The following is a 64668-nucleotide window of genomic DNA, read 5'->3' on the forward strand; positions in this document are numbered from 1 at the left end:
TGACAACGGTACGCAATTCACGAGCCGCACCTTCATGCAGTACGTCCAAGACCTTGGCGCCAAGGTCTGCTTCGCTTCTGTTGCTCACCCGAGAAGCAACGGTCAAGCGGAGAGGGCAAATGCTGAAGTGCTGCGTGGGCTCAAGACCAGGACTTTCGACAGGCTGCACAAGTGCGGAAGAAACTGGATCGAGGAGCTGCCAGTGGTTCTTTGGTCGATCAGGACGACGCCAAATCGAGCCACTGGCAGACACCTTTCGCTCTAGTCTATGGAGCAGAGGCAATTATCCCCACGGAACTCGTATACGGGTCACCTCGAGTGCTCGCTTATGATGAGCTTGAGCAAAAGCAGCTGCGACAAGATGACACGCTACTCCTTGAGGAAGACCGTCTTCAGGCTGCTGTACGAGCTGCTCGCTACCAGCAAGCTTTGCGCCGCTTCCATAGCCGCAAAGTTAACGCCAGAAGTCTCGAGGAAGGCGACCTTGTTCTTCGGCGTGTTCAGTCCGCCAAGAATTCCAACAAGTTGACGCCGAAGTGGGAAGGCCCTTACCGGGTGAAACGAGTCACTAGGCCTGGCGATGTCCGCCTTGAGACCGAAGATAGCATTCCGGTGAGCAATTCCTGGAACATTGAGCATCTTCGTAAGTTTTACCCGTAAGGCGCGGTTGCCGGAACCTGTTCCGGCAACCACCTTTTGTACAAGTCTTGCCGCTGTTGCATGTAATCCTTTGTACAAAGCCGGGCGCAGACCCCGTGCATAAGTAAAGCTCATATGCTCCGCACATCTTGTCAATTTCATGCTTTCTATTTTTTGCATATGTGAACTGACACTTTGTGCAGCACCTACTACCCGGTAAGCAATAACGAGCCGTAAGGCTCCATATCTTTATTTTCTCCTCTTTCTTTTTTCTCAAGGAAAGGAAGGTTCCCTCGCCCACAAGTTTGTCGGGGGGGAAAGGAGAAGATAATGGTATGGACCAAGCGTCGTTCAAGAAAGTTTCGCCTTACCGGGAAGCAAACAACAGAAAAGCTAAGTTGCCAAAGTTTGAGCAATCAGATTTTTTAAATTTTTAAGTTATCTCCCTTGAACGACCGCACTTTGTATGGAAAACCTGTGCGCGGAGGAACCAACTCGTAGCTAGTTGCGCCCTTACTTTGTTTCGAGTCCGCTCAACAACTTAAGTGAGCTACGACTAGTTGCGACAAGGTTTCTTGTCGGTAGCGGCACCGCCAGCAGGCTGCTGACGTCCCGCACTCAGCGCTCGCGACTAAGGTGCCTGCATCGGCAAGTTCCCTAAAAGCGTAGGGCAAAAACATACAAAGGGAGGAATCAAGTAAAGGGAATAACATTGCAATCATTACCCGGAATAGAGTTATATTACAAGGTAGCTTGTCGCGGCTCTAACAGATTGTTCTCATAACATGACCAGCAGCGACAAGAAAAGAAGAAAACGAGCGGCCTAGTCTACGCGATCGCCCTCAATCCTCTTGACCCCGCTCACCTTGTCCACAATGGGTGCGACAAGGGTCTTGAGCGCCTCCAGATCAGCATCCGGCGGCAGGGTCTTGAGGACGTTGGTGAGGTTGAGGCCCGGGTTGCGGAAGGCCACCTTCACCAACACCTTTTGAAGAGCTCCCGCGCAGATCTTGCGTGACTCGTCGGCCAGCTGCTTTGGGATCTTCTCCCGGAGCCGCTGGAGGGCCATCGCCACGCTTTTGAAGAACAAGATGAGCTTGGTGCTGGGTTGGAGGTTCTCGTCGGAGGGATACCCGAGATCCTCCATCCCCAGCTGCGCCAGCTCCCTGTCAATGTCTGCGGCAACATTCACGAGACCCTCCGTCCAGTGCTCCACATTCTCCCTAAAAGCATTATGGCCGGCGGCAGCACTCGCCAGCAGCGCCTTGTCGGCCTTGATCTCATCCTTCAAGGCCACCACCTGTTCCCTGGCGCCGTCCAGCGTCTTGGTCAAAGTGGTCAGCTTCAACTCAAGATCTGCGTTGGAGTCCTTGGCGGCGCTAAGCTCTTTGCCCTTCTCGGTGAGACGAACCTGCAGCTCTGAGTTGCTGTGGGCGTCCTTCTCCCGCTCACGCTTGAGCGCGGCAAGCTCTTCACCACTCGCCTTGAGATCGGCCTCCAGCTGCGCCACCTTCGTCTCCAGCTCCTTCTTGGCGGCCTCGGCAACTGCGGCAGCATCCTCTGCTTGCTTAAGGGCTCCGCCAAATTTTTGCACGCGCGCGGCAAGCTCCTCCTCGTGGGCGTCAAGGTTGACCTTCCGCTGCACCAGCTCGCCCTCCTGCGCAGACAGCTTTTCAGCGGCAAGCCGCTGTTGCTCTTCAACTTCGGCCTTCTCGAGGAAGAAGGCCTTCTGCTCTTCGGCGAGTTGCTCCCGCTCCTCTGCCAGGGACCGGAGAGCTTCCTGGTTGAGACCCCGGAGCTCCTCTGCGCGCTTCTCAATGTCCGCTTCCGCCTTCGCGACAAGCGCCTCGCTGGATTCCAGCTTGGCTTGCCGCGCGCGATAGAGCGACAACAGCTTCCGCAGCAGCCGCTCCTCCTCAGGCTCGCCACTGCTGCTGCTCGGCGCATCAACTAGCGTCAGCCCAACGGAGGCGAGCACCTCTCCATCAAAGCTCTCTCCCTCGACCGGCGCCCTGGAGCTTGACGCCCAGGGGAGGTTGATGAAGACGCCATCGCCAGCCTTCAAGTAGACGCCTGGCTGGGGCTCTTCGGAGCCTGGCGCTGCGGTAGCGGCGGACGGGTCGGCGGTCGATGTAGCGCCTGGCGCTCCTGCGGCCTCGGGGCCGTCAGTGCGATCGCCAGACCCCTCGCCAGCTGCTGTGGCGGCAGCTTTGGCGGCCTCGTCGCCGGCGGGATCATCAGCGCCGGCTGCTTCTTCAGTGGTAGCGGCATCGTCGGCAGCAACCTCGGTCTCCATCGGCTCCGCAGCAGATGGTTCTAATGGCCGGAAAAGTGAGAAAAGTCAAGCAAATATCCAAAAAAAAGAAGTGGCGAAAAAGGGCTACATTGGGATAGACTCCGACAAAGTTTTCGCAGAGATGTGCGAAAACTGCCATGGTCAGAACAGCATTGGGGGTGAAGTCAAGGAGGCGGAACCCGTAGGTGTTCATGATATCGCAGAAAAACTCAGAGAAAGGCGGGCAGAGCCCGCAGTAGAAGAACAAGGCGAAGAAAGGGTATCCATTTGGAGCCATTTTCCAAGCGGCGGCTGGAAGTACCTTCGTGCGCGGATGCGCTCGCGTCTCTGTCGACTAGAAGAGGTAGTAATTCTCCCTCAGCTCCCTCGCGGCGAGCTTGGGGGGGAAGATTGCCCGCTCCTTTCGCAGCGCCGCAAGCTGCTGCGCCTCGGTCGACTTCACAACCTTCCCTTTGTCGGCTCTCGGAGCCATGGCGGAAGTGGTGGAGGAGGTCGACGGCGTTGGTGGTGCTGGTGGCGATGGGGGGCGGGGCGCTGCTTCTTTCAGCTTTGGGAAGACGAGGGAGCGGCGGAGGTTTCCGAGATCGGAGTAGCAACCGGCGAATGGGCGAACTACCCCTGTTTCCCAGGCTTATAAAGAGGGAAGGGGCGGATGTTCCGCCTTTCCGAATAAAGAAACCACCCACGATCTCTTCCACGACGCCGCATTCAACGCGTGCCGTTCGGGGAGGGCGCGGTGGATACGGAGAGAGATACGGCATAACCCAGGCCGCGCGTGCCCGTGCCCTGTTTTGGGCCTGGCCCAACAGCGCTCGGCACCGTGTATGGCCCAGGCCTGGGGGCTCCTGTCGGTGTACTAGAGTAGGGGTACCCTAGTATCCCGAACTTGTGCACGGGCAGTCGCAGCATCCCGCGGCAAGGCTTGCCGGGTGACCGCCAAGGTCCTCCGTGGTTCCTTTGGAGCCATTCAAGGACAAAGTATCCAATACCCCGGCAAGAGGAGCTTGCCGGGAAGGCCAACCAAGGCATCCAAGACCCCGGCAAGAGGAGCTTGCCGGGAAGGCCAACCAAGGCATCTCAAGGAACTTGCCGCGACGCGCCACGCGTCCCGGCAAGGCCCGGTGAGCGACAAGCTCCCAGATGCGACAAGACAACGACCGCGGCAAGGCGCTTGCCGCGGCAAGCCACCACTCTGTGCCCGCGCTCCAGCACATCCACCAACGTGTCGCTCTGGGACCCTTCCAGGCGTACGTGGCGGGAGGCTGTGCAGCCAGCGGCGCACGGTGGCAAGCGGCGCTGACAAGATTGCCATCGTGGCGAGCGGTGGTGTCCCTGACGGTCCCTTTTGCACTATTTAGGTGACGCAGATGGGCATTTAATGCCCTTGTCCCCTGCCGTCAGGGTTAGGTATGATACACTGTAGCAGGTAGCTGTACCAACCGCAACACCTTTCCATTTTTACCCTTGTCTACGTTGCCACCTGTCGGTGACCCCTTGAGCATATAAAAGGAGGCCCATGCGCAACGTAGAGGGAGGGTCAGAGGAAGAGAACACTCACACTCGGTCTCGTTAGCTGCTGGAGTGTATTGTAGCACTCCGCGCTCCCGAGCAAGAACTCAATACAAACCACAAAGCAGGAGTAGGGTTTTACGCATCCGTGCGGCCCGAACCTGGGTAAACTGCTCGTGTGCTTCGCCTTGATCCGCTCTTCGTGCGACCCTCGCCCCCGCGGAACCGAAAGGGACTCGGTCCGCCGGTCCCATAGGTGCTCGTGGAAAAGTCCCCCGACATGCGGTGTCCTTACCCAGTGACAGAAGGGGCAGCAAGGCACGTATTGTATCGTTGCCATCGAGGATAACAAGATGGGGTTTATTTCATATTGCATGAATTTATCTCTCTACATCATGTCATCTTGCTTAAGGCATTACTCTGTTTTTAACTTAATACTCTAGATGCATGCTGGATAGTGGTCGATGAGTGGAGTAATAGTAGTAGATCCAGAATCGTTTCGATCTACTTGTCACGGACGTGATGCCTATATACATGATCATGCCTAGATATTCTCATAATTATGCTCAATTATATCAATTGCTCAACAGTAATTTGTTCACCCACCGTAGAATACTTATGCTCTTGAGAGAAGCCACTAGTGAAACCTATGGCCCCCGGGTCTATTCTCATCATATCAATCTCCATCACTTTAATATTGTTTTGCTTTTTACTTTGCCTTTACTTTTTACTTTGCATCTTTATATCAAAAATACCAAAAATATTATATCTATCAGATCTCACTCTCGTAAGTGACCATGAAGGGCTTGACAACCCCTAATTGCGTTGGTTGCAAGTAGCTATCGCTTTGTGCAGGTACGAGGGACTTGAGCGTGGGCTCCTACTGGATTGATACCTTGGTTCTCAAAAACTGAGGGAAATACTTACGCTACTCTGCTGCATCATCCCTTCCTCTTCGGGGAAAACCAACGCAAGCTCAAGACGTAGCACCTTGCTGTTTTTATTTATTCAGATTATAAAAGTATATTTCTACTATCCATATTACACTTTTATCACCATCTCTTCGCCGAACTAGTGCACCTGTACAATTTTCCATTGTATTGGGTGTGTTGGGGACATAAGAGATTTCTTGTATTTGGTTGCAGGGTCGTTTGAGAGAGACTATCTTCATCCTACGCCTCCCATGGATCTATAAACCTTACGTCATCCACTTGAGGGAAAATTGCTACTGTCCTGCAAAACTCTGCGCTTGGACGCCCAACACGTGTCTAGAAGAATAAAGTTGCGTAGTAGACATTAGGTATGATCTTGGTTCTATTATCTTTCAGATTCTTCATAGTGATCAATAGATATAATTATAACCCAAAAGTACAGGGGACCAGAATAGTTTTCGGGGGTAGTATTTCACCCAAATTTATTGATTCGGCGCAAGGGGAGCCAAAGAATGTTTGCAAGTATTAGCAGTTGAGTTGTCAATTCAACCACACCTGGAGAATCAAATATCTGCAGCAAAGTGTTTAGTAGCACAGTAGTATGACAGTTTGATAGCACAGGTAACAGTAGCAATAGTAACGATAACAGTAGCAGTTTTATAGTGATTGTAATAGCAGCATCAACGAAAGTAACGGAGCAAAGATCAGTATGCGAAAAGCATAGGAAATGGATCAGTGATGGACATTTGTGTTGGATGACATTCCTCATGTAACAGTCGCAACCTAGAGCGACACACAATAGCTCCAATTCATCAATGTAATGTAGACATGTATTCCATATATAGTCATACGTGCTTATAATAAGAACTTGCATGACATCTTTTGTCCTACCCTCCCATGGTAGCAGGGTCCATAAGGAAATCTGAGGGATATTAAGGCCTCTTTTAATAGAGAACCAAAACAAATCATTCACACATAGTGAATACATGAACTCCTCAAACTAGGTTAATCACCGGAAAGAATCCCAATTATTATCACCTTGGGGTATGCTGATCATAACATGTAATAGGTGCATACAACTTGCAAGATAGGATCAAGAACTCAAATATATTCAACAAAACATAAAGGGTCCAGGTCTGAAATCATGGCACTCGGGCCCTAGTGACAAGCATTAAGCATAGCAAAGTCATAGCAACATCAATCTAAGAACATAGTGGATACTAGGGATCAAGACCTAACAAATTGAATTGATTACATGACAAATCTCATCCAACCCATCACCCTCCAGCAAGCCTACGAAGGAATTACTCACTCCCAATGGTGAGCATCATATAATTGCTGATGGAGGATGATTGATGATGACGACGGCGTCGAATCCCCCTTTCCGGAGCCCTGAACGCACTCCGGATCGGCCCTCCCGATGAAGAACAGGAGGTGGTGGCGGATCTATATCATAAAATGCGATGATTCCTTCTCTCTATTTTTTCTCTCCGAATAGGTATATATGGAGTTGGAATTAGTGTGGCCGGAGGCTCCAGAGGCCCACAAGCTCACTAGGTGCACCCCCTGAGCTCATGGCTCATGGCCCTGGGTAGCCCCCCTCCAGTAGTTCTCTTCACCTATATTTTTTATATATTCTAAAAATATTCTCCGTACAATTTTAGCTCAGTCCGAGAACTTTTATTTCTGCACAAAAACAACACCATGGCAATTCTCCTGAAACAGCGTCAGTCCGAGTTAGTTCCATTCAAATCATGCAAATTAGAGTCTAAAACAAGAGTAAAAGTGTTTGGAAAAGTAGATACGTTTGGGACGTATCAAGTAACAATAGTAACAAAGAACAAGCCAGAAAGTTCTCTTATATTAAGCTATGTGTTCTCGAGGACACACAGGAATTCTTGCCTAGTCACGTTCATCATGTTTAGTTGATTCGCGTTCGTTACTTTGATAATTTGATACGTGGGTGCACCAGTGCTAGGGTCCTGTTCTTACTTGAACAACACTCTTATGATTACGCCCTCTCGCAGGCATCTGCAAGTACGAAAGAAGAATTAAGATAAATCTAACCATAGCATTGATACGCCCATTTTGCATCATGTTTTCTTACTGTTATTTACAATATTTTTATCCATAATAATGCTTTTTGGAGTAATTCTAATGCCCTTTCTCTCATAATTTGCAAGGAACACACCAAGAGGGAGAATTCTGGCAGCTAGAAATTTGGACCTGAAAAAGCTACGTCAGGCCACCTATTCTGCACAACTCCAAATGAGCTAAAACTCCACGAGGATTGTTTTTGGAATATTTAAGAATTATTGGAGCCAATAAACACCAGGTGGGCACAACCCACCTGGGCGCGCCAGGCCCCCCTGGCGCGCCCTGGTGTATTGTGCCCTCCTCGGCCCACCTCCGGTGCCCATCTTCTGGTATATAAGTGCTTTTGACCTAGAAAAAATAAGAAAAATACTTTCGGAGCGGAGCGCCGCCATCTCGAGACAGAACTTGGACAGGAGCACTTTTGCCCTCCGGCGGAGCGATTCTGCCGGGGGAACTTCCCTCCCGGAGGGGGAAATCATCGCCATCATCATCACCAACAACTCTCCCATCTTGGGGAGGGCAATCTCCATCAACATCTTCACCAGCACCATCTCATCTCAAACCCTAGTTATCCTCTTGTATTCAATCTTGTTACCGGAACTATAGATTGTTGCTAGGGGGTGACTAGTAGTGTTGATTACATCTTGTATTAGATTACTATATGGTTTATTTGGTGGAAGATTATATGTTCAGATCAATTATGCATATTAATACCCCTCTAATCATGAGCATATTGATGAGTTGTGAGTAATTACTTCGGTTCTTGAGGTCACGGGATAAATCATGTTGCAAGTAATCATGTGAATTTATATGTGTTCGATATTTTGATGGTATGTATGTTGTGATTCCCTTAGTGGTGTCATGTGAACGTCGACTACATGACACTTCACCATATTTGGGCCTAAGGGAATGCATTGTGGAGTAGTAAATAGATGGTAGGGTGTGAGAGTGACAGAAACTTAAACCCCAGTTTATGCACTATTCCATAAGGGACCGATTGGATCCTAGAGTTTAATGCTATGGTTAGGATTTATCCTTAATACTTTTCTCGTAGTTGCGAATGCTTGCGGGAGGGTTAATCATAAGTAGGAGGTTTGTTCAAGTAAGAACAGCACCTAAGCACCGGTCCACCTACATATCAAATTATCAAAGTAGCGAACACAAATCAAACAAACACGATGAAAGTGACTAGATGAAATTCCCGTGTACCCTCAAGAACGCTTTGCTTATCATAAGAGACCGTTTTGGCCTGTCCTTTGCCTCAAAAGGTTTGGGCTACCTTGCTGCATACTTATTGTTACTATCGTTACTTGCTCGTTACAAATTATCTTGCTATCAAACTACTCGCTACTTACAGTTTTAGCACTTGCAGACATTACCTTACTGAAAACTACTTGTCATTTCCTTCTGCTCCTCGTTGGGTTCGACACTCTTACTTATCGAAAAGAGCTACGATTGATCCCCTATACTTGTGGGTCATCAGCATGAAACATATGGATCCAAATCAGCCTGTTACGGAATAACTCATAAACTAGGGTTTAAGATTATGTCACTCTCGCAACCCATCATCTACTTATTACTCCCCAATGCCATTCCCTAGGCCCAAACTTGGTGAAGTGTCATGTAATCGATGTTCACACGACACCACTAGAGGAAGAACAACATACACATCATTAAAATATTGAACGAATAACAACTTCACATGATTACTTATAACAAGACTTCTCCCATGTCATCAAGAACAAAAGTAACTACTCACAAATCATATTCATGTTCAAGATTAGAGGGGTGTTGTATATGATTAAGTAACTGAACATATAATCTTCCACCGAATAAACCAACTAACATCAACTACAAGATGTAACCAACACTACTAGTAACCACAGGTACCAATCTAAGGTTTTGAGACAAAGATTGAATACAAGAGATGAACTAGGGTTTGAGATGAGATGGTGCTGGTGAAAATGTTGGTGAAGATCGGTCCTCCCATGATGAGAGGATCGTTGGTGATGTTGATGGCTTCGATTTCCCCCCTCCCAGAGGGAAGTATCCCCGGCGGAATTGCTCTGCTGGAGACGAAAAGTGCTCCTACCCAGGTTCCGCCTTGAGACAACGGCGCTTCATCACAAAATTATTCTCTTGATTTTTCTTATCTAAGGCAAATGGCATCATATAGGAGAAGAAGGGCCCCAGAGGCCTAATGGAGGGACCACAAGCTCACATGGCGCGCCCCAGGGGGAGCACCACCCAGGCTTGTGCCCCCCTGGTCGGTCCCCTCCTAGTGATGTTTCTTCTAGTATTTTTATTTATTCCAAAATAATTCTTCATAAATTTTTAGGTTATTTGGAGCTCTGGGAATAGCTATCTCTGATGTGGCTTTTTCAGGTCCAGAATTCCAGCTGCCGACAATTTCCCTCTTCATTCGAAACATGCAAATAGAAAAGTCATTAGAATTGCCTCATGACCCAAAACAATATAAATAACAATAGGAAAACATGATGCAAAATGGAAGTATCAATAATTCATCACCTTCAGTTGCATTATTGTCCATCTTTGCCCTCTTCTTGTTGAAAATGATGTAAGGGGTTGAAAATCTGGTAGGACATCTTCCTTCCCATCCGTGATTGCTAGGACTGCCCCAGTCGAAAACATACAAGGGCCATCTAGAGTCTCCAAGTTAAGCCGCTTCCTAGTGTTCCTGTCCACATCCATCAACTCCTTTCCAGAGAGCTTTAGTTGCTTATCAGCATCAACATCACTCAGGGGTAGATCCTTCCTAGGACTAGTGTCGGTGAAGGAAATATGCCCTAGATGCAATAATAAAGTTATTGTTTATTTCCTTATTTCATGATAAATGTTTATTATTCATGCTAGAATTGTATTAACCAGAAACATAATACATGTGTGAGTACATAGACAAACAGAGTGTCACTAGTATGCCTCTACTTGACTAGCTCATTGATCAAAGATGGTTATGTTTCCTAGCCATAGGCATGAGTTTTCATTTGATTAACGGGGTCACATCATTAGGAGAATGATGTGATTGACTTGACCCATTCCGTTAGCTTAGCACTTGATCGTTTAGTATGTTGCTATTGCTTTCTTCATGACATATACATGTTCCTATGACTATGAGATTATGCAACTCCCGTTTATTGGAGGAACACTTTGTGTGCTACCAAACGTCACAATGTAACTGGGTGATTATAAAGGTGCTCTACAGGTGTCTCCGAAGGTACTTGTTGGGTTGGCGTATTTCAAGACTAGGATTTGTCACTCCGATTGTCGGAGAGGTATCTCTGGGCCCTCTCGGTAATGCACATCACTTAAGCCTTGCAAGCATTGCAACTAATGACTTAGTTGCGGGATGATGTATCACAGAACGAGTAAAGAGACTTGCCGGTAACGAGATTGAACTAGGTATTGAGATAGCGACGATCGAATCTCGGGCAAGTAACATACCGATGACAAAGGGAACAACGTATGTTGTTATGCGGTCTGACCGATAAAGATCTTCGTAGAATATGTAGGACCCAATATGAGCATCCAGGTTCCGTTATTGGTTATTACCGGAGACGTGTCTCGGTCATGTCTACATAGTTCTCGAACCCGTAGGGTCCGCACGCTTAACATTTTGATAATAGTTTTATTATGAGTTTATATGTTTTGATGTACCGAAGGTTGTTTGGAGTCCCGGATGTGATCACGGACATGACGTGGAGTCTCGAAATGGTCGAGACATGAAGATTGATATATTGGAAGCCTATGTTTGGATATCGGAAGTGTTCCGGGTGAAATCGGGATTTTACCGGAGTACCGGGAGGTTACCGGAACCCCCCAGGAGGTAAATGGGCCTTAGTGGGCCTTTACGGAGAAGAGGAGAGGCGGCCGGGACTGGGCCGCGCGCCCCTCCCCCCCTAGTCCGAATAGGACAAGGAGAGGGGGGCGGCGCCCCCCCCCCTCTTCCTTCTCTCTCTCTCCTCTTTCCCCCTCCCTAGTCATATTCCAACTAGGAAAGGGAGGGAGTCCTACTCCCGATGGGAGTAGGACTCCTCCGGCGTGCCTCTCCCCTTGGCCAGCCGCACCCCCCTTTGCTCCTTTATATACGGGGGCAAGGGGGCACCCCATAGAGACAACAATTGATCGTTTGATCTTTTAGCCGTGTGCAGTGCCCCCTCCACCATAATCAACCTCGATAATATCGTAGCGGTGCTTAGGCGAAGCCCTGCGTCGGTAGAACATCAACATAGTCACCACGCCGTCGTGCTGGCAAAACTCTCCCTCAACACTCGGCTGGATCGGAGTTCGAGGGACGTCATCGGGCTGAACGTGTGCTGAACTCGGAGGTGTCGTGCGTTTGGTACTTGATCGGTCGGATCGTGAAGACGTACGACTACATCAACCGCGTTGTGCTAACGCTTCCGCTTTCGGTCTACGAGGGTACGTGGACAACACTCTCCCCTCTTGTTGCTATGCATCACCATGATCTTGCATGTGCGTAGGAAATTTTGGAAATTACTACGTTCCCCAACAGTGGCATCCGAGCCAGGTTTTATGCGTTGATGTTATATGCACAAGTAGAACACAAGTGAGTTGTGGGCGATATAAGTCATACTGCTTACCAGCATGTCATACTTTGGTTCGGCGGTATTGTTGGATGAAGCGGCCCGGACCGACATTACGCATACGCTTACGCGAGACTGGTTCTACTGACGTGCTTTGCACACAGGTGGCTGGCGGGTGTCAGTTTCTCCAACTTTAGTTGAAACGAGTGTGGCTATGCCCGGTCCTTTCGAAGGTTAAAACAGCACCAACTTGACAAACTATCGTTGTGGTTTTGATGCGTAGGTAAGAACGGTTCTTGCTAAGCCCGTAGCAGCCACGTAAAACTTGCAACAACAAAGTATAGGACGTCTAACTTGTTTTTGCAGGGCATGTTGTGATGTGATATGGTCAAGACATGATGCTATATTGTATGAGATGATCATGTTTTGTAACCGAGTTATCGGCAACTGGCAGGAGCCATATGGTTGTCGCTTTATTGTATGCAATGCAATCGCCCTGTAATGCTTTACTTTATCACTAAGCGGTAGCGATAGTCGTAGAAGCATAAGATTGGCGAGACGACAATGATGCTACGATTGAGATCAAGGTGTCGCGCCGGTGACGATGGTGATCATGACGGTGCTTCGGAGATGGAGATCACAAGCACAAGATGATGATGGCCATATCATATCACTTATATTGATTGCATGTGATGTTTATCTTTTATGCATCTTATCTTGCTTTGATTGATAGTAGCATTATAAGATGATCTCTCACTAAATTTCAAGATAAAAGTGTTCTCCCTGAGTATGCACCGTTGCCAAAGTTCGTCATGCCCGGACACCACGTGATGATCGGGTGTGATAAGCTCTACGTCCATCTACAACGGGTGCAAGCCAGTTTTGCACACGCAGAATACTCAGGTTAAACTTGACGAGCCTAGCATATGTAGATATGGCCTCAGAACACTGAGACCGAAAGGTCGAGCGTGAATCATATAGTTGATATGATCAACATAGTGATGTTCCCCATTGAAAGCTACTCCATTTCATGTGATGATCGGTTATGGTTTAGTTGATTTGGATCACGTGATCACTTAGAGGATTACAGGGATGTCTATCTAAGTGGGAGTTCTTAAGTAATATGATTAATTGAACTCAAATTTATCATGAACTTAGTCCTAGTAGTATTAGCATATCTATGTTGTAGATCAATAGCTCGCGTTGTTGCTTCCCTATGTTTATTTTGATATGTTCCTAGAGAAAAACTATGTTGAAAGATGTTAATAGCAATGATGCAGATTGGATCCGTGATTTGAGGATTATCCTCATTGCTGCATAGAAGAATTATTTCCTTGATGCACCGCTAGGTGACAGACCTATTGCAGGAGCAAATGCAGACGTTATGAACGTTTGGCTATCTCAATATGATGACTACTTGATAGTTTAGTGCACCATGCTTGACGGCTTAGAATCGGGACTTCAAAGATGTTTTGAACGTCATGGACCATATGAGATGTTCCAGGAGTTGAAGTTAATATTTCAAGAAAATACCCGAGTTGAGATATATGAAGTCTCCAACAAGTTCTATAGCTAAAAGATGGAGGAGAATAGCTCAAGCAGTGAGCATGTACTCAGATTGTCTGGGTACTACAATCGCTTGAATCAAGTGGGAGTTAATCTTCCAGATAAAATAGTGATTGACAGAATTCTCTAGTCACCATCACCAAGTTAGTATAACTTCGTGATGAACTATAGTATGCAAGGGATGACGAAAACAATTCCCAAGCTCTTCGCAATGCTAAAATCGACGAAGGTAGAAATCAAGAAAAGCATCAAGTGTTGATGGTTGACAAGACCACTAATTTTCAAGAAAAGGGGCAAAGGGAAGAAGGGGAACTTCAAGAAGAACGGAAAGCAAGTTGCTGCTCAAGTAAAGAAGCCCAAGTCTGGACCTAAGCCTGAGACTAAGTGCTTATGCTGCAATGGTATAAGAAGGATGGCAAAAAGAACAAAGGTATATTTGATATACAGATTATTGATGTGTATTTTACTAGTGTTCGTAGCAACCCCTCGGTATTTGATACTGGTTCAGTTGCTAAGAGTAGTAACTCGAAAAGGGAGTTGCAGAATGAACAGAAACTAGTTAAGGGTGAAGTGACGATGTGTGTTGGAAATAGTTCCAAGATTGATATGATCATCATCGCACACTCCCTATACTTTTGGGATTAGTGTTTAACCTAAATAAGTGTTATTTGGTGTTTGCGTTGAGCATGAATATGATTTGATCATTGTGGGACTCCTGGATTAGGGGGTCTCCGGACAGCCGGACTATACCAATTGGCCGGACTGTTAGACTATGAAGATACAGGATTGAAGACTTCGTCTCGTGCCGGATGGGACTCTACTTGGCGTGGAAGGCAAGCTAGGCAATACGGATGTGTATATCTCCTCCTTTGTAACCAACCTTGTGTAACCCTAACCTCTTCGGTGTATATATAAACCGGAGGGTTTTAGTCCGTAGGACAACATACAATCATACCATAGGGTAGCTTCTAGGGTTTAGCCTCTCTGATCTCGTGGTAGATCTACTCTTGTACTACCCATATCATCAATATTAATCAAGCAGGACATAGGGTTTTACCTCCATCAAGAGGGCCCTGTCGGAATCCGGGTTCCGGCAGACCCTTGAGGTTCGAACACTGGGGTGCGCGTGGAGATCTCTCCCCTACCGATCTACGTCTGATCCTCTCGTGCGAACTAAGATGAAAAATGATGAACAACACAAGAGACACGAGGTTTATACTGGTTCGGGCCACCGTTGTGGTGTAATACCCTACTCCAGTGTGTGGTGTGGTGGATTGCCTCTGGGCTGATGATGGACAGTACAAGGGAAGAACAGCCTCGCGAGAGGTGTTCTTGAGCTGGTGCGATGAACTGCTAGGGTGAGTTCAGCCGCCTATCTCTCTCTCTTTCTCTCTCTCTCTTCTAGGGTTCTACCAGATCTCTCGATGTTCCTGGGGTGTCTAGACGACTCTACTCTTTGGTGGCTAGCTCTATTTATAGAGGCCCTGGGCCTCTCCCCAAATAATGAGCAGGAAGGGCGCCAACAATTGGCCATTTCAAAGGGGAACATCTAGTACAAGTTATCCTGACCAAAGGTGGTCTTCGGCTGCCAAAAGCACTGGTGATGACACCATCTTCGGCTCCACGGTGACCTCCGTCCTGCCGTCCGGCTGGTCTTGGTCTTGTTGCACCGGAATGGTAACCTTTGCCTGATGCCTTGGCCTGTGCTTGCCCCCTTTGCACCAAAGGGGAAACAAGGACACTACACAGGCCGGCGCCCGCCTGGTCTCGATCGTCATGGCTTGCGTCATGGGTTCCTCGCGAGGTACCCCTGCCTTGATCTCTCCGCCTCCTCGCGAGCCTGCCTGATGAGGCTGCCTCTGAGGAAGCTTCCTATCATCCGCTCCGCGAGGCTTGGCCCCTCGCGAGGGTCTTGAGCTTGAGCTGATGAAGATGGGCCGCGCTGGGCCCCCGCTTGAGCCATGCCGCAGGCCGCAGGCAGGCAAGTCTGGGGACCCCCGTTCCCAGAACGCCGACAGTAGCCCACGGGCCCAAGGCGCACGCGGGCTTGGCTTAGCAGAGAAGCGAAGGGGCAAGCACGAAGCATCGCGGGCCCTAACAGCCTGCGGCCTTGGGCGCCGTGTGGCGGTTGATTAGGCGTAGGCGTGGGCGTCTACACTTCCCACGACGCCTCGGCAACTGCACGACTTGACAGGTCCCTGCATGCAAAGATATGGGTCACGATTACTTGAGGTCATGATGCCCGGCGGTTGGCCTTCCCCGGCTATAAGGATGGGGCCGCGTGAGCTCCGCCGGTTCACCCCTTTCCGTCACTCCTCCTCTTCTTCTTCCTCATCCTTGCTTCCTCTTGCGCCAATGGCACCGATCCGCCGGTTTTCAGCTGAAGAGAAGGGAAAGGCCCCCAGAGAGGGTCCTGACCCCCTCCCGCCAAAGAAGCGGCCAATCCTTTGTCACTGGGATGAAGGCGCCTGGCAGGTGGTGTCGAGGCCGTGGTACGAGCGGCCGCCGCCTAGGGAGGTCACTAGTAGAAAACGGAGCTTTAGCGCCGGTTCGTAAGGGCCTTTAGTGCCGGTTCCATAACCGGCACTAAAGGGTGGGCACTAAAGCCTCCCCCCCCCCCTTAGTACCGGTTCGTCCCGAACCGGCGCCAAAGTGCCACCATGTGGCGTGAGCTCACGCCCTGGTATGGGTGACCTTAGTACCGGTTGGTGTTACCAACCGGTACAGTGTTACCAACCGGTACTAAAGGGTTTTTTTTGAAAAAAAATTGAAAGTTTGGAAAAAAATTTGATTTTTTCGATTTTTAATTTTTCTGAATTATTTGATGATTTAGTCTCTAATCACCTCTCTTAACTGCTCAAGTGTGGATCACTCATTCCAAATCACCTGACTTCCTGGCCGGTCGCCCATCCTCTCACTCCCCCAGCCTGAGCACGCTTAACTTCGGAGTTCTATTCCCCCTACATTCCAAGTCTGCACTTGTTGTTTTCCTGACAAATGTAAGCTGTCAATCCTATTAACCCTCAGCAGTTTAGCTTGAGCATTAGGTCACACGTTTCACCGTTTGAGTTTGAAACTATTATTCTAAAAAACAGTAATTATTTAGTAACACTAATATTTCTTGAATAAGTTTGACCATAGTTTGACCACAGTTTGACCATAGTTTGACCATATTTGACCAAAATTTAAAAAATTGAAATAATTATTTAGTAACACTAATATTCTTGAATAATTATGTAGTAACATTAATACTTCTTGAATAAGTAGTTTGACCAGATTTAACCAATTTTTTAAAAAAAACTGAAATTTAACCATATCTTTTTTCGTTTTGGAATTTGAGGATTCTAAAAAATTGCAAACAGGCCCTAGGCCGTCTCCATCGGATGCGGATTTTCGTGCTGAATTTTTTGATATATTATACGTTTTTTCCGACATCGTATGCAAAAGTTATAGCCGTTTTACATTTTCCCTACACTTTTTGGAAAACATGTCCAAATTTAAGTTTTCAAATTTTCCTAACTAGTAGATGTCGTAATATAACTACCTCTCGAAGGATTTTATTTTTTGAAGTTTTTATCATTTTCTTTTGATTTTTTCAGAACTGAAATGGCGACACACGGGGGGTAGAGTTTGAAAATTGCCCTATAGTGCCGGTTTGTGTCACAAACCGGTACTATAGGTCAGACCCCTTTAGTACCGGTTCGTGGCACAAACCGGTACTAAAGGTTAGCCCTTTAGTACCGGTTTGTGACACGAATTGGTACTAAAGGTGATCGTGGGGCCCCGGCCTGACGCCAGCCTGCCATCACCCCTTTAGTACCAGTTCGTGGCACGAACCGGTACTAAAGGTTCAACATGAACCGGCATTAATGCATAGCCGTTCGAACCGACACTAATGGTACCATTAGTACCGGGCTAAAATCAAACCGGCACTAATGTGTCTCACATTAGGTCCTTTTTCTACTAGTGGGTGCTAGCAAGTAGCGTTCCTTAGGGTTAGCACCTTTTGTTCCCTGCAAGGAATTAAAGCAACACCCCGCGGGGGTATGTAAGGCGTCTGTCGTGCTTTTGTAATTACTATATCCTTAATATGAATTAGCATGAGGTGTCCGTTCTGTTCTGGCTAAGCTCCCCCTTTCTATCCTCACGAGGACTTGGCGCTCTACGCTGACAGGTCCCAGTCCCCAGGCAAGCTTCAGCCGTCGCTGGTATGCCAGGTCGCGATGCCGTGGTCAAGGCCAGGAGGTGAGCAGCCCGAGGTCCGGTAAGAGCCCCCAAGTCGCGATGCTTGGGAGGTCCCCTTTAGCGCTCAAGCAATCCTTGCTGGGCGAGAAAGGAAGGTAGCATCGCCGTGACAGAGTAGCACTGGGCGGGGATTTAGCGTTGCATTGGTCTAGCTTTTGTGACGGCGCGACTTATCTTGTGTGTCTGACGTAGTTCCTTGGAGAGGCGCCTGGCCCGAGAGGCGGTGGTCGAGGTACTGCTGGGTTAGGCCCTTGCGAGCTTCTTCCCACTCCCTCGCACTTTCCTTAACGCTCTACGTCCTCAGGTCCCGGCCCTCGAGCGAGCTCAGCCGCCGGTGGTATGACAGGTCGCGATGCCGTGGGTCAAGGCCAGGGGGTGAGGGCTGGAGAGCCAGTAGGAGCCCATGAGTCGCGATGCTCAGGTACCCCCCTTTTAACATGCAAGCGGTCCGTGCCGGAGAGAGGGAGAGAGAGCTCACGATGCCCCCAACATTGCTCCTGGAGTAGGTCCTGCACACCAATCATGAGGAGAAACAAGGCCTGTCGTTACGGTCGCCGGCCAACCTATGGTTACTCCAAGGGAGCAGTTAGGGCATTGAGGGCCTGGTGAGGTGGCGCCGTGCGGGGCTGCCGCGGCCAGAGCTCGACCACTCAGGTTTATCAACGCTACAGGGATGGACCCGTGCGCACGCGCCGTGCCAGAGCGAGCGGCTCTTCAAATAGGCGTCGATCGAGCAGGTGATTAGGTCAGGTATGTTAAGCACATAGGAGGAAATCCAATTTCAAGCAAGTGCAGGTAAAAGCAACCGCCGCTGGGTCGGGCCCGAGCGGCGAGGGGATGATGCAGCCCGAGGGGCGCCCCCAACAGGGTAAGTAAAAAGCATAACCAAAATGGATACATGCCGCAGGGACGGACCCACGCGGCCTGGGAATGGTGCAGCCCTGTGGGCGCTCCCAGCTGAAAGTAAAACTCTAAAAGATGTCACCTAGTGCTATAGAAGACGAAGTGATGCTGAGGAAGTGAGCGATGCGCGGTGAAGACGTTGGCCCTCATGAGCCCCCAGGCCCAGGGGCCTCGGGAGGCTCTGGTGGTACGTGTAGGTCTTCGCGGACCATTGCCATCTCCGCCAGGACTGCGTGATGCCTGACCTCCTGAGCCTCCAGAATGCTCCTCAACAGGCACTAATGTGCGGCGACCGCGCTCGGCAGGCCGAAGGGCATGCGAACGTAGTTGTGGGGTGGTCCCACGCAGCGCCCTACGGCCGAAGGCCATAGGCGCTCCTGGGACGCAGCTCGGTTGAGCCCTGGTACGTCGACGCAGACGCGCAGTCCTCCATCCTCGCCTGGATGTGGAGCCACGGCAGGTAAGCGGCGGCTGCCGCGCATGACTCTGGACTCTTGTAGCTCTTGGGTGTTCCTTGCGATGAACTCCTGAGGGTTTTGTCTCCTTTGACTTGTACCTTTCTGAGGGAAGCGTGCCTGAAAGCACCCCTCCAAGTGGTGCCCGAGCGCCTCCCCCGCAACCTTGGCAAGGTCGGTGGCTCTCCAAGAGAGAGCCCCCAAGCCCTGCCTGAGGAGGGCGCCAGGCGCGCCTTCCTATGCATGAGAGGGCGGCGCTCCCTGATCCGGCGTGAATCCTGACGCAATACCTCCGGAGGTGCCTGCTTCCTTGTGGCTCTGGCCAGGTGAGGTCTTCTTCTTCTTGAGGGTCGCCTCGGGAGGCCTCCCGCTCCTGCGATCTGGGTCTTTGATTGCTGCGGCTTGGAACGCACACTCGAGCGAGCACACTGCGTCCCTTTCTTCACAGGGTACAGTGATGACTCCACCGCTTCCTGGCATCTTGAGGACATTGTAACCATGGTGAGTGACTGCCATAAACTTGGCTAGGGCTGGGTACCCGAGGATGGCGTTGACGGCAGGCGGGTGTGAGCGACGTCGAAGTCGATCAGCTCGGTGCGGTAGTTGTTGCGTTGCCCGAAGGTGACCGGAAGGCGAACCTGCCCAATTGGAATAGTGGAACCATCGGTGACTCCTGAGAAAGGCTTGGTCGGCTGAAGCTGGTCGTATGGCACTTGGAGATTGTTGAACGTCTCGACGGACAGGACATTGAGTCCTGCCCCGCCATCAATGAGGGTCCTGGTAGCCTGCACGTTGCTGATGACTGGGGAGCAAAGCATCGGGAGGACTCCGGCCGTTGCCGCACACTTGAGCTGGTCTGCAGAACTGAATGTGATCGCGCACGAAGACCACCTGAGAGGGCGCGTGGCCTCAAGCTTGGGAAGGACTGCATTCACCTCGCGAGCAAACTGCTTGAAGATGCACTGTGAGGCTGGGGCCTGGGCGCCGCCCAAGATGCAAGCAATTGCATGCGGCTCTTGGAAGCCCCCAGCCCAATCATCTTGGTGTTGGTCTTCGTTCCACCTTGGTGGAGGTGGCAGAGGAGGGAGGCCGGCGTTGCCGTGGGGACGGTCCTCATGAGGCTGGTCCCTCCAGCCTCCCTCGTGAGGCTGGTCCTGCCAGCGGTCCTTGCGAGGGCGGTCACGCCATCCCTGGTGAAGGCCACGGTCTTCCCATCGTCCACCGCCTCTTCCTCCTCCTCGGCCATAGCCCCTGTCGTTGCGCTCTGGGCATCGGCCGATTCGCCCATCTCGCACAGCTCTGAGCTCTTGACATTCGTTGGTGTTGTGGGTGTGGAGGTCGTGGTACACGCAGTACCGTCCGCCCTTGGATGACTCAGGCTGATCCCTGCCTCGCTTGGTGTCCGCTTCCGCTGCTAGCACGGCAGCCCCCTTGCGCTTCATGTCCTTGGCCTTGAGCTTCTTTTCTCCCGGGTCGGCTGCGGGGAGCTCGAGGAGCGAGAAACGCCCTTCCTCAGCCCTGGCGCACTTGGTCGCCAAGTTGAACAGCTCCAGGGATGTGCACATGTCTTCATGGATTGCTAGCTCTTCCTTCATCTTGACATTGCGCACGCCGTCGGAGAAGGCTGAGATGATGGCTTCTTCAGTCACCTTGGGGATCTTGAGGCGAGTGTAGTTGAAGCGCTGGATGTACTTCTGCAGGGTTTCTCCTGGCTGTTGCTTGATGGGCGCAAGTCGCTCACAGTCGGGGGCCGATTGCGACTGCCCTGGAAGTTGGCGATGAAGCGGGTGCGCATCTCGCTCCAGGAGGAGATCGTGCCGGGAGCTAGGTTCAGGAGCCAGGTGCGGGCGTCGTCCTTGAGCGCCATGGGGAACCAATTTGCCATGACCTTCTCGTCTCCGTTGGCGGCTACGATGCCCAGCTCGTAGAGCTGCAGGAACTCCGCGGGGTCCATTGTGCCATCGTAGCGGGGAGGGTGATCAGGCTTGAACTTGCCTGGCCATGTGACGCCGCGCAGCTCGAGGGTGAAGGCGAGGCAGCCCGCCGTGGCCACCGTTGCCCTTTGCTGGTGCTGGACTCGTTCTTGTGGGTCACCACGCGCCGCCATTGGGAGCGGCGTGGGGTTTTGCCGTGGAGGCGCTGGGGCGCGATCTTGGCGCGCTGGTGCTGGGAGCGCGCGAGCACCTTCCCGGGGACGTGGGATATCTTGGCAGCTCCCTTCTTGCTGCGCAGGCGCCGGACATGGAGGGTCTCGCCCTGGGGCTGCGCGCCTTGGAGCCAAGGCATCTTCTTGGGGAGGAGGCGGCGGAGGCGCCTCCTGATCCTCGCCCCCTGCACGGGACGGAGGGCGAGGCAGCGAGAGGGACCGCAAGGGGGAGTCCCCTGCGGGACTGACGAGCTCGGTGATGCGGGCGAGCCAGTCCTCGTAGAGGTCGTCGACGGGGCGATAGTGCAGGAGCTCCCGCGCCAAGAGCAGTGAGGCGTGCGCATCCATGGGTGCACGACGGGCATGGGACGACGAGCCAGCTGGAGTCAGCGACGTGGTAGCGGTGCGGCCATCCCGCCGCACCAAGAGGTGCTGGGACTAGGTCTGCTGCTCGTTCCCCACCGGGCCGGTGGCGGCATTGGCAGCGGGCGACAGGGAACGACGAGGGTGGCCACTGACGGGCGCCGTCTGGGAGACGCGGGCGGCATGAGCAGCCCGGCACTCGGCACGAGCCCGACGAGCGTCAGCCATGGACACGACGGAAGATCACACGCGAACAGCGGAAGGAAGATTCCGGCGCACCCCTACCTGGCGCGCCAAATGTCGGGTTTCGAGTTCCAGCAGACCCTTGAGGTTCAAACACTGGGCTACGCGCGGAGATCTCTCCCCTACCGATCTACGTCTGATCCTCTCGTGTGAACTAAGATGAAAAATGATGAACAACACAAGAGACACGAGGTTTATACTGGTTCGGGCCACCGTTGTTGTGTAATACCCTACTCCAGTGTGTGGTGTGATGGATTGCCTCTAGGGCTGATGATGGACAGTACAAGGGAAGAACAGCCTCGCGAGAGGTGTTCTTGAGCTGGTGCGATGAACTGCTAGGGTGAGTTCAGCCGCCTCTCTCTCTCTCTGCTAGGTTCTACCAGATCTCTCGATGTTCTTGGGGTGTCTAGATGACTCTACTCTTTGGTGGCTAGCTCTATTTATAAAGGCCCTGGGCCTCTCCCCAAATAATGAGTGGGAAGGGCGCCAACAATTGGCCATTTCGAAGGGGAACATCTAGTACAAGTTATCCTGACCAAAGGTGGTCTTCGGCTTCCAAAAGCACTGGCGATGACGCCATCTTGGGCTCCACGGTGACCTCCGTCCTGCCGTCCGGCTAGTCTTGGTCTCGTTGCACCGGAATGGTAACCTTTGCCTGATGCCTTGGCCTGTGCTTGCCTCCTTTGCACCAAAGGGGAAACAAGGACACTGCACAGGCCGGCGCCCGCCTGGCGCCCGCCTGGTCTCGATCATCATGGCTTGCGTCACGGGTTCCTCGCGAGGTACCCCTGCCTTGATCTCTCCGCCTCCTCGCGAGCCTGCCTGATGAGGCTGCCTCTGAGGAAGCTTCCTGTCGTCCGCTCCGCGAGGCTTGGCCCCTCGCGAGGGTCTTGAGCTTGAGCTGATGAAGATGGGCCACGCTGGGACCCCTCTTGAGCCATGCCGTGGGCTGCAGGCAGGCAAGTCTGGGGACCCCCGTTCCCAGAACGCCGACAGGCCTGAACCTGGGTAAAACATTGTGTCCCCTGCCTCCTGTTACCATCCGGCCTAGACGCACAGTTCGGGACCCCCTACCCGAGATCCACCGGTTTTGACACCGACATTGGTGCTTTCATTGAGAGTTCCTCTGTGTCGTTGCCGTTAGGCTTGATGGCTCCTACTATCATCGATAACGATGCAATCCAGGGTGAGACTTTTCTCCCCGGACAGATCTTTGTGTTCGGCGGCTTTGCACTACGGGCCAATTCGCTTGGCCATCTGGAGCAGATTGAAAGTTACGCCCCTGGCCACCAGGTCAGGTTTGGAAGCTTAAACTACACGGCCGATGTCCGCGAAGACTTGACCTTCGACGAATTCGAGCCTCTGCCTTGTGCGTCACGCGGTCACGATGAGTACGATTTAGCTCTACCATCGAATTGTGTTCAGGAGATCGCACCGGCAGCCGCTCTGACCCTCAATTCAGAGCCAGTTGCGCCTTCCGCGGATGGGTGGATGGACCCCGCCACGAAGGCCTTACCCTCAGCAGCGATCGAGCCGAACATCGACCTTACCTTGTGAGAGAGCCGTGTTGATAAACTGCCGGATCCTTCTCCGGCCACGGACTCCGAACTGCCTACGCCCGTTCCTATCGAATCTGATTGGGCGCCGATCATGGAATTTACCTCCGCGGATATTTTTCAGCACTCGCCCTATGGCGACATACTGAACTCGTTAAGGTCTCTCTCCTTATCAGGAGGATCCTGGCCGAACTATATCTGGCAGGACTGGGATGCGTACGACGAAGAGATTCGTGACCCACCCACCACCCACTTAGTAGCCACTGTCGATGACTTAACCGACATGCTCGACTTCGACTCCGAAGACATCGACGGTATGGACGATGATGCGGGAGATGAAGAGGAACCACTGCCTACGGAGCACTGGACAGCCACCTCATCATACGATATATACATGGTGGATACACCCAAAGAAGGCAATGGCGACGAGATAGCGGAGGATGACCCCTCCAAGAAGCAACCCAAGCGTCGACGTCAGCGGCGCCGCTCTAAGTCCCGCCAAAGCAAAAGTGGTGATACCGGCACAGGAGATAATAACACTCCGGATAGTGCCGAAGACAACAACAATCCCCTCCAGCAAGATTTAGAGCAGGAGGATGGAGGAGCCAGCCCTCCTGAGAGAGCGGAAGACAGAGAGGAGGAGGATGATAATTACATGCCCCCCTCCGAAGACGAGGCAAGCCTCGGCGACGACGAATTCGCTGTGCCAGAGGATCCCGTCGGACAAGAGCGCTTCAAACACCGGCTTATAGCCACGGCAAATAGCCTTAAGAAAAAGCAGCAGCAGCTTCAAGCTGATCAGGATCTGCTAGCTGACAGATGGACTAAAGTCCTCGCTGCCGAGGAATATAAACCTGAGCACCCTTCCAAGAGTTACCCAAAGTGCAGGTTGCTACCCCGACTGGAGGAAGAAGCGTATGACGCGGCTGATCGGCCACCTTGTGGCCGCGATAGAGAGGCATTCCAGCCAAAAACTCAGCCTGCACCCCGACGCCATTCAAATAAAAAGGCATGGGGAGATACGCCAGACCTGCGAGACATATTGGAGGACAAAGCAAAGCATACAAGATCGATCTATGGATCACGAGGGTGCGCCACTATGCGAGACGATAAACGTCACGTCGGATACAGTAAAAGTAAATCCGGCTGGGCCGAACACAGCGGGCAAGACCCATTCGAGCTATGTCACGATATATCCCAATACAGAGGCGCCGCACACCCTTTATGCTTCACAGACGAAGTAATGGATCATCAAATCCCAGAAGGTTTCCAACCTGTAAATATTGAATCATACGACGGCACTACAGATCCTGCGGTATGGATCGAGGATTTCCTCCTCCACATCCACATGGCCCGCAGAGATGACTCACACGCCATCAAATACCTCCCACTAAAGCTCAAAGGACCAGCGCGGCATTGGCTTAACAGCTTGCCAGCAGATTCCATTAGCTGTTGGGAAGATCTGGAAGCCGCATTCCTCGAGAACTTTCAGGGCACTTATGTGCAACCACCAGATGCCGATGACTTGAACCACATAATTCAGCAGCCAGAAGAGTCGGCCAGAAAATTCTGGACTCGGTTCCTTACAAAGAAAAATCAAGTTGTCGATTGTCCGGATGCAGAGGCCTTAGCGGCTTTCAAACACAACATCCGTGACGAGTGGCTAGCCCAGCACCTTGGTCAGGAAAAGCCGAAATCTATGGCAGCCCTCACGATGCTCATGACCCGCTTTTGTGCGGGAGAAGATAGCTGGCTAGCTCGCAGTAATAACATATCAAAGAACCATGGTACCTCGAATACCAAGGACGGCAATAGCAGGTCACATCGCAACAAGCATAAGCGCCGCATTAACAGCGATAATACCGAGGATACGGCAGTCAATGCCGGATTCAAAGGCTCTAAACCCGGTCAGCGGAAAAAGCCATTCAAACAAAGTACACCGGATCCGTCCAGCTTGGACCGTATACTCGATCGCCCGTGTCAAATACACGGCACCCCAGACAAGCCAGCCAATCACACCAACAGGGATTGTTGGGTGTTCAAGCAGGCCGGCAAGTTAATTGCCGAAAACAAGGACAATGGGCCGCATAGCGATGACGAGGAGGAGCCCCGGCAGCCACACACCAGAGGACAGAAGAGGTTTCCCCCACAAGTGCGGACGGTGAACATGATATACACAACCCACATCCCCAAAAGGGAGCGGAAGCGTGCGCTCAGGGACGTATATGTGTTGGAGCCAGTCGCCCCAAAGTTCAACCCATGGTCCTCTTGTCTGATCACTTTCGATCGCAGGGACAACCCCACTAGTATCCATCATGGCAGATTTGCCGCACTAGTCCTAGACCCAATTATTGATGGATTTCACCTCACTCGAGTCCTTATGGATGGCGGCAGCAGTATGAACCTACTTTATCAGGACACAGTGCGCAAAATGGGTATAGACCCCTCAAGGATCAAACCCACAAAAACGACCTTTAAAGGCGTCATTCCAGGTGTAGAGGCCCATTGCACAGGCTCAATTACACTGGAAGTGGTCTTCGGATCCCCGGATAACTTCCGAAGCGAAGAGTTAATCTTCGATATAGTCCCGTTCTGCAGTGGTTATCATGCACTGCTCGGGCGAACCGCATTTGCTAGATTCAATGAGGTACCGCATTACACATACCTCAAGCTCAAGATGCCAGGACCTCGCGGAGTTATTACAGTCAATGGAAACACAGAGCGCTCTCTCCGAACAGAGAAGCACACTGCGGCCCTCGCAGCAGAAGCGCAAAGCAGCCTCTCCAGGCAATCAACCAGTTCGGCATTTCAAAACCCGGACACCTTCAAGCGCGCTCGGAGCAATCGACAAACAGACCGCCTGGCGCGATCTGAGCTCGCGTAGCAATGCGGCCCCCACCCCAGTCCTAGCCAAACGGCGAAACTCGTGCCACGCGTACATAATTACGCATTAAAAATACCATGGTCATAGGTGGGGAGGGATGCACAACTGCGGCACGCCCCAAAGACGCGGCTTAAACCGCACTAGGGGCTCCCCGTTTGGTTATTCTTCTCTTTTTTCAGGACATTAATCTCTGGAAACCCTATCCGGCAGCACTATTGCCGAACACATGATGCAGCAACCAAGGAGGCCGAAAGCTACGTCACACCACGGAATTCCCAGGTGGATTACAGTAACGAGCGAAATATTTGATTTAATATCATTCCTCAGCCTGCCCTTGGAAGGGACTTAGTCCTACTCTTTGCTTATCGCACTATCTGTATCATTCTGCTTTAACGCAATTTTTTGAATAAACAATGCATGACATTACGACTATTATTGCATTCTTGTTATATATATACATATGTGTTCATTAATGACGCCTTGCAACCGTACACTTTGGTACGGCCAATACACCAGGGGCTTACGTACCCCACAATACGGTGTGAAAAGTCCTAACACTTTCACAAGTGCGGCACCCCGAACTTATAGCATTATATGCATCAGCTCCGAATCATGTCTTTGGTCAAATGTTGGGTTTGCCCGGCTCCTATGTTTTGGTACCTTACGTTCCGCTCTATCGGCTAAGGTAGCGCTAGGAGAACTACCGCGATTGTGCCCCGGTACTGCTGGGTTCAGCACCTCAGTAGAGAAAGCTAAAACTGACTGTCATGATAAGGTGAGAGACTGGTCGCTGTTCGGCGAGGTTTTCGAGTCCCTAAAGACTTATGCCGCTTAGAGCGAGGGGCCGGCCCTGTCCGGCTTAAAGGCGTGTATCGGGCCCCGAATTCGGCCTTCCGAATACCAGGGGCTTCGCCGAAATTTAAAATTATAGAATTCTATGGCCAAGTGAGAGTGATAAAGCATTATTAGTCCAGTTGCCTTGTTTGCTGTGCTGAGCACCTCCCTCGAAGGACCCAAAAATGGGAACAAGAGTGCTCAGGTTTATCCCGAACACCCCAGCACTCGTGGCTTGGGGGCAGAAGCCAAGGACTAGCCATCTCTCAGATTGGATAAACAGCCAAACAGAAGGTAATATTTTAAATTCGCACAAGCGTTGCATAGCGCATATGAAACAAGTTTTCATAAATACAGGATAAAACGAGCAAGTCTCACTCAAATATTACATCTTTTGAACACTCGTCCGCTATGAGACGGGCACCCGGCAGAACACCCTCATAGTACATCTCGGGGTGGCGGTGCTCCTTGCCCTCCGGCGGCCCTTCCTTGATCAGCTTCACGGCGTCTAGCTTGACCCACTGCAATTTCACACGGGCAAAGGCCCGGTGTGCACCTTCAATGCAGACGGATCGCTTGATGACCTCCAGCCACGGGCAGGCATCCACAAGCCGCCTCACCAGGCTAAAGAAGCTGTTCGGAAGGGCGTCGCCAGGCCACAGCCGGACTATAAGGCCCTTCATGGCCTGTTCGGCCGCCTTATGTAGCTCGACCATCTGCTTCAGTTGGTCGCTCATTGGCACCGGGTGTTCGGCCTCAGTATACTGAAACCAGAACAGCTTCTCTGTTGAGCCTCCATCCTCGGCCTGGTAAAATTGTGCGGCATCGGACACGCTGCGGGGCAAATTTGCGAATGCTCCTGGAGAGCTCCGGATTTGGGTAAGTAATCGGTAATTTACTTTTACATTCTTGCTTTGCATATAGAAAGCCTTACCCGCCGCTATCTTCTTCATTGCGTCGATCTCCTGGAGGGCCTTTTGGGCTTCGGCCTTGGCACTTTTTGCGGTCTCGAGGGCCGCGGCAAGCTCAGACTCTCACGTCTTCGAGTCAAGCTCCAACGCCTCGTGCTTCGCCACGAGAGCCTGGAGCTCTTGCTGCACCTCGCCCACCCGAGACTCGTGCTTCTCTTGCTCGGTGCGCTCCTTGGCCGCTTTATCTTCGGCCTCGGACAGCGCTTGCTTTAGGGTCGCCACTTCGGTCGTGGCCCCTGGCAAATTCATAATAATCCTGTCATTTTGCAATCGCATTCTTTTTATACATAACCACAGACTAGGTACTACTTACCTTTGGTCTCCTCGAGCTGCCTCTTGGTAAGGCCGAGCTCGTCCTAGGACCCTTTAAGGTCCTGCTTCAGTACGGCGACCTCCGCAGTCAGTGCGGCGGACGCAAGCAGCGAAGCCTGCATATGCATATTGACATACTCATATTAGACTCCTGCGATATTGTTTGATCCTCTGTTCGGCTTTTCTTTCCGAACACCGAACAGAGCATCAGGGGCTACTGTCTATGCGGTAATATTTTTCCTATACTTTAAACACTTACCTCAAAGCCTGTTAGAAGGCTGGCACAGGCTTCAGTCAATCCGCTCTTAGCGGACTGAACCTTCTGGATCACCGCACTCATAATAGTGCGGTGCTCCTCGTCGATGGAAGCGCCGCGAAGCGCTTCCAGCAGATTGTCCAGCGCCTTTGGATGGACAGAGGTCTCCGGTGTAGGCGTCTTGCCCCTCGTAGAAGGGGGCCGCCTGCCCGAGTTCGGAACCACTGGAGGTTCCGGCGCGGTGTCCGGCTGAGGGCTGAACTCGGAGCCCTCAGGGGCTTTGTCCCCTCTGCTCCCAGAGTCCGGGAGGCCGCTTTGAGGCGCCTCCAGGACTGTCTCCCCTCGACCCGGTGCCTCGTGAGGCAGCACCTCGGCGTCGTCCGCAGGATGAGGGGAGGTGGCGGTCGGAACTGGATCGCTATCCATATCCGACGAGCCCAGCGAGCCGTCCGATGATACATCGATACGGGCTCGGGGCGGCCTGCATAATCATATTTCGGCGTTAGGTGAAGTAGTGCGACAAAGGAATGCTATGAGTGACACTGGTGTCCGAATACTTACGATTTCCCCAGGGGCTTGGCCCTGGGTAGCCACTCGTCTTCGCCATCGGCGGCGGTGGTGGAACTGTCCGGAAGGAGAGTCCTTCCCTTCTTGGACCCTTCGGCCTCCCTAGTTGGGGCGGCCTTCCTCTTCTTGTCTCCCCCGTCTGGAGGGGGATCGTCTTCTTCTGCCTCCTCGTCTTCGGGGGAGGAGTGTGTCGTAGAGTCATCGGACAGTGAGTCCGATGACGTCTGGCACCGGGAACTCTTCCAGGTTCCCTTGGCCTTCTTGGTCTTCTCCGGCACCGTATAAGGAGCCGGGGTCAGCATCTTCGTCGGCCTTCGGGCAAAGGGGCCGGACAGTCGATCTGTCCGGCCGTCTCCTGCCAGTCCTATCAAAGGTACGGGAGTCGCATGGAGTCAAGCTATGAAAAACAAGTATCCTGTAAGAGGTAAAGCGGCTTACCGAACTGGCTTGGCGCTTCGCGCTGAATCCGCGATCCTCAATAGTGGAGGGGGGACCTCGGCGCTCTTGAACAGCACCCTCCAGGCATCTTCGTGAGTTGTGTCGAAGAGCCTGTTCAGAGTTCGGTGCTGCGCCGGGTCGAACTCCCACAAGTTGAAGGCCCGTTGTTGGCACGGGAGGATCCAACGGATGAGCATGACCTGGACTACGTTGACGAGTTTGAGCTTCTTGTTGACCATGTTTTGAATACATGTTTGGAGTCCGGTCAGCTCTCCCAAACTACCCCAGGACAGGCCCTTCTCTTGCCAGGAGGTGAGCCGTGTGGGGAAGCCAGATCAGAATTCGGGGGGCGCTACCCATGAAGGGTCGCGCGGCTCGGTGATGTAGAACCACCCCAATTGCCATCCCTTTATTGTCTCCACGAAGGAGCCCTTGAGCCATGTGACGTTGGGCATCTTGCCCACCATGGCACCTCTGCACTCCGCCTGGCGGGCGCTCACTACCTTCGGCTTGACATTGAAGGTCTTTATCCATAAGCCGAAATGGGGCCTAATGCGGAGGAAAGCCTCGCACACGACGATAAACGTCGAGATGTTGAGGATGAAGTTCGGGGCCAGATCGTGGAAATCCAGGCCGTAGTAGAACATGAGCCCCCGGACAAATGGGTGGAGAGGAAATCCTAGTCCGCGGAGGAAATGGGTGAGGAACACCACCCTCTCATGGGGCCTGGGGGTGGGGATGAGCTGCCCCTCCTCTGGGAGGCGGTGTGCGATGCCGTCAGGCAAGTATCTGGCTCTCCGCAGCTTCTTGACGTGTCCCTCCATGACGGAGGAGACCATCCACCTGCCTCCCGCTCCGGACATGGTTGGAGAAGGTCGAGGCGGGAAATGCGAACTTCGACGCTGGAGCTCGAGTGTGCGAAGGTGGAGGAGCAAAGGAGGAAGAAGGCGTGGATGGAAAAGTAAATCCTTATCCCTTTATATGGGCAGACGAAACTATGCGTCCCCACTAGCCTGGTAAAACTCGCTCGTCCCCCAAGCGCCGTAATCGACGGCGCGGTTGGGTTACCCACACCCGTATTGATGAGAATCCCGTGATAAGGGGACACGATCTCTGTTTTGACAAGACGTGTCAAAAAACTGCCTCGCGTTATGTGCGGGACTAGTTAAAGGAAACGGTTCGAATAATCACCGGGCCGTGACGTAATGTCAGCAAATTGGATTTGTGGAAATATTATTCTCTCTACGCTGGTATGTGGAACTTATTTTGCAGGGTTGGACACTATCCTTATATTCAAAATTCTTCCGTGGTATATTCGGAGGAGGAATCCGCCTTGCAATGCCGAAGACAATACTGCGCGCCGGACTCATCGTCATTGAAAGCCTGGTTCAGGGGCTACTGTGGGAGTCCTGGATTAGGGGGTCTCCGGATAGCCAGACTATACCAATTGGTCGGACTGTTAGACTATGAAGATACAGGATTGGAGACTTCGTCTCGTGTCCGGATGGGACTCTACTTGGCGTGGAAGGCAAGCTAGGCAATACGGATGTGTATATATCCTCCTTTGTAACCGGCCTTGTGTAACCCTAACCTCTCCGGTGTCTATATAAACCGGAGGGTTTTAGTCCGTAGGACAACATACAATCATACCATAGGCTAGCTTCTAGGGTTTAGCCTCTCTGATCTCGTGGTAGATCTACTCTTGTACTACCCATATCATCAATATTAATCAAGCAGGACGTAGGGTTTTACCTCCATCAAGAGGGCCCGAACCTGGGTAAAACATTGTGTCCCCTGCCTCCTGTTACCATCCGGCCTAGACGCACAGTTCGGGACCCCCTACCCGAGATCCGCCGGTTTTGACACCGACAATCATGTTTATTGCAATGCAGTTATTCATTTAAGTTAGAGAATAATTGTTGTTCTATTTACATGAATAAAACCTTATATGGTTACACACCCAATAAAAATGGTTCATTGGATCTCGATCGTAGTGATACACATATTCATAATATTGAAACCAAAATATGCAAAGTTAATAATGATAGTGCAACTTATTTATGGCACTGTCGTTTAGGTCATATTGGTGTAAAGCGCATGAAGAAACTCCATGCTGATGGGATTTTGGAATCACTTGATTACGAATCACTTGATGCTTGCAAACCATGCCTCTTGGGCAAGATGACTAAAACGCCGTTCTCCGGAACAATGGAGCGAGCAACAGATTTGTTGGAAATCATACATACTGATGTATGTGGTCCGATGAATATTGAGGCTCGTGGCAGGTATCGTTATTTTCAGACCTTCATAGATGATTTGAGCAGATATGGGTATATCTACTTGATGAAACATAAAGTCTGAAACATTTGAAAAGTTCATGTAATTTCAGAGTGAAGTAGAAAATCATCGTAACAAGAAAATAAATTTTCTATGATCTGATCATGGAGGAGAATATTAGAGTTACAAGTTTGGTCTTCATTTGAAACAATGCGGAATAGTTTCGCACCTCACGCCACCTAGAACACCACAACGTAATGGTGTGTCTGGACGTCATAACCGTACTTTATTAGATATGGTGCGATCTATGATGTTTCTTACCAATCTACCATTATCGTTTTGGGGTTATGCATTAGAGACAGCTGCATTCACATTAAAAAGGGCACCATCTAAATCCGTTGAGATGACACCTTATGAACTGTGGTTTGGCAAGAAACCAAAGTTGTCGTTTCTTAAAGTTTGGGGTTGCGATGCTTATGTGAAAAAGTTTCAACATGATAAGCTTGAACCCAGATCGGAGAAATGCGTCTTCATAGGATACCCAAAATTTATTGTTGGGTACACCTTCTATCACAGATCCGAAGGCAAGATATTCGTTGCTAAGAATGGATCCTTTCTAGAGAAGGAGTTTCTCTCGAAAGAAGTGAGTGGGAGGAAAGTAGAACTTGATGAGGTAACTGTACCTGCTCCCTTATTGGAAAGTAGTTCATCACGGAAATCTGTTCCTGTGACTCCTACACCAATTAGTGAGAAAGCTAATGATGATGATCATGTAACTTCAGATCAAGCTACTACCGAACCTCGTAGGTCAACCAGAGTGAGATCCGCACCGGAGTGGTAATCCTATTCTAGAGGTCATGTTACTTGACCATGACGAACCTACGAACTATGAGGAAGCGATGATGAGCCCAGATTCTGCGAAATGGTTTGAGGCCATCAAATCTGAGATGGGATCCATGTATGAGAACAAAGTATGGACTTTGATTGACTTGCCCAAATGATCGGCGAGCCATTGAGATTAAATGGATCTTCAAGAGGAAGACGGACGCTGATAGTAGTGTTACTATCTACAAAGCTAGAATTGTCGCAAAAGGTTTTTGACAAGTTCAAGGTGTTGACTACGATGAGAGTTTCTCACTCGTATCTATGCTTAAGTTTGTCCGAATCATGTTAGCAATTGCCGCATTTTATGAAATCTGGCAAATGGATAAACAAAACTGCATTCCTTAATGGAGTTATTAAAGAAGAGTTGTATATGATGTAACCAGAAGGTTTTGTCGATCCTAAAGGTGTTAACAAAATGTGCAAGCTCCAGCGATCCATCTATGGACTGGTGCAAGCATCTCGAAGTTGGAATATACGCTTTGATGAGTTGATCAAAGCATATAGTTTTATACAGACTTGCGGTGAAGCCTGTATTTACAAAAAAGTGAGTGGGAGCACTACAACATTTCTGATAAGTATATGTGCATGACATATTGTTGATCGAAAATAATGTAGAATTATTCTGCAAAGCATAAAGGAGTTTTTCAAAGAAAGACCTCGGTGAAGCTGCTTACATATTGAGCATCAAGATCTATAGAGATAGATCAAGATGCTTGATAAGTTTTTTCAGTGAGTGCTTACCTTGACAATATTTTGAAGTAGTTCAAAATGGAACAGTCAAAGAAAGAGTTCTTGCCTGTGTTACAAGGTGTGAAATTGAGTAAGACTCAAAGCCCGACCACGGCTGAAGATAGAAAGAGAATGAAAGTCATTCCCTATGCCTCAGCCATAGGTTCTACAAAGTATGCCATGTTGTGTACCAGATCTATTGTATACCCTACCACAGAGTTTGGCAAGGGAGTACAATAGTGATCTAGGAGTAGATCACTGGACAGCGGTCAAAATTATCCTTAGTGGAATAAGGATATGTTTCTCGATTATGGAGGTGACAAAAGGTTCAGCGTAAAGGGTTACGTCGATGCAAGTTTTTGACACTAATCCAGATGATTCTAAGTATCAATCTGGATACATATTGAAAGTGGGAGCTATTAGCTAGAGTAGCTCCGTCCAGAGCATTGTAGACATAGAATTTGCAAAATACTTACGGATCTGAATGTGAAAGACCCGTTGACTAAAATTATCTCACAAGAAAAACATGATCACACCTTAGTACTCTTTGGGTGTTAATCACATAGCGATGTGAACTATATTATTGACTCTAGTAAACCCTTTGGGTGTTGGTCACATGACGATGTGAACTATGGGTGTTAATCACATGGTGATGTGAATTATTGGTGTTAAATCACATGGCGATGTGAACTAGATTATTGACTCTAGTGCAAGTGGGAGACTGAAGGAAATATGCCCTAGAGGCAATAATAAAGTTATTATTTATTTCCTTATTTCATGATAAATATTTATTATCCATGCTAGAATTGTATTAACCGGAAACATAATACATGTGTGAGTACATAGACAAACAGAGTGTCACTAGTATGCCTCTACTTGACTAGCTCGTTGATCAAAGATGGTTATGTTTCCTAGCCATAGACATGAGTTTTCATTTGATTAACGGGGTCACATCATTAGGAGAATGATGTGATTGACTTGACCCATGCCATTAGCTTAGCACTTGATCATTTTAGTTTTATTATGAGTTTATATGTTTTGATGTACCGAAGGTTGTTCGGAGTCCCGGATGTGATCATGGACATGACGAGGAGTCTCGAAATGGTCGAGACATGAAGATTGATATATTGGAAGCCTATGTTTGGATATCGGAAGTGTTCCGGGTGAAATCGGGATTTTACCGGAGTACCTGGAGGTTACCGGAACCCCCTGGGAGGTAAATGGGCCTTAGTGGGCCTTTATGGAGAAGAGGAGAGGCGGCCAGGGCTGGGCCGCGCGCCCCTCCCCCCTAGTCCGAATAGGACAAGGAGAGGGGGGCGGCGCCCCCCTTCCTTCTCTCTCTCTCTCTCTCTCCTCTTTCCCCCTCCCGAATCCTATTCCAACTAGGAAAGGGGGGAGTCCTACTCCCGGTGGGAGTAGGAATCCTCCGGTGCGCCTCTCCCCTTGGCCGGCCGCACCCCCCCCCTTGCTCCTTTATATACGGGGGCAAGGGGGCACCCCATAGAGACAACAATTGATCGTTTGATCTTTTAGCCGTGTGCGGTGCCCCCCTCCACCATAATCCACCTCGATAATATCGTAGCGGTGCTTAGGCGAAGCTGTGCCGGTAGAACATCAACATCGTCACCATGCCGTCATGCTGACGAAACTCTCCCTCAACACTCGGCTGGATCGGAGTTCGAGGGACGTCATCGGGCTGAACGTGTGCTGAACTCGGAGGTGACGTGCGTTCGGTACTTGATCGGTCGGATTGTGAAGACGTACGACTACATCAACCGCGTTGTGCTAACGCTTTCGCTTTCGGTCTACGAGGATACATGGACAACACTCTCCCCTCTCGTTTCTATGCATCACCATGATCTTGTGTGTGCGTAGGAAATTTTTGAAATTACTACGTTCCCCAATAGTCGGTGCTTCTCAATTCATCATCTTTTTCGTTGTTACCCATGCCACCACCACTAGAACTTTGTCTAGGACCATCACCCAAGTTTTCTCCACCTCTACCACCATCATGATTATCCACCCATGCTTGAGGTTTATTGATAGCATCTGTATACAACCACTCACCAAAATTTAAATTCTTTGCCTCATAAATTACAGAGCCACACTCTTTGTACTCAAGTTATCGCGGAATTGGCACAATCTTGCAAGCTTCTCATAGTGGACGATAAATACCTTGCGCTCTTTCCCTAATATAATGCTCACATATTTAGTCAGAGGCTCCCAGATATCTTGATGCATCTCGATCCTCACATAAATCACCATGTTAGTTCCCCGTAATTCCCACCTCTTCTTGGTGAGCTTTTCGATGATCTCTTTGTGATAGTGACCATCCAGAAAGACGGTGGATTTGAAGCCTGATTAACATGTAGATCATCTGAACATCCACCACATGACTAATCCCATCACACTTATGGAGGAGTACTACCCAAAAGCGGAAGATCCCTGAGCCAAGATTCATAATTCTCTTCCAGTCACCAAGGCATGAAGATGAACAAATTCACTCCTAATGGCCAGAAGCCCACCGGCTGTGCAGGGTTCCAAGCGGCACGCATCCCTCTAAAGAATGCCACCCGATTGAATGTCTTCTTCGTGTGTACCCTCGCGAGCGCTAGCTAGCGCACATGATCATTGATCACCAAATCCACCTCATCGATTACTAGATCATCAAACTCCTCTTTATCTAGGTTTAACCTATTGGAATATTAGGCAAATTTATGATTAATTTCTGTAAATAATTCATGACTAGAACAAAAAGTATCATGCAACAATCTAGCATTACTTGTATAAAGGATGTTGGGGTACCCGCCTTCCTAGGTGATACGTCTTCATTGTATATATAATTTATGAAGTATTTATGCCATGTTTACAATATTTTTATATGGTTTTGGTGCACTTTTTTGTGGACTAACTTATTAATCCAGTGCCTAGTGCTAGTTGCAGTTTTTTGCATGTTTTTTGTTTCGCAGAAAAACCATAACAAACAAAGTCCAAACGCGGTAAAATTTTATGGAGAGTTTTTTGGAATATATGTGATGTTTGGGAAAAATAATCGGCACAAGATGGTTCGTGAGAGCCCCACAAGGTAACACGGCGCCCCTACCCCCTGGGCCCACCCTGATGCCTTGTGGGCACTTCGTAGGTCGGTTGGAGCCATTCTTTCTCCGCTAGAAAGATAATTTCCAGATAAAATCCCCTCAAAATTTCAGCCCAATCGGAGTTACGAATCACTAGGAGTATAAGAAACGGTGAAGGGCTCAGGAAACAATCGTGAAAAACAGAAGACAACAAAGAGATCCAATCTAGGGGAGAGCTCCCTCTCTCCCAGAGGGCCAAGGAAGAATAATAAGGAGATCGGGGGGCCTTCCTCCTCTCCTCCAATCGCATTGGGACACCGTCGGGGACATCTTCTCCATCACCATCACCACCAACTTCTCCTCCTTTCTCATGGTGATGTGTGAGTAGTTCATCCTCGAGGCTGAGGGTATGTACGTAGCCATGTGTTCGATCTCTCTCTCTCTCTCGTGTGCTTGATTTGACATGATCTTGATGTATATCATGGACTTTGTTAGTATAGATGAATCACATGGTATTCTTCCCTCTCTACCTTTATTGTGCTGAATTGATTCTTGCTCTTTGAGGTTTCATTATTATTGGATAAAATACTTTGGATTTGAGATCACTTTATTTATGTCTTGCATGTGGATACCTGTGGTGACCATGGGGTATTCTATTGAGTCACTTGATATATGTTTTGGTAATCAGCTTGCGGATTCCCCGAGTGACATTGGGGTAATCTAGGCAAAAAGGTTGATACACGTTTCATCCTACTTTCTCTCATAGAAACTTTGGGGTAATGTTTTCAAGTTATTTGTGTTGGATTGAATATTTGGAAACTGAAATTGTTTGATGCATATCGAATAATTAACTCATGGATACTTGTGGTGAGATTGGAGTATCTAGGTGACATTAGAGTTGATTGATGTATATCATATGGTGTTATTGTAGTACGATCTCTAGGGTTGTTTGTGACACTTATAGGTATGGATCAATAGATTGATTGGAAAGATAACTTTGAGGTGGTTTTCTACCTACAAAAATTTCATCTTATGTTCTCCTCCATTCATAAGAACTTTGGAGTGATTGTTTGCCGCACATTGAGGGATTGTTATATGATTCAATTATGTTAGCACTGTTGAGAGATTGCATTAGCGAAAGTATGAACCCTAGGCCTTGTTTCTAAGCATTGATATACCATTTTGCTCGATGTTTGCTACTTGTTACCTTGATGTTTTTATTTATTAAGATTATAAAAACCCATATCTACTATCCATACTACACTTGTATCACCATCTCTTCGCTGAACTAGTGCACCTATACAATTTACCATTGTATTGGGTGTGTTGGGGACACAAGAGATTTATTGTATTTGATTGTAGGGTTGTTTGAGAGAGACCATATTCATCCTACACCTCTCACGGATTGATAAACCTTAGGTCATCCACGTGAGGGAACTTTGCTACTGTCCTACAAAACTCTGCACTTGGAGGCATAATAGAGTCTACAAGAAGAAAGTTGCAAAGTAGACATAAAACTATTTCTGGCGTCGTTGCCATGGAGGCTGGTGATCACAGAGAAAAAAGATGGTGAAATCATTGCCTCCAGATCAACGCGTTCGTCCATAACATTACTCGATTAATCTGAAGAACAACGGTTCCAAGTTGGCATGCTTTTACATGCAGGAGTTACACGATAATGCTGTGAACTTTTGAAGAAAATATCTCCCTTGTTCTGATTGATGTGAACTCCGACTATCATGGTGACCACGATTGGCACCAAGCTTGAGAAGGACTTGAATGTAGTGTGATAACATCAGTACAACTCTGGACAGGGAGAAGTACTTGAATTAGGAAAATGAGTTCAACAAATGTTGCAGTTGAAAGCCTCAAAGTAAAACTGAAAATATAATTTATTTATATGCAAAAAGATTAATTTGTACAATTTTTCGTTATTGTACAATTTAATACAGCAACTGAGCTACTACATGTGAGTGCTTGACAGTATATCTTTAGATCCTGCCATTAAATCATTTAGTTTCTTGTTTTTAACTAGTTATGTTTACAAAAGAAAACTACAAAAACGGAAATGAAGTTGTGCAAATTTGATTATCTTTATAAGGTCTTTCCTGAAAACATGGAATCAAAAAATTGTGCCAAAGTGTTAGAAGAAGAATTCAATAAAATGTTTGGCATAAAACCTTGAATGGTAAGCATGATCGCAATGTTATTAGTATGTCTTCTTTGAATACCCATGATGCTAATGATATGCAAAGTGAAAAGCTTGGGGATGTTATATTTGATAAAGATGATATTTTTAGTCCCCTGTGTTTTGATGAGCAAATTTATTATGATGATATCATGCCTCCTATTTATGATGATTACAATTATTAAAGTGGGTTTGGAAGAGTGTCAACTCTAGGTAATGATCCCACTATTTTGGAGGGTGTTGAATCTTATTACAATATTGATAAAAGTGGATTTGGAGAGGTCGTAACTTTATTTAGTGATGAATCAACTACTTTGGAAGATGTTTCAATTGATTATGATAACGAACTTGCTATCTATGATGATTATTGTGATGACATAAGAGTAATGATAACCATGAATTTTTTCATCATGATTTTAATGTTCAATTGGAATATGTCAATCAAGTATCCTATGATAGTTATTTCACTGAATTTGCTCCCACTACTATTGATGAGAAGAAATTTGCTTATGTGGAGAGTAATAAAAAAATTATGCTTGTGAATCATGAAAAAATGCTTTCTGTGATAGTTATATTGTTGAATTTGTTCATGATGCTTCTAAAAATTACTTTGATAGAGGAAGATATGCTTATATATATTTCAACAACGTAATGTTTCCTCTATTTATGTTGAAAGTTTTGAAATGATGCTTGTTTTGCCTTCCTATGCTCGTTGATTCTTGCTCCAATAAATTGTTTGCTTATTAAATTCCTATGCATATGAAGTGAGTTAGGCTTGAATGTGTTTGATATATGTTTCATCATGCTCCCTTCATGTTTCAATTCTTTACTTTTATGAGAGCATCATTTAAACTATCAATGCCTAGCTAAAAGGCATTAAAAAGGGCTTGTTGGGTGGCAACCCAGTATTTATCCCTACTGTTTTTGTGAGTTAACATGATTAAGCTACTACAGTAATCATGTTTTGTATCTTGTATTTCAATAATGTGCCAAGTAAAGTGATACGTCTCCAACGTATCTATAATTTATGAAGTATTCATGCCATGTTTACAATAATTTTATATGGTTTTGGTGCACTTTTATATGATTTTCATGGACTAACATATTGGCCTAGTGCCCAGTGCCAGTTGTTGTTTTCTGCTTGTTTTTGGTTTTCCGGAAAATCCATATCAAATGAAGTACAAATGCAGCGAAAAATTTTGACATTTTTTTTCTAGAAGGAAAGGGACCCAAGAGGCTTCGGGGGAGTACTAGAAGACCCACAGGGGCCCCATGAGCCACTTGGGTGCGCCCAGGGGGGTGGTAGCGCCCAAATACCTCGTGGGCCCCCGGGGAACCTCTTCGCGTGATTCCAACTCTGAAAAATTTATAAATAGGGAAACCCCCGAAAGTTAACCTAGAGCTTCGACTCCGTCGCCGCAAGCCTCTGTACCAAAGAGATCCCATCTGGAGCCCTATTTCGGCACCCTGCCGGAGGGGGAAATCATCACCGAAGGCCAACTTCATCATCCCGGTGGTCACCATGACGGTGAGGGTGTGGTTCGCCCTCGGGGCCGAGGGTATGTACCAGTAGCGGCGTGTTTGATCTCTCTCGCTCTCTCTCTCTCTCTCATGTTCTTAATTTGGCATGATCTTGCTGTACCGCAAGCTTTGTTAATATAGTTGGATCATATGATGTTTCTCCCTCTCTATCTTGTTGTGATGAATTGAGTTTTTACCTTTGAGGTTTCACTATTATCGGATTGAATACTTTTAGGATTTGAGAACACTTCATGTATGCCTTGCATGTGGATACCCGTGGTGACAATGGGGTGTTCTATTGATTCACTTGATATATGTTTTGGCAATCAACTTGCGGATTCCCGCGCTGATATTGGGGTAATCTAGGCATAGAGGTTGATGCATGTTTTCTTCCTCCATTCTCCGGTAGAAACCTTGGGGTACTCTTTGAAGTTCTTTGTGTTGGATTGAATATTATGAATCTGAAGTTGTTTGATGCATATCGAATAATCAACTCACGGATATTTGTGGTGATATTGGAGTATATAGGTGACACTAGAGTTGGTTGATGCGTACCATATGATGTTATTTTAGTACAAACTCTAGGGCTGTTTGTGACACTTATAGGGATGGCTCGATAGATTGACCGTAAAAGATAACTTTGAGGTGGTTCCATACCCTACAACAATTTCATCTTATGTTCTCTGCTAGATAAGAACTTTGGAGTGATTCTTTGTCGCACGATGAGGGATTGTTATATAATTCAATTATGTTAGTACCGTTGAGAGATTGCACTAGTGAAAGTATGAACCCTAGGCTTTGTTTTCCGTTTGTGCTCCGTTTTATCACTTGCTACCTTGCTGTTTTTTATTTTCAGATTACAAAAACCTATATCTACCATCCATACTACACTTGTATCACCATCTCTTCGCCAAACTAGTGCACCTATACAATTTGCCATTGTATTGGGTGTGTTGGGGGCACAAGAGATTTCTTGTATTTTATTGCAGGGTTGTTTGAGAAAGACCATGATCATCCTACACCTCCCACAGATTGATAAATCTTAGGTTATCCACTTGAGGGAAAATTGCTACTATGCTACAAAACTCTGCACATGGAGGCCCAACACGAGTCTACAAGAATAAGTTGTGTAATACACATCAAGCTCTTATCTGGTGCCGTTGCCGGGGAGGTGAGTGCGCGAGCGGCAGCGAGCGAGGGAGAGGGCAGCTACAACGCCCCAAACACACCCGCCGGTGGTCGTTACTCCTGGCGGGATCTAGACTGGCCCCACAGATCAATAGTAGTCTTTTCTACGCACTTTGTCCTCATTCACGTGCACCCGGGAGCAACTTCTCGGTCGGTCACTCATCCTAAAACTACTCCAAGCTGAGCACGCTTAACTTTGGAATTCTGTCCGAATGGGCTCCCGGAAAAGAAGGAATTCCTTATAGATATGAGTAGTCTATCATTCCTAATAAGCCAGGCTATCAAAGCAGCGGCGGGCGAGATGCTTACCGCGCACTGATCGATCCTGAGGCCACGCTTCTGACGCCGGTTCTCCGCCGCTCTCTCACAAGGGCAGAGACAGTGTGCGGCGCCTCCGCTTACTCGCCATCAAGTTGCCGAAGCGTGAGGCAAACAAGGAGGCGGCGGCTAAGGCAAAGGCGGCCCGCCATGCGAAGGAGCAGGACCGCCTACTCCGTAGGCTTGCGGGCCAAAGGTGAAGCTCTAACTCCGACCTGACGGGTGGCTCCACCTCCACCTCCGACGACGATGCACCTCCGCACGCCGACGCCTACATGGTGGAGGGGCACAGTCGTGCCGACGACCGGAAGGGGAAGGGACGGGCGAGGAAATGGTGATTTCCTCCGCCCTTCCCCATTTATTTATGTTTTATTTTCTTCTAAGTTTGTAGTGTGCATTTGCACTGTCCAACAATGAACTACGACGAACTGTGGTCCTTTTGTCCAGCGGTGCAATGGTGATCCGGCATGTTGATGGTGTTTATACATAGCGTTGCACGGTTTGGGGTTTTGGATACGAGGGACGTGAATGAGGAAGCTAAAATATGATGCGTGTTTGGTCAATGCCCACAAATGCGGGCTTATAAAGGGCCGGATTTACCAAGTCCAGTTGTAGGTGCTCTAACGATAATAAACAGAAAATAGAAAGAAAAAAACTAAAAATGGAGTATAAAAGGAAAAAAGAAAGGCTGCAATACTTGACTTAAACTTAACTACTCCCTCTCTTCACTTGTGTAAGACGTTTTGGACAGCAGAAATTGAACTGTTTTAGGTGTTGTCTTAAATGTTTAAAACGTCTTATAAAAGTGAATGGAGAGAGTAAGCCTAAAGTCGACTAATGATTTAGCAAAACCGTTTGAAATTCGAACGAGAGGGCGTAGACCGGTCAATAGACCAAATTAATGGTATTTCCCGAAACAGGCATGTGTGACTGTCGCAGTGGATAAAGAGGCCAGAAAGAGAGAGGGGGGGCAGAAACCACCCCTGTGCTGTACTGGTTCGGAAGGAGTCACTTCCTATTCGCCGGAAATCGTCTCCTCTCTTTTTCTCCGGCCGCGTCTGCAACTCCACCTCAATGGCGACCGCCACCAACCCTCATCTCGCGCCCCCGCCGCCGGATCTGGCAATAGGTAAACTACTTGTTCTTGCTTTCTTGCAGTATTTGCGACCTGCTGCCGTCGATCATCACGGGCCACGAACACCGTTGCGCCATGGCCGAGCAGCGGCAAGGGCTGCAGGGGACGAGAGGCGAGGGTCAACATGTGGTGGGGAACCGGCCGGCCGCTGGCCGACTGGCGGCCTTTGCAACATTGTCTCTTCTCGAACGCCGCCGCCGGCGATTACCTAAAGTTGTCGTCTTTACGGCCCCGGTCATTAGCAATTGCTCGCGCCGGTCTCATGTGGTGGGAACCGTCGGCGATTTTCTCGCCTAAAGTTGTCGACTTTACGACCCCGGCCATTAGCAGCTGCTCCTGCTCGCCGCCGGCCTCGCCGCGCGCCGAGTTTGGACCGAGCGTCATGTCAAATCGACTGTCGTCTACAGAGCAGTAAGGGGGCTTGAGCTAGGCAAAGGCTCATCCCCAACAGCACAGCACGACTAGGGGGCCAACTCCATGTCCCTTTAGCTGTAGTGTTCTATTGGTACTACGAGTAGTATAAACTGGGTACTCTGCTCTCTCACAAGTGCAGAGGAGAAACACACTCACATCAGTACAGTTTAGATGAAGGCATGTCTACCGTCCATATGAAGATCAGTGAGATTATTTTTGGCATTATCTTGTTGAAAATTGATTCAATTTCCTGCTACTGGGTCAGCAAATTTATCGTGAATTTTGACGTTGATTGTCCCCTATGTTTGTTGTTATGTATGTATGTATAAAATGAAGTAAAACTCTAGTGATACTGATCCCCAAGATCTAAGTGTCCTTTGTTTACTGCAGTCTACTACAACAGCTGAATGCTTAATTAACAATTCACTTTGTTTTACATCAGTTCAAGCCATTAAGGATTTTTATCGCAATTCGGGGACAATCGAAGAGAACATTACATTGCTAGGCTATGATGAGAAGCCTATGGATTTCGACAACAGTGAAATGAAGTTCTTCAAGTGCTCGTACAAAGTTGGGCCCATCAAATTCAACAGGTTTATCAAGAGGGGTGTTACAAGTTCGAAGGATTGGGCTTCAGACTACCATTTTGTCAGAGCTTTGGCACATCCTGCTGCTATCCAAGTTGAAAATTACGTCAATTCAGAGTGTGTGATCATCTCTGAAGTGGATGGGTCCTTCAGCAAATGGTTGAACAAAAGGAAACCCATTGAACTGTTCGCTGATGGCACCATGCTGCCCATCCTCAGAAATATGACCATGTACGTTTTGCTTTACACTCTGCAACATATGCCCTCTGTTTTTTCACACAGTTTTTAACTTTCTTCTTGTTGTCCTATGTAGCCAACTTGCAAGTCTGGTGAAAAGTATTCTTGCTAAGGAAGTATCCCCGAGGTATCGTTGCAAAGGAAGAATTCTCAATGAAAGAGCTATACGTCAAGCTGCTTCCTGATAAGACACCAAAGCTACAGGTGCTGATACTTAAGGGTAAGTGTCTTCTTACAACAGAAAACCCCTATACGCATGGATGTTTGGCACCTGAGCTCTCATGAAACAGTTTACTCATGTGCACCTTGTTATGAAAAGTCGTGGATTTATGTTTGAAACAACTCTAAGATGTACACCTGAATATTTTGTGCTACGCAAAATAATTAAATCGGTGCAACCTGAACGATGGATAGTATGCTTGCTATTCAAAACATGCGCATTTTGCTCTTTTTGTTAGGACACATATGGTCATTTTGATACTAGGCTCTGTAACAAAGCTTTTCTGACATTGGCCTTTTGTAGGATGCATATAGTCATGTTTTAGCACCAAATTGTGTACAGGTACATTTTGTAGTATTGCCACAGCCCATGTTTTTTTACAGTTCCTGCACAGTTCTTATAGCGGAAAAGGTGTGGGGGAATTATTGGAGTAGATCCAAATAGGTGCAGATGTGCATTTTCCATGTGCAAGTACTATATGCACTTGCATTGGGTTTGTACAGCTAAATGCTGTCCTGTGCAGAGGAAGACAAGGATGAACATATAATAAAACTGTATACATTTGCACAAAAATTGGTAATGTGCATATAATACCCAAATATTTTGATGAGTGAATTTTTGTTACGATGCAAAAGAAAAGAAAACTCATGTGGGTGCAGGGTTTGTTCAAGTGCCCTTTTATAAAGTTATATTATACAATGATACTACAAGTACTAGCAAATTTCATTTTTGCTTTATTTTCTTGGTTTATCATAGTTGAAGACGTCAGCATTCCGGCTCATGCGGTGCGGGCTTGGGCAAGTGTAAGGAAGATTGTTACAGAGTGCTTTGAATGCCACGGTGTCACTCCAAGCAAGGGCAGTGAAGACTTCATATCATGTATTGGGATTCTGACAGAAAACACCCAAGCTCTTTTGGAGGGCCACCCGGATCAGTGGGACAATCCGAAGAAAGGCGAGTTTCTCATGGAATCCTATGCGTACTCCCAGCAAGTGTCCGGTAGGATCAACAGGTCGGGATTGACGTGGCCTCTGGAAGCAGGCGGACAAACTCCGTGGCTGCTGTCGCAGTTAATTCGTCGGAGTCAAGAGAAGAAGGTGACTTACGACAAGGACTTTCCGAATGACTATGTGAAACTATGCAGGCACAGCTACAAGCACTTCAACAAACTGCCAAACTATATTAAGGTGCGCAATTCAAATTGTATTCATGTGTCCGCGCCTCTGTATTCATTTAAACTGAAGTATTTACAATGTTAACTATACTATCCAAATGGTGAACAAAGTCCTCTTTAAGTTGAAGTAGGAGCTTGAGTGACAAGATTAAATATTAATAATTCAGTTGATTGTTGTTTTGTTGCAGCAAAGGCTTGGAGGGAATACGGATGGACTCATCCGTCAGATCGAAAAGTGGTCACCTGGTATCTGGCATATCCTCTATGTGGCACTTCACGAGCCCTATAAGTAGAAGTTGCCTTACTCACGAGGTCTTGAAACTGTTATTGTGTGAAAAAAGTCCATTTTACTACCCTGAATAAAGTGGGTGGTTCACTTTACCCCTTGATCTATTTTTCCGCTTCTTTTACCCGCAAACAAACCCAAACCGGACAAAACACCCCCCGGCTGGTTTTTCTCCACCCGCTGCTGATGTGGCACTAGTCAACGGCGGTTTTGACCTAGGTGGGGCCCCCTTGTCAGGTCTCTCTCTCTCACACACACCAATCGAACGGCAGGCGGCGGTCGTCACCGGCGATTGTGAGCGGCGGGGAGCACATCCTCGCAACGGCGAGAGCCACGGCCACACCGAGCTCCCACAGCGCGAGCGCCTGCTAGGCCCCGCCGAGGCAGACGGCGCGGGAGGACGGCCTGAGGAGACCGTCGGCGAGGTGCCGCCCGAGCACCTCGGCGTGGAAATCCACCACCTCGCGCCACTCGCGGCTGCGCCACGCCTCCGGCGACCCCGCGACCTGGGCGTGGGTCCTCCTCCCGACGACCGCGGTGACAGGGAGCTCGGCTCCGCACCCCCTCCCTGGTCGTGCCCCTCCGTCGCCCTCGCGTGTGCGTCACCGTGCCCGCCTGCTGCCGCTCGTGCGTGCCCGTTGCTGCCGCTACTGTCACTGACCGCTGCCGTCTCTGCTCTAGCCGCTGTTGTTGACTCCAGCTGCCGCCTCTGCTCTAGCCGCTGCTGTTGACTCCCGCTGCGGCCGCTTGCCATTGCCAACCGCGACCTTCCGTGGCCTCGCCTCTCCATGCCGCTGCTCTCCGGTCGTCGTTCGCCCGCGCCGGCTGCTGTTCGGGGCTGCGTCGGTGCTCGCTGAACTTGGCATGCGCTCCTCTTCCCTCGCACCCGCGCCTAACTGTGTCGGCCCGCACCCGCCACTGCCTGCCCTTGCCTACTTCGCCCAGCTCCCCCCTCCCCCCCGCTCGCCACTCCTCCAGCCGGTCGGCCTCGTCGCGCCCTGGCCTTGGCCACAGGCTGCGTGCGGGCTGAGTGGCCGCCGGCCCAACCTCAATTAGAGAGAGAGAGAGAAAGAGAGAGAGAGAGAGAGAGAGAGAGAGAGAGAGAGAAACCTGACAAGGGGGCCCCCACCCATGTCAAAACCGCCGTTGACTAGTGCCATATCAGTAGCGGGTGGAGAAAAACCAGCCGGGGGGTGTTTTGTCCAGTTTGGGTTTGTTTGGGGGGTAAATGAAGCGGAAAAATAGATCAGGGGGTAAAGTGAACCACCCACTTTATTCAGGTTAGAAAAATTGACTTTTTTTATTGTGTTATTTATCTTGACATGGTTTTCCCTAATTTCTGTGATGATAAAAATTTATGTACTCACTCTTGTTTTTGTTTCATGTATGCATACAGGATGTGTGGTAGCTGACCAAGAAGCATTGTCTAGCGTGTGTGTGCTGCTGAATGCAATAAAAAAACTATTAAAGAGCTTAACTAATTAGCATTCTCTCTCTTTCCCTCCCTCCCCGGTGGTTGTCACAAACTAGTCAGTGTTATCTAAGTATCAATGAATATATTGGTGTTGCGGCTGAGCTGACTAATATCTGTTCTTTAAAGTCCCTCCCTTCCTCCTCCCGGCACTGATTGGTTGATTCGCAGTTTTTCCTTTTTCTTACTGTTGATTGAAAATGAAATGAAGTCTCAGTTGTCTCAATTCGATTACAAGAGCTACGTACTATTGTTGTAGGAAGTTGGAACTAGAGTAGCGCATCAGGATAGGTTGACATGTATTGTGCTTGTTCCGCTGTCCAACTCCATATATTGATCTGAACGCTCTTTATTTCATAGAGGAAGTACTTACTACTACTTCAATAACATGACATGATCGCGGCATACAAGCGTTAATTAAGCCTCAAGTTATATTGTGTTGTATTCAGAGGTGCAGCATTGCTGATGTGAGGTTTTTCTTTTATCGAAACGCGGGCAAAGATTTGCCTCATTCATTAATTAAGCATAAAAGAGTTGTCTGGTTAATTAACAAAAACGAGGCTATAACTGTCACAAACCACCGAGCGACACAACGTGATACCCCACACACCTCAACAAGGAGCGTCTCGTCAAGATACATCATCGTCACTTCTCCCCACCAGGTGTCACCGCACTCCCAAATCTCCAAGGAAGCGACTCCGACTTCACCAAAGATGAGCGTCGACCCAACCCTCAAAGTAGAGGCCATGCAGAAACACAAGCAGCCCCATGCCAACCTCAACCACCTGCACCGAGGGCAACGCAGCAGCTCTGACTCTGATGAAGGGCTCCGGAGAAGAACTAAGCAAGGATGGTGCTAGGAAGACCACCTACTGCATGTCATCGTCGAAACTAAGCAAGGTTGGCACCGCAAAGGCCACCGAGCAGACTGTTAGAGTTATAATATAAGTCATGTATCCCTTTGTATTTATCCTGTTGTATAAGGGGTTTCCTGCATATGTTTCACACCTGTACATGTATATATATCGGCCTATGGCCTCATGGGAATACAAGTTGCATATTTCCTAACATGGTATTAGAGCTAGGTCAATTTTTTTGCACGCTGCAACTCGTGCTGTTGATCCACCTCGCTGTGGCCGCCGCGACTAGCCTATCTGTGGCCGCCGCTCCTTTTTCTCTATCGCTGCTGCCTCTCTGCGCCTGCCGATCCCCCCGCAGGTCAATCCCAGTCGGCGCGTGTCCCCTCGTCCAGCCCGCTCGTGATCCATCCCAGCCAGCGCGCAGGTCAATCCCACACGCTCCTCTGGCCCCGATCGAGCCGACCGACTGCTGCTGATCTCCGCCGCCAGGAGTGCCGCCCGTCGCCGATCTTCGCTTTCCTCGCGCCCTCGTGCCCTCGTCAGATTCTGCCGCCAGCCGCCGTTCCGTTTCATCCGCTCCTGTGATTCAGATCGAAGTTGCCACCTTCCGTCAGTCCAGATCAAGCAGCCGCCGCTCCAGTCTTCCTGTCGCACGCAAGCTGCTGCAGATCGAGACTCACGATGTCTCAGTCCTCGGGTTATGTTGCTGTCCCTCGCTGTCCGGTGATCTTCGATGGTACTAACTACACTGAGTTCACTGGCTTCATGCGCATTCACATGCGTGGCATCCGTCTCTGGGGTGTTCTTTCTGGCGAGGTCTGCTGTCCGCCACGTCTGGTTCCTCCGGTGGCTCCTATTCCGCCGACTCCACCGGTTCTTCCTCCGGATGCTAATCAGGCCGCCAAGGATGCGGCTAAGCTTGCTGATGAGGCTGCTGATCATGCTTATGATGAGAGGATTTTGGCTTATGAGGAGGCTCTTCAGACGTATCATGGTGCTCTGTTTGTTTACACCCAGTGGCTTGATGATGATGCTCGTGCTGCAGCTGTTCTCACTGCTAGTGTTCTGCCTCAGTTTGCTTCTAAGTTTCTGGGTCTTCCTACTGTCTTTGAGATGTGGACCCGTCTTCGTCAGCGCTATCAGCCCTCTGGCGATGCCTTATACCTTTCTGTGGTCCGTCAGGAGCATGCTCTTCAGCAGGGTGACTCTACTGTTGATGACTTCTATGCACAGAGTTCTGCTATCTGGCGCCAGCTTGATTCTCTCCGCAGTGCTGGTTGTCGTACCTGCCCCTGTTGCCAGGCTGTCCAGGCCAATTTGGAGTTTCATCGCGTCTATGAGTTCCTGTCTCGGCTCCGTAAGGAGTTTGAGCCCCGGCGTGCTCAGTTGTTTGCTCGTGGCCGTATTTCTCTCATGGAGGCGCTTTTTGAGATTCGTGCTGAGGAGACTCGCTTACGTGGTGCTGGTTAGCTGGAGGTTCCCTCTGTGCTCGCTACTCGTGCTCCTACGCCACCTGCTGCACCGACCCCTTCTCGCTCGAGTGGTCCGCCGCTCTTGCCCACTCCTTCTGGAGGCTCAGGTCGCCCCCGTCCACATTGCAACTATTGCAACAATGATGGTCATCTTGAGTCTCAGTGCTACACGAAGAAGAAACACCTGCGCAAGGCGCGATCATCATCTTCAGGGACTTCGTCATCTACCTCGACAACTTCAGCCATTGCTTTGACTGACCAAGATATTCTGAGACTTAAGCGTCTGCTCGCGGCTTCAGGTTCTTCCTCGACGGGTACTGCTGGTTCTGTGACTGATGCTTCCCGCACTGAGCAATCACCCTCTACACAGTTAGGTACATCCCCATGGGTTCTGGACTCTGGAGCTTCTTTTCATATGGCTTCTCATTCTTCCACTTTGTCCTCTCTTCGATCACTGGATTCTCCTGTTCATGTCTTCACTGCCGATGGTACTCCACTTTCTGTTGCTAGTAGAGGCAATCTTACCACTCCTTCTTATTCTGTTCCTGATGTTGCTCATGTTCCTCGACTTACCATGAATCTGTTTTTTGCTGGTCAACTTACTGATTCTGGTTGTCGCGTCATCCTTGACGTTGACTCTTGTTCTGTCCAGGACCGTCGCACGCACACTCTGGTTGGGGCTGGCCCTCGCCGCCGTGATTCTCAGGGTCTTTGGGAGTTGGACTGGCTTCATGTTCCTTCCGCTGCCACCACCATCGCCAGTTCTTCCGCTTCTGTCGCCTCCGTTACTGGTTCCTTCCAGCAGTGGCATCATCGACTTGGTCATCTGTGTGGTTCTCGGTTGTCTTCTTTAGTTCGTCGAGGTCTTCTGGGGTCTGTCTCAGGAGATGTCTCTTTAGAGTGTCAGCATTGTCGTCTTGGCAAGCAGATTCAGTTACCATATTCACATAGTGAGTCAGTGTCCAAGCGTCCTTTCGATTTAGTCCATTCTGATGTATGGGGACCGGCCCCTTTCGCTTCGAAAGGTGGCCATAAATACTATATTATTTTCATAGATGATTTCTCTCGTTACACATGGCTTTATTTCATGACTTCTCGTTCTGAGGTGTTGTCTATTTATAAGCATTTTGTTGCCATGGTTCATACTCAGTTCTCTTCACCCATTCGTGTTTTTCGTGCTGACTCCGCTGGCGAGTATATCTCTAAGATGTTGCGTGGTGTTCTTGCTGAGCAAGGGACTCTCTCTCAATTCTCTTGTCCTGGTGCTCATTCTCAGAATGGTGTGGCTGAGCGAAAGCATCGACATCTTCTTGAGACGGATCGTGCATTGATGATTGCTGCCTCTCTCCCGCCTCATTTTTGGGCTGAGGCCGTCTCCACATCCACCTATTTTATCAATATACAGCCTTCCGCTGCTCTACAGGGTGGTGTTCCTTTCGAGCGACTTTTTGATCGTTCTCCCGATTATTCGATGCTTCGCTCGTTTGGTTGTGTTTGCTATGTTCTTCTTGCCCCTCGCGAACGCACCAAACTGACCGCTCAGTCTATTGAGTGTGTCTTCTTAGGCTACAGTGATGAGCATAAGGGCTATCGTTGTTGGGATCCTATCGGTCGTCGGATGCGTATCTCTCGAGACGTGACTTTTGATGAGTCTTGTCCCTTCTACCCACGCCCATCTTCCTCGACTTTTTCAGTGCATGATATCTCTTTCCTCACTTTTCCTGACTCACCTATCACCCCCGTCGAGCCTGTACCTCTCCGTTCCACTTCCTCTCCTTCTCCACCTCTAGTTGATTTGCAGCCACCATCCTCCCCGGTCTCCTCGCCTAGCATGTCACCGGGTTCTCCACCTTCATCTCCGGTGACTTCCTCCCCGGTCTCCTCTCCCAGCATGTCACCGGATTCTACACCTTCATCTCCGGTGACTTCTTCGTCGCCACCCCCCGATTCTACCTTGACGATTCCTCCTTCTATTATTCCATCTTTTCCTCAGCATTACACTCGTCGTCCACGACCAGTCGATGCCTCTGTGGATGAGTCGTCATCTTCCTCTCAGCCTACTTATGGCTTGCGTTCTCGTCCTCGTCCGCCTGTTGATCGCTTTGGATTTCCCACCGCTGGTGCTGCTGTTCTTGAGCCGACTTCTTACCGTCAGGCTGTTGTTCATCCTGAATGGCAGTTTGCGATGGCAGAGGAGATTGCTGCTCTTGAACGCACTGGTACCTGGGATCTTGTTTCTCTTCCTCCCGGAGTCCGTCCGATCACTTGTAAGTGGGTCTACAAGGTTAAGACTCGCTCCGATGGTTCTCTTGAGCGTCACAAAGCTCGTCTTGTGGCTCGTGGTTTTCAGCAGGAGCACGGTCGTGATTATGACGAGACTTTTGCTCCTGTGGCCCATATTATCACTGTTCGTACACTTCTTGCCGTTGCCTCTGCACGCCACTGGTCTATATCTCAGCTTGATGTTAAGAATGCCTTTCTTAATGGTGAGCTGCGTGAGGAGGTGTACATGCAGCCACCACCTGGGTATTCTGTTCCTGATGGCATGGTATGTCGTCTTCGTCGCTCTCTCTATGGCCTTAAGCAAGCCCCCCGCGCCTGGTTTGAGCGCTTTGCCTCTGTGATCACTGCTGCTGGTTTTTCAGCAAGTGCTCATGATCCAGCATTGTTTATTCACCTTTCTCCTCGTGGTCGGACTCTTCTTCTTCTCTATGTTGATGACATGATCATCACGGAGGATGACCCCGAGTATATTGCCTTTGTAAAGGCCCGTCTTAGTGAGCAGTTTCTTATGTATGATCTTGGACCTCTTCGCTACTTTCTTGGGATTGAAGTCTCTTCTACCTCTGATGGCTTTTTTATATCCCAGGAAAAGTATATCTAGGATCTTCTTGCTCGTGCTGCTCTTACTGACGAGCGCGTTGTTGAGACTCCTATGGAGCTCAATGTTCACCTCCGTGCTACTGATGGTGATCCTCTCCCTGACCCGACGCGTTATCGTCATCTTGTTGGCAGTCTTGTCTATCTAGCTGTCACTCGTCCGGACATCTCTTATCCGGTTCATATTCTGAGTCAGTTTGTCTCTGCTCCCACCTCGGTTCACTATAGTCATCTCCTTCGTATTCTCCGATATCTTCGAGGCACGATCTCTCACCGTCTATTCTTTCCTCGCTCCAGTTCTTTACAGCTTGAGGCCTATTCGGATGCTACGTGGGCTAGTGATCCTTCAGATCGCCGTTCATGTTCTGCTTACTGTGTTTTTCTTGGTGGTTCTCTCATTGCCTGGAAGACGAAGAAACAGCTTGCAGTTTCCCGTTCGAGTGCCGAGGCTGAGTTGCGAGCAATGGCTCTTTTGACGGCAGAGGTGACTTGGTTACGGTGGTTACTTCAGGATTTTGGTGTTTCTGTCACTACACCAACTCTGCTCTTATCTGACAGTACAGGTGCTATCAGCATTGCGCGCGATCCTGTGAAGCATGAGCTCACCAAGCATATTGGTGTTGATGCTTTCTATGTGCACGCTGGTGTGCAGGATCAGGTTATTGCTCTTCAGTATGTGCCTTCCGAGTTACAGTTGGCGGATTTCCTGACGAAGGCCCAGACTAGAGCACAACATGGCTTTTATCTCTCCAAACTCAGTGTTGTTCATCCATCATGAGTTTGAAGGGGGGTGTTAGAGTTATAATATAAGTCATGTACCCCTTTGTATTTATCCTGTTGTATAAGGGGTTTCCTGCATATGTTCCACACCTGTACATGTATATATATCGGCCTATGGCCTCATGGGAATACAAGTTGCATATTTCCTAACACAGACGACCTACTGCATGTCATCGTCGCCACAAGAAGAGCTGACTACCGCAATCATTGTTGCACCTCCAACATCGTTGGTTGGCTGGTTGGTTGTTTGGAACAGAAAGCAGCTTTTCGACATGAATGAATTGAGTGGTGCTCGAATGAAACCTGATTGATCCTTTCACTCTGTCAAGTCGAGCATTATCAAAGATGTTTGCTAACCATATCCAGCCACAAAAGCAAAATCTGGTCTTCCAGCTACTTGGACAGGTGATGCGTATCCCAAAAAACACCTACTCCCTCCTATCCATATTATTTGTCTAGATACGGATATATCTAAACACGATACAAGGGAGTACTATATATATATGATTGATTGATTGACTCACAGTGAGTACGAGAAAAATGCAGAAAACAAAATTAAACACCAAGCATCATTCATACCATACCTAGTGAATAACATTACAACCCATGTCCAGTAATTCAAAACATAAGCCAAGCATCATCGGCAATTTCGGACTGCTGGCTGGTTTTGTAATACAATCATCATGTCTCGCTGTCTGTCATACAGTATGAGATAACAGCTCATTTCAGGTCAAAAGGTACAAATGTAGTAAATCCCTTGCTCAGAACTCAAATGTTCTTTCCAATGGAACAATTCCACCCTGCAAAGCGCGCGCACATAAGTTTCTGTTTTTCTTTCCTTAAATCTCAGGACGCAACCTTACTTTGACAATAAATACAGTTATTAGCATACCTCTTTGTCCAACTTTAGCTCATCTGCTAAATCCAACTTTTTCTGAGCGTACTGAGCCATGTTCATTGCTTTATGCTGAACAAGAGAACCAGTTATATAAAAACAACAATCATGACCACATATAAATTCATCGAGGATTTTTTCTCAAAACAAAAAAAAAATCATAGAGGATTCATCAAGACAATACCATACTGATAGATAACATCCTAAACACTTCCCGAGCTTCACCCTCTTCGGTCTACACAAGGCCATATCAATACCAGCAACATATTGCAGTTAAATATATATCACCATGTCAAACCTACAGTACCCTACTTACCTTCTCATCAATACCACCCTGTCGGACAACATAGTGCATCTAGAAAGATAAACAGATGAAATTAGACATTGGCAATATGTTGCATATTTCTTTTTGACAACATAAATTCACAGTTAGGGGGCTATACAAATCTGCACAACAGCCTCAAATTAAGACATCAACTTACGTATTGTTTTATTGTTGCAATGGCAGGAACCCCTTTCAGTTCACCATCTAGTCTCCTTTTGTGTGCATCGAACTTGTTCATTTCATATACTTCCTTCACAGCACCCATGTAACTTAACTGAAATATTTGTGAAACCATAAGAGAGACGCATAATCACAAAGCATGTCGGTAGTGCTCTATTACACAAATGTTTGATGAAGTAGGATGCCAACATTTTTCTTAGCGACACGCCTCCAGATCTCAAAATAGAGAAGATCTATGTCCTTGAGGGACGCATCTTTATCCATCTCAAGAATGTACTCCTGAATCAAATTGACCAGATTGTGAGTAACACCAGCGATCAACGCCTCAATTAGCAAAAGACAAGATATCTTACATTATAAGCAAACGCAGCTAAACGAACAGTCATATGGGGAAAGCCAGTTGCAATCTTCAATGCTTGCCTCCATGCTCTAGTATCCTTGTCAGACCACTGAAGTGAAAAGAAGTTAATCATCATGTGTATGGATATGGACTAAATTCATGATTTCCTGGGGGGGCATACTTACTTCCTTGGTGCTGCGATCCAGATGCAAATACTTTGTAATCCACTGTTCAAGATAGAAGTCTGTCACTTTAAAAACTATACAGCCACTCATAGTATTTTCAATTTCAACGGCTAGATCACATAATGCATACCTTGATTTTCTTTGAAATTTCTGCATAGTACTTGACATAAAGAGCATCAACTTTATATGTATGATAACGTGAGTGATACTCATCGTGATAGCGGTACAGGTTCCGACCACTATAAGGCAGCTACAAAAAAAAGAACAAGAATTAGATGAAACATCTAAAAGGAACAAAAGTCCCACAATGGCGACATTGAAGTGAGATGACATACTTTTGTCTACAGAAGTAACTAAGTATCCACAATTTTTCCTAGTAAAGTCTGGCTTGCTAAAAATAGTACATATCCATATATAATCAAATGACCTTTAACAAGTCAATCCGCTGAGACACCGTCATGATATAATTCAGAAGCAATTCAAACATCAACTAATTTCAGTAGCCAAAGTTACCAGCATGAAATCAAAGGGATAAGAAGTTTGAAGATAGCAATGTTTGTGAAAACATACAAGGTAACATAGCTCTGAGCCTTGGACTGCTCCCTACGGTCATAGAAATCATGATATTTTTGTGATCTAATACTGAACCTCAGCCTTAAAACCAAGGCAATCAAGGAGGCTCAAGAACCAAGTGGGATACACTTCGTAGCACTTCACTGCGAGTTAAGGTTACATATGAAATGGCTAAGAAGCAACCAATTTTAAGGGGGCACTAATTAAAATCAGCACCTAGAGTTGTCTGAAGTTTGAATAAACAGAAAAGAACTGGCAAACTTTTCAAATCCAACACCGCAAAGTACTATCATCCATCAGTGACCACAAAGCAAGGGCAATAGATACAAACTCAATGTTCATAAACCACAGCAAAGAATATGGTGATGCCAGTCATACAATCATCATCTGCTGTTCGAAAACAGTTTTAACTCGTACCACAAACTCATGGCTCAACTTTTTATACTAACGTTGCAGCTGTGGTTGGAGCCAATGAAGCAAAATGAATTACCTTATTGATTGCCGGATTTCACGGTGTGTGTTGAAATAGTTTTGAACACCCATGATTATGATAATAATAACCAAAGTAGTCGACTGGATGACTAGATGTAGATATAGACAGTACACTTACAAAATTACGAGGGGCAATCCGTTGGTAGTCATTCAATCCAGCTTTATAGGTATCATCAGGATGGACGAACCACTCAAAACTTTCATCCTCCTCTAACCGCTTAAAGTACAACTCCTTACGAAGTTCAGCATCAGTGTATTCTTCTGGTTCCATAAGCTCACGTTCACGTGCGCACTCTGGCTTCAAAGCCTACACATAGATGATAAAAACATGAGATAAAATCATTCATGCATACCAAACCAAAGGGCTGGATTTGCTGCCATGGCACACAAGTGCAAACTTTCAGACATACGTGAATTGAAGTGAGCGATGAATGATTGATACAGCATGTAGGTACCTTGTAATAAGTGATGCGAAGGCGTGCAAGGCGCGCTTTTATCTTGCCTTTTTCCTCCCATGTCATATCAAGTGGCAGGTCTTCCTCCCTGGGAAGAATGCTGGGACGCAAACGTTGGGCATAACGGGTTTTGTCTTCCTTGCTGATAAAGACGTCCGGCCCGAAGCAATCCTGGCTTGCTTCTTCTGCCGAATCTGTTTTGGGCAGCAGCTCCATGTCTGTGGCATGAGAAATCGGATCTTGGCACCCTTGGATGGTGTCCTCCATGTCCCCATGGTCTTCCTTCCTGATAAGGACGTCCGGCCCGAAGAATTGTGCCGAATCTATTCTGAGCAGCAGCACCCTTGTATGAGAAATCGGATCTTGGGCCCCTTGGATGGTGTCCTCCATGTCTCCATGGTCGTGGGCAGTGGCAGGAGCATCGGAAGATGATGGGGGCAGGTGCTTGCGGCGCCTCTTCTCCCCTGTCCACGCTTTGTTTGCCTCATCTCCATCATCGGCCAGTTGGCCATGCTGGACGGGCAGCATCTCGATCGAACGATATGACGGCGAGGCGAGCTGGGCGGCAGCGTCGTTCTGCTGGTGTAGGGGACGTGGCGGGAGGCGACTGTAGCCGGCAGAGGACGGGGCCGGGAGGGTGGGAGGCAGCGGCGGTGGGAGGTGGGTGGCGACGGCGACAGCGTGAAACCCTAGGCACTTGTCGAGACGGTAGGTGGAGGACGTGGTCGGGGTTCGGGGAGGGGCGGCGGTGTGGATGGGCGGCGGCGGTGGGCGGTGGGCGGCGGCGGCGTGAAACCCTAGGTAGCCACTTGTCGAGAGATTGAAGGGAGAAGCAGAACGTGCGGGCTATTGTTGGGGCACTGGGCACTCGGTGGCAGGCCAACGTAAATTTTCTGCAAATCGAAGGGTTTTCTAAACGGGATATTTTTCATCTCTAGCACAAATTCGGTGGAATTTTCAGAGGGCAGTGCTACGCGTACGCTAGATGATAAACCGATTAAACCGGCTGACTCGGCAGCCGTCAACAGCCGTCCGATCAACCGTCCAGCCAACAGAGGACCTTTGCAATAGCTAGCTTGTTGCGCTTCGGGGCTATGCAACAAGGACCTTGTTGCAAAGATCTGTCGAGACAGCATCGCTGCCCCGCCATGGTCTGAGCGTCGGAGTTGTCGTGCCTCCTTCGACCCAACACCTCGAGCAATTGTCTCTACTCCGGAACGACGGCGACAAGCTCTCACGCCGGGCACTCCTGTGACGATTTCTGCAAATTGGAGCTATGTTTCTGAAATATGCATCGTGTTGCGATACTTGGCCTCGTACGCTCTAACGTCGGGCGCTCCTCCGACTCTACAACCGGGGCTATGTTTCAGAAACAAGAATCCTGTTGCAGAAGAAAATTTCTTCATCAGGGTTTTTTTTCTTGAAATCGGACCTTTGTTGCAGAAACATTCGGAAGCAATACGCTAGTCGCAAAAAAATGACTCCACGAGACTTGTGGCTAGCATGAGTGCTTAATCAAGATCGATCCGACGGCTAATCAGGTGGCGGACGCTGTGTGTCCATCAACCAATTAAAAGGACATCATTTTCCATATTTAGGACCACCCATATATCTATATCTATATCTATTAGCAAAACGGCTCATGCGTTGCAACAGAACAAAAAATCATAGGGGATTTCACCCACGATGACCCTGTCAAATCAGTGCGAGCCAATATTTTGGCGGACAAATCTGCCACCCTGGTTTCGCCAGCGCGTGGGCCAAAACCAAAACTGGCAACCAAAATATTGGCATGGAAAGGAAAGTTAGGCTTGAAACCAAACACTGACATGTATAATCAGTCAACGCCAAATTTTTGGTATGGTAAGCGTCGGTCGCGACCCAAACAACCTCATAATCTCCAATGGTCATCACCATGTTTTCCTGCGTCACCGAGATATACTATCACTCCCAACTTCGTGAAACCCTGAACGTTTTTTGAAAATTATGAACATTTTTCAAACTCATGAACATACTTGAGATCGTGAACATTTTTAAAATTCGTAAACATTTTTATAGATTTTCAAACATTTTCTAAAATCATGAACATTTTATACATTCTTCAAACATTTTCTAAAAAATGAACATTTTTAAAAACATTTTTCTTGAATAGGCAAACATTTCTATAATTGACAAACTTTTTTTGGAAATTGGTGAAACAATTTTTGAAATTCACGAACATTTTTTAAAATGTATGATCATTTATTGAATCAGCGGATATTTTATGGATCAATAAACTATTTTGTATGTCACAAACAATTTTTGAATTTTCAAGATCTTTTTAAAAGATCCGCCACCTCGTGAGCCGTCTGATCCAGCGTACTATCCGTCTTTGCAACAAGAATATTGTTTCAGAAACAACGGCGATTGTTGCAACAAGAGCTTTGTTTCATAAACACATCGGTGATTATTGCAGCAAGAGCTTTGTTTCAGAAACACATCGGTGATTATTACAATAAGAGCTTTGTTTCAGAAACATTTGGTGACGTTGTGAAGCATCTCCGCGTATGATCCCTCTTTGCAACAAGAGCTTTGTTTCGAAAACATCATTGGCTATTGCAACAAGAGTTTTGTTTCAGAAACATGATGTGCAAGGCTGGGACGGATCCAGCATGAAGGACTCTCCGACACCAACAACGGCGACAGAGAGGCCGTTGGCTGCGCCACGCGTCGTTGGAACGACAATTGGGTCGTGCGAATCTCAGTCGCCGACATCGGGTGACGACTCGCCTGATCTAAATGCAGGGAGGAGAGATGTGAGCGACGGAGCAAACGCCTGCCCAAGCTCGACAAGTGAGGCAGCAAAAAAATAAAGAAGGGCTGGAACTGGGGCGGCGAAGGCCGGCCTTGCTGGCAAACGACGGCTGCCGAAGCGGGCCGGCGGCGAGCACCGGCGCACGACGAGCATTTCCTTGCGGTGCTGATTCGGGACGAAAAATCGAGGAAAATGGGGATAATGTACGAGATGGGGACGTGCGGCTGCAAAAAGCGTGGTACTGGGATCCATAGGGGACGTGTGGCACTTAATTGAGACGGCGGACGCGAGCCTGATTATCGACCGGCTCACCAGAAGCTTTTCCCTTTTTCAATTCATGAACATTCTTTGAATTGGCGAAATTTAATTCAATTTCATTAAGATTTTTTAATACATGAACTTTTTTAAAAGCATGAACATTTTTTGATTTTCCAAACAGGCATTATTTGTAGGCGAACATTTTTCAAAAATCATGAACATTTTCTAAATCCACAAATATTTATGAATTATTAAAAAAATCAAAATTCTCATTTTTTTAAAGGAACTTTTTTGAAGTCTCAAATTATTTAAAGTGGAAAAATGAAGATGAAAAAGAAAAATGAAAAATAACAAACGAAATTCAAAAAACAGGCTGTCCGGACATAGCTCGGCCCAAACAAGCGCGTTGTGTCTTCTCCCATCATGCAAAGCGTGGTATAGAACTAGGTGTTGGGGCGCGCCCGTGCCGCGCCTCTTGAGGGGGAGCTGGGCGGTGCCTAGTTGTAGTCGCCCCTTTAACATTGTTTTCTATTCTAATTAGCGTTTAAGATTATTGCTTTAATTAAGAAACTTAGCAGCAAAAATAGAAATATATATACAGAGAAAGCCCATTATGAATCTGAACATGAAACATTTGACTGAGAATAGTGCACTTAACATAAGCAGCAGCATAGGTTTAGCGCCTTGAAAAGCATGTGATAAGAGGGCCGAAAAGCAAATCATAGGTTATCACAGGATAGAGCATAATTAGGAGTACTTAGTGCTACATTATATTAGATTATATTGACACAGGGGCTGCAGTGTCTTCGATGATGCATCTAGAGGCGGTGCACAGTGAGAACCAGGCGACGCTTTGAAGTGATCCTGAAACGAAATGCACAAATGTCTCCTTCGCGAATGTTGGCGGGGCGACGAAACTCAGACCAATTGGTGGTTATAGTGTTCTTAGTATGATCCAACATTCGGCGAGCAGATGGCCGTCTGCAAGTCTGACCACGGGTGTATCATTGTTTGGATCAATGTAGTCCAGCAGGTTCTCTTCAGTATAGTTAACCTAAAAATACTGGTAGAAGAAAGCAAGATATTTGTATGGACATAAATTGTTGTGTGATATGAAAGATAAGAGCGTGTTCTATGGATATTAATGATATTAATGGTGATAGTAAAGTACTGTTATTGACTACACGTCTTGAGGACCCAAATTTATGAATGCTCAAATAAAATGGCTGATGAAAGAGCAACAAGAAGTCAATATTTCTGGTGTCCAATTGACAATTTGAGTATGTACAGCCTAGCGTATGAACAGAGAGCAAACCAATGAAAAAATGTTGTAGCAAAGTTTATCTGCAGTGCAAGGGTTGTTGATGCCATTGAGCTAGCTCATTTGGTCTGCATTGTGACATTTGCACATCTGCGCATGGACATGAGCATTCGTAGTGATGCTATTTATATGTATCAGCAAATCAGACGGATAAGCCCAGAAATACTAAGATTATATGAGCTGATGTCCATCAAAGTGATTGTACTGCTGTGCGGATTATATTTGTTTGAAAAGCAAGCATGTATATAAACACAAAAGCGGCAGAGAAATTATGAGCTCAGATCCATTACACTGGTTGTACATGTAACGAGGACAACCCATTACAGTTTGTCCAAAAGTAGTGTAGCACATATGTCTCTTGTATTTATAGTACATGAAAGACGAAATACGGACAACTCTTATTACTGTCACAATATTAAAATGATCAGCATCTGCTCAACAGCTTTGCATGTAAGATCAGATCCAGCGCGGCGAGACGGTCTGAGCCCTCAGCTCATACGACTGGGCTTCATCAGTATTGCCTACCTGCTTCTCCAAGACAATTCAGAAAAATTATGAAAAACAACACAATGTCTTTGTCTTAGTAATAGACTTACTAACATCTAATTTATTTCAGATGTCCGATCATTTGAAGGTAACACAACTTGAATTTCCTAGGTAGAAATCTCAGTCCCCTTCAAATTAGGAACAATAACAGCAATGAACACCAAGCTTTGAACGATTTTTTTTCCACAAATGTCACTCAGGCCTGATAATCCTCCTGCAAAGATGCAGAACCATTGTCTAGAAAAAAGAACACTATGAATACAACAAAAGAGGATGAGAGGAAAATTAGGCATGCAAAGAGCATGATGAATTGAAGGCATGACCTTCCTGATGGTATCTATTTCATAGATCAGCACTCGAGGCTGCATTTATTTATTTTTTTACTTGAAACATCATGCATGATTTCTTACTACTTTGTTTTTAAATTAGAATTTAGCAAAAAGAACCAGAAATTAGTTACTATATCAAAAAATCACTTGAGCCAGAGTACAATTAAAATTCACATTAACCAAGATAAGCTTAGTCCCTGAACAACCAACAAAAACCCATGCAATATTTTGATATAAATGGCACAATGAATGTCAGAGTTAACCAAGAGGAGGGCGGCCGCGTGAGCCTCGTCAGAGTTGGTGAATATCTACAGTGCAACAACAAACTGTAACTGCTGAAGCATTTAACTGTCACAGACCCCTTGCTGATGCGATTAGCAAAAAACATCAGAGGGATTTTGAGGCATCGAAAGCAGTAGGTTCCTCAGGACATGGTCCGGCTTCAACTTCTCATATGGCAATTTACCGTGCACGCTGGCGTGGAATCCTCGTAGTCGAAATCGTAGCCCATAAGCTGGCACATCAACAGGATTATGAAAAAAAATTAGAAACAAAACCTGTAGTTTAAATACTATGAAACTAACAGAAACTTGTTAATCTAAGCGTTGTGGGACATATATACCTTCAGACCGGCCATTGTAGTTCCTTATTCCCTGTACAAATTTAGGCACATCTTGGGACCAGGCTCTCCTCAATCTGAAACTTGTTCAACATGTAGTCTGCGATTTCATAGATACAACTATATGAGCACACAAATTCTGTAGCATGAAAACCGAAGATTGGTGTAAGTTTATTATTTTTCGTGCTCGGCTGGGAACCGCTCCGCTAGTTTGTCACGCTGGGCGGCACATGATATGATAATGCCATTGTGCTACTACTGACAGTAGGTCCATGTAAGACAGATTATCTGAAATCCTAATCGAATTCAATCCTAATGATGGTATACAATCCTTCAAAAGGCAAGAACACACTCTAGAATTTGACACATTAATGTTCTGTGCGACTGAAATGCCCATTTCCTTGGAGACATCCGAAAAATTCTGAAGGAAACACACTTCAAGTTATAGAAGACTTTATAATTGCAGGTAATCAAAGTTATGAACCAAAAAAATTGAAATGGCTACTGTACCTCAAAGATTTGCTTGATGTAAGGCTTCTCTGGAGGCTTTGATACATGCATCCAGAGATCATTGCTCCAGGAACCAATGATATTCAAGTAAATTGCATAGTCAATAATATCACACACATGTTGGCCAAAACTTCAAGCCACTGTAACAAAAATTGATAACCCCGCCAGATGTTAATCCAAAGAGAAGATTAAACTTGCTTCTGGTCTTAGGGCTTGAATAGATGTGTGAAAAGACCCTTGCAATTTTCAGAAGAGCTACAGCTCCGCTTCCATTGCTATCACTTCCCATGGAAAGCGCCTGAGAACATATGTATTATGAAAATATCAGAAATAATATCAAAGAAGATTCTTGGAATATTTTTTCAGGGTTACATATAGGTGCAACACCAAAAGTGTCAAAGTCTGCAACTATGGCAATAGATGGCATGTATGTGAGTACACCATACACCATATTCAGAGTTGATGAGACTGAATAATATCAGTTCAAACAGGGCAGCGTGATCAACCTGCTCCAAAATAACACACCCATGTGAATCCATTAAAATGTCCGTTTTTGCTTGCCATCATTATTAACAAACAGAGCCAAACAGAAAATATTACAATGTCAAAGCATTTATTCACATAGGCCATAGGCTCTCCATAGAAGCAGATGATACATACATGATATAAGGAGCGACAAGTCTGTCATACCAATGGTGAGCAGAGTGGCTTCTTCAGCAGGTTCTGACTCGTCGGCATCCAGCTTCTGCCAAAGCACGACATGGAGGTACACATGGTTCTCCGTCTTCTTGAAGTTCCATGGCACGTGCTCCCTTCTGAATCCCAGGAACAAGTTCATGTCCACGTACAGCCCACATCCAACCTATACACAAACATAGATAGAAAGAAACAATTCACTTATAATTCCTTTAGCGGTAATCAATGATTGTGACCACAGTTAACCACAAAGAAGATGTAATCAGTGAAGATAAGCATGGACCAACCTTTTAGCAGATTCTTCTTTTTAGTGAACACCATACGGGCAAGTTCCTTTTTTCCTGGATTGCAATAACACCATAGCATGAAAATCTGATAAGCAAATGGCACAACTAATTGGTCATTGCACAAAAAAACAGCCAAATACGACATCTTCCTAATTATAGGAATCCAAACCATCCATAGGACACATATGACCAATATAACAAATTGCTAGAGTAGATGTACAGTCATGTTGTTCAAAAATCTTTAGAAACAAATTGCAGTTGAGGGCTCACAAAATTGCAGTTGGGGACTCACCTTGTAGATGCAGGCTAGCGTATCTTGGCGAGGAGGCAGTGGCTGTGTGCTTGGAGGGCCCGGCCGTCGCGCCGGCTTCGCTTTGCTCTGCTTGT

At 47.9% G+C, this 64668-nt stretch overlaps 3 protein-coding genes and 1 long non-coding RNA gene across 15 annotated transcripts in view; 2 read left to right on the forward strand and 2 right to left on the reverse strand.

Moving 5' to 3' along the window:
- The first annotated feature begins 33568 nt into the window (after positions 1–33568).
- Positions 33569–53633, forward strand: LOC125524390. Its single transcript, XR_007290724.1, has 4 exons — positions 33569–33578; positions 44553–44557; positions 52141–52143; positions 53483–53633. It is a non-coding gene; the product is annotated as an uncharacterized LOC125524390 (long non-coding RNA).
- Positions 43957–44546, forward strand: LOC125524389. Its single transcript, XM_048689446.1, has 2 exons — positions 43957–44327; positions 44410–44546. The coding sequence occupies exons 1-2, from the start codon at positions 44032–44034 to the stop codon at positions 44516–44518; spliced, it is 405 nt and encodes a 134-aa protein (XP_048545403.1). The 5' UTR covers positions 43957–44031; the 3' UTR covers positions 44519–44546.
- Positions 53634–54237: 604 nt separating the features above from the next.
- On the reverse strand, positions 54238–58071 carry LOC125518452. The gene is made up of 12 exons (XM_048683286.1): positions 58029–58071; positions 56922–57718; positions 56585–56773; positions 55532–55651; positions 55402–55443; positions 55230–55325; positions 55066–55155; positions 54854–54970; positions 54688–54726; positions 54556–54606; positions 54369–54443; positions 54238–54276 (listed from the first exon to the last, which is right to left on the reverse strand). Exons 1-12 carry the CDS (start codon positions 58069–58071, stop codon positions 54238–54240), a joined length of 1698 nt encoding a protein of 565 aa, XP_048539243.1.
- Positions 58072–62324: 4253 nt separating this feature from the next.
- Positions 62325–64668, reverse strand: part of LOC125521378 — a 3880-nt gene continuing 1536 nt past the window's right edge. For 8 of the 12 annotated variants that reach the window (XR_007289226.1, XR_007289221.1, XR_007289220.1 and 5 more), the window contains 6 exons: positions 64574–64668; positions 64282–64335; positions 63989–64160; positions 63299–63596; positions 62792–62888; positions 62325–62683 (listed from right to left, as the gene is read on the reverse strand). The exon at positions 64574–64668 is cut by the window's right edge. The gene's annotated coding sequence lies outside the window, so the exon portion shown is untranslated. The other 4 variants (XR_007289227.1, XR_007289229.1, XR_007289228.1 and 1 more) reach the window with 4 other exon arrangements.

This window comes from Triticum urartu, chromosome 7 (assembly GCF_003073215.2).
Source record: "Triticum urartu cultivar G1812 chromosome 7, Tu2.1, whole genome shotgun sequence".
Lineage (NCBI taxonomy): Eukaryota > Viridiplantae > Streptophyta > Magnoliopsida > Poales > Poaceae > Triticum > Triticum urartu.

Excerpts from the sequence above, each read along its gene's own strand:
- LOC125524389 (XM_048689446.1), top strand. The coding sequence starts at position 44,032 with ATGGATTTCGACAACAGTGAAATGAAGTTCTTCAAGTGCTCGTACAAA. Across the intron at positions 44,328-44,409 it reads ATCCTCAGAAATATGACCAT|CCAACTTGCAAGTCTGGTGA; the intron begins GTACGTTTTGCT and ends TGTCCTATGTAG.
- LOC125518452 (XM_048683286.1), bottom strand. The coding sequence starts at position 58,071 with ATGGCGGGGCAGCGATGCTGTCTCGACAGATCTTTGCAACAAG. Across the intron at positions 55,652-56,584 it reads GGATTGCCCCTCGTAATTTT|CTGCCTTATAGTGGTCGGAA; the intron begins GTAAGTGTACTG and ends TTTTTTTTGTAG. Across the intron at positions 55,444-55,531 it reads AAATTTCAAAGAAAATCAAG|TGGATTACAAAGTATTTGCA; the intron begins GTATGCATTATG and ends TATCTTGAACAG.